Genomic DNA, 72,089 nt, shown 5'->3' with positions numbered 1-72,089 from the left:
TACTCCCAAAGCCTTTGCAAAAGGTTTCTGGGGAGGGCTGCCTTATCCCGTCCGCTATGGTAGGACACTTTACCATGCCAGGCCAGTAGCACGTAGTCTGGAATCATTGCATAACAAAGCATGGCAGCGTATGGTCCCGGTGTTTGCTGGCATGCAGACAACATCCATTCCTTATCTCTCTTTGTTATCCTTAGGAGAGTGATATCATTCACGGTCACCTGGTTGAAATGGGGTGATTTTATTAAGGGGACATTCAGAGGTGCCCGTTCCTGCTCGGCTGAACAGAAATATTCCCCGCTGTTAGCCACGTGGTGGGGGGGGAGGGGTGAAGTGATCATCCCAGAGAATTGGGTGTGGGGTGAGGGGCTTAGTTGGGTTTGTGCTGCATGGTAACCCGGAAACCGCAGCCCCTCCTTTTACATTGCAAACCCATTTTAAATGGCCAACCAAATGGGTGCTTGGTATGGGAAATGAGGGTGCTGCTGTTTGAAACCATTCCCACATGTTATGAAGGTTAAAAAAGCCAGAAGACTGTGGCTTACCATGGCTGCCTGCAAGCCGAATTCTGTTGCCTGGCACTGCGTGAGTGATCTCTCACACCAAACCGGCAGGCCCTCAATATAAGAGGAAAAATGCGACCTTGTAACGAAAGCACATGTGCTGTGTAATGTGAACAGCAAAATTTAACATGAAAGAGTGTACCCATTGTTCTCTAAAATGTGTCTTTTTTAACCACCTCTCCCTTCTCCTCCACCAGCTGCAAATGTTTCTCCTTCGCAGAGGCTAGTGAAGATTAGAAGGAGAAAACGGCGGACTCGGGATGATATGTTCTCGGAGCTCCAGATGTCCTCCAATGCTGACAGAGCACAGCAGAATGCGTGGAGGCAGTCAATGTCAGAGTGCAAAAAAGCACAATAAGAACGAGAGGTGAGGTGGTGGGCTGAATCGCGGGCTGAAGAGAGCAAGTGGCGGGCTGAAGAGGATAGGTGGCGTCAGCTTGCTGACAGAAGGCAAGAGTCGATGCTCCGGCTGCTGGAGCATCAAACTGATATGCTCCAGCTTATGGTTGAGCGACAGGAAAGGCAGCAGGAGCAGAGACCGCCACTACAGCCCCTGTGTAACCAACAGCCCACCTCCCCAAGTTCCATAGCCTCCTCACCCAGACACCCAAGAACACGGTGGGGGGTTCTCCTGCCACCCAGTCACTCCACCCCAGATGATTGCCCAAGCATCAGAAGGCTGGCCTTCAATAAGAGTAAGGTTTAAAGTTTTAAACTGCAGGGTGTCCTTGTCCTTCACTCCTCCCCCACCCCTCCCGGGCTACCTTGGCAGTTATCCCTCTAGTTGTGTGATGAATTAATAAAGAATGCATGATTGTGAAGTAACAATGACTTTATTGCCTCTGCAAGCGGTGCTCGAAGGGGGGAGGGGAGGGTGGTTAGCTTACAGGGGAGTAGAGTGAACCGGGGGGAGGGAGGGAGTTCATCAAGGAGAAACAAACAGAAGTTTCACACCGTAGCCTGGCCAGTAACAAAACTGGTTTTCAAAGATTCTCTGATGCGCACCGCGCCCTGCTGTACTCTTCTAACCGCCCTGGTGTCTGGCTGCGCGTAATCAGCAGCCAGGTGATTTGCCTCAACCTCCCACCCCCGCATAAATGTCTCCCCCTTACTCTCACAGATATTGTGGAGCGCACAGCAAGCAGCAATAACAATTGGAATATTGGTTTCACTGAGGTCTATCCGAGTCAGTAAACTGTACAAGCGCTCTTTTAAACGTCCAAATGCACATTCTACCACCATTCTACACTTGCTCAGCCTATAGTTGAACAGGTCCTGACTACTGTCCAGGCTGCCTGTGTATGGCTTCATGAGCCATGGCATTAAGGGGTAGGCTGGGTCCCCAAGGATAACGATAGGCATTTCAACATCCCCAACGGTTATTTTCTGGTCCGGGAAGAAAGTCCCTTCCTCCAGCTTTTGAAACAGACCAGAGTTCCTGAAGACGCGAGCATCATGTACCTTTCCCGGCCATCCCACGTTGATGTTAGTGAAACGTCCCTTGTGATCCACCAGCGCTTGCAGCAGCATTGAAAAGTACCCTTTTCGGTTTATGTACTCGGTGGCTTGGTGCTCCGGTGACAAGATAGGGATATGGGTTCCGTCTATCGCCCCACCACAGTTAGGGAATCCCATTGCAGCAAAGCCATCCACTATGACCTGCACGTTTCCCAGAGTCACTGCCTTTGATATCAGCAGGTCTTTGATTGCATTGGCTACTTGGATCACAGCAGCCCCCCCAGTAGATTTGCCCACTCCAAATTGATTCCCGATTGACCGGTAGCTGTCTGGCATTGCAAGCTTCCACAGGGCTATCGCCACTTGCTTCTCAACTGTGAGGGCTGCTCTCATCCTGGTATTCTGGCACTTCAGGGCAGGGGAAAGCAAGTCACAAAGTTCCATGAAAGTGCCTTTATGCATGCGAATGTTTCTCAGCCACTGGGAATCATCCCACACCTGCAACACAATGCGGTCCCACCAGTCTGTGCTTGTTTCCCGGGCGCAGAATCGGCATTCCACGGCATGAACCTGCCCCAGTAACAGCACGATTTGCACATTGCTGGGGCCCGTACTTTGTGAGAGGTCTATGTCCATGTCAATTTCTTCATCACTCTTGTCGCCACGCTGCAATCGCCTCCTCGCCTGGTTTTACTTTGGCATGTTCTGGCTCTGCATATACTCCAGGACAATGCGTGTGGTGTTCATAGTGCTCATAATTGCCGCGGTGATCTGAGCGGGCTCCATGATCCCAGTGCTATGGCGTCTGGGCTGAAAAAAGGCGCAAAACTATTGTCTGACGGAGGGAGGGAGGGGCGAGTGACGACATGGCTTACAGGGAATTAAAATCAACAAAGGTGGCTGTGCATCAGGGAGAAACACAAACAACTGTCACACAGAATGCCCCCCCCCCAAAGATTCAACTCAAAACCCTGGGTTTAGCAGGCCATTGATTTCACAGAGGGAGGGGAAGCAAACAAATACAGAACAAATCTGGTCCATCTATCTTTTACATCTTAGGCTGGCAGCAGACGGTGCAGCATGACTGATAGCCATTGGCATCTTCTGGGTGCTTGGCAGAAGATGCTGCATTACGATTGCTAGCCATCATCGTCAAGATGGTGCAATAGGACTGCCGGCAGGACTGAGTCTCCAGGAGACAAAACATGTCTGCCCAGGTGCCTCTGACCGAATTCACTGAGGAGTACGACGGCGATGGATACCAATCGTAATACACCATCTACTGCCAAAAGACAAGGAGCTGCTGCTGTATAGCAATGCAGTCCCACGTCTGCCAGCACCCAGATAGCCGATGACGGCTACCAGTCATACTGCACCGTCTACTGCCAAAAGGCAATTAGCTGCTGCTGTGTAACAATGCAGTACCACATCTGCCGGCACCCAGATGACATATGGTGACGGTGAGCTGAGCTGAGCTGAGCGGGCTCCATGCTTGCCGTGGTATGTCGTCTGCACAGGTAACCCAGGAAAAAAGGCACGAAACGATTGTCTGCCATTGCTCTCACGGAGGGGAGGGGGGCCTGACGACATGTATCCAGAATCCCCCGCAACACTGATTTTGCCTCATCAGACATTGGGATCTCAACCCAGAATTCCAATGGGCGGCGGAGACTGCGGGAACTGTGGGATAGCTACCCACAGTGCAACGCTCTGGAAGTCAACGCTAGCCTCGGTAGTGTGGACACGGTCCGCCGACTTAATGCACTTAGAGAATTTTATGTGGGGACACACACAATCGACTGTATAAAAACGATTTCTATAAAACCGGCTTCTATAAATTCGACCTAATTTCGTAGTGTAGACATACCCACAGACACAGCTAGCCATGGTCTGGTCTGCATCCTTAAGCTGAATATGGCCATTATAATAAATGCAAGAACCAACCCCTTAACCGAGTGAGATCATTTTTTCTTCCAGGCAGAAATCTTTCCTCATTACAAGACAAGAATAAACTATTGTCACGCTCCACTCCTGAAACCTAAAAACTCTGGGACCCTACCCAATTCAAAAATTTACTTATACAAGACTGCCCAAATGAGATCAATAAATCAAAAAACTAGTGAGGCCACTAGCTGACTATTCTAGCACTACAACACCCTCTCTTATGTCATTGACCCCACAGTTTGCCATGGTTCTTGGTGGGAAAGAAGAAAACTCAAGGGCCGGTAGTAGAAACGATTCAGACACAAAGAATTTCTATACATCTATGATGATGCCATCAAAGAGGAAAAGAGACACAATGTACTCTCTACCAAATCCTTAATTGGTCCAGTGGAATGGAGTTATTTAGGAAGATCATGATGGTGGAGAAATAGGCAATCTGTCAGGTAATTAGGACTATGGAGGGATTTAAATATTAGGACCTTGAACTGAACTATGCAGTTTCCCCTACTATTGAAGGTACCTGCTTTCAGACTATTAAATCCAAGGCCTTGGTGTCCTTTTATACTCTGCTTTCTCTTCAGATCATCTTAATCTGTGGACTCCTCCTAAATCACCATGGAGATAATAAATGCCTCTTCTCATTTGCTAGTAGTCACTGGTCTGCATCCCATCCTAGTGTCCACATCTGGCCATAGTGACCCAAGAATATGTATCCTCCTGGTTTTTCTTCTACAATGGAAACAGTACAAAATTGTGCCATATCTGGCCATATAGAAGCATTAGTTTTATGTTTATCAATCTATGATAAAAGACATATATTTCTTTCAAAAAGCCATCAAAGACATTAGTTCCGGACTACCCTGAGCCATTCTGTGTAGAAGTAGTCCCAAACACTCATGTACTTTGCTTCTGAATTTTAAATCTCTTCCTCTTGTGTGTAAGGGTGAGGCATGGTTCGGCTCTGATATTCCATGTTCATTATCTCTGTCTCAGTGATAGATTATAGTTAGACTTTAATTTGGATAAACAGATCAAAATGTAATCGCTTTACAATAATCATCTATTACTTAGAGTTATTCAGAAATATGATAAAATGGTACAAAAGCATAATTTGGAAATTATTTGGAAAATAAAAGGGAATTTAATGGTAATGTTATTATTTAATTTAGATTTTTGTAATACTTACATCTAAAAGGCATACATTTAAAAAAAAGTTATTGAAATATTTTGACTCCAGTAATCTCTGTCAAATAATACTTCTCAGTCCCCAGGCTTACATCCATTACAATATATTGCCCTTGATTTTAATTGCCATGCTAAGTATAGGTTCTGTTGCTGCAGCTGGATTCACACGGTCAGACCCTTGAATCTACATGGCCATGCAGGCACAGGAGTCAGCCTGACTGGAGCTCATTCCAGGATTGGTACCACAGTGATCTTCCTGCACTGCTCTGGAAAGTAAATGGAGGATGAAAATATTATGCTGTTGGGTGTGTTTCTTTTTTCTCCTCTATTGTGAAAAGCTGGTGATTAAAGCCTAGGGAATGTTTTTAACTTTAAGCAAATAAAGAATTTCACAATGATGTTTTTTAACTGTAATTGGTTTTAATATAATCGCTTTGCTTTCTGCTTTAACAAGAGTGGGCCAAATTCTGCTGGATATTACACAGTTGTAACTGAAAGCGGAATTTACTTCAGGATCTGCAAGCACTCTGATCATGTTATCCATGGTTTTGTTTATTGTTTTTTTTCCTTTTTAGGAATTCCAGACCAAGAGCTACTTACCAATATTAATTTGAGACTTTTCAATTATCTTACTTAACAACTAATGTGATTTATATGGAGTTTGATGGGACCAGTTGTAGTGGAGAATATTGTTTTTTTTTTTTTTCTGTATTTGCATAGTAAACATATTTCTCTAATGAAAATGAAATTTAAATAAATAATTCCTATAGATCATTACAGACATTATTAAAAGCATGTGCCAAGGTGATAGATAGTGTGCCAAGCTGTGCTTTTTTTCAAGGCTAAAAAAAAGATGCATTTGTAAGCATACCAAGAGGCATGGGGGTGGGGGCAGACTAGAAATGTTATTGCATCTTTTTGAGCTGAAACACCAAACCTGAAAATTAAAGACAGGATCTGGCTTGGAGGGAAAAATAAAGATACGCTAAATGGTTTAAGGATTAATGAAGATACCTCCAAGCACAGGGACAACTAACTACTAGAAATTACCGTCCTGCCCTCCAACCTGCCTCAGTTGATTAAGGTAGTAAAATATATTTCTAATATCTACCCATCTGAATTTGCAAGAAGAGAAATATGAGAACTAGGAAATAATTCAAAGTATATTTTATTAGCACTTCATACCTCAGAACAATTTAGCTGTTTTAAACAGCATTACAGCAATCTGCTGTATATCAGGGTAGGAATGCACTACAGGTCTCTTTCTGGAATTATTATGATACTTCCTTAGGGCTTTTCTGCACAGGGAATTCATAGGGAAGTTAGTGTGAAAAAGCTAGGGTGAGAATCTAAAAGCACAATAGCTATTCCACACTAACCCCTCATGTAAACATTCTTATTCCATAGTAAAAATATCTTCTTGCTATTTAGGTTAATCAAATTCTAAAGTGTATTAACCTAAGCCATACAGGGTACGTCAAAACTGCAAAGAAAAAACCTGCGGCACTGAGTCTCAGAACCCAGGTGAATTGACTCAGGCTTAGGCTGCAGGGCTAAAAATAGCAGCCTGGGCTGGAACCCAGGCTTTGAGACACACCTTCCTCAGCAGGTTTCAGAACCTGGGCTCCAGCCCAAGTCCAAATGTCTACACTGCTATTTTTAGCCCTGCAGCCTGAACCTCACAAGCCCAAGTCAGTTTTGACCTAAGGTCACTACAAAAAGTAATTTTCCCTCTCTTGATATTCACCCCTTCTTGTCAACTGCTGAGAATAGACCATTTCCATCTTAATTGAACTGGCCTTGTAAGCACTGACCCCCCACTTGGTAAGGCAACTCCCATCTTTTCATGTGCTGTGATATATATACTGTTTACTGTATTTTTCACTCCATGCATCTGATGAAGTAGTAAAGAATGGTGACCATAGGGAAAGCTCCATGTTAGACCTGAGCAGTAACTTCACCATGGGATTCAGAGGACAGTCAACCATGCAAAGGCCTTCAATGTGGTTGACTTCATCTGAGCCCTTTGGGGGAAACACCAGTAATTTCACTGGGCATATCACTCAACAGGGTGGTTCTCCTCTGCAAAGGGAATGTAAAAGAGGCACCTTCTGATTCGAGAGATCTGTTCCCTGGCTGCATTCAGTAACACAAACAAAGCCTCTACTCTTAGTCAAGCAGAGCCGACAGCCTCCAGCTCACTCACTCTTGGCTATTGCATTTTGTGCTCCAGTAGAATAGTCTAAATTCTAACCAGTCTCATCTCGACAAGCCCATAGGACTCTGGGGTTGCTAGGAGGTTTTAGTTCATGAACGCTTATGCCCAAATAAATTTGTTAGTCTCTAAGGTGCCATGTACTGGGTTTTATTCATTTAATCAGTCGAAATGTTCAGGTTGTTTAAAACTACAAAATGTTTATTCAAGACGCATTTCTACACTAAAATGAAGCATGTTATACCCTGTTGAGCTCATATCACAGGTTTTGCTTCAACCAAAACCAAAGCTTGTCATAACTCTCACTCATAACTCACTACTGCAATGTGAGTCAGATAACTCAATGACTCTGTCTAGATAGTGCAAAACTAAAACTCCTGCTGTGGCTCCCTCGGCAGAAATTTTCTGACCCAAAAAGAGCAGATTAAAGAAAGGAGCCAGAACATAGAGCTCTGGAGTATATTACAACCTTAAAAAAAATGTTGTTCCCAAAGTTGTGTTGTGCTTTCTTATTCTGAAAATATAGTCACTTTAGCTTAGAGTCAGAATGGTATTTGTATGTTCTCATGCTCAGCGTTACAACTCCTAACTTTTAGTGCCTAGAAAATCACAGGAACACACTGCAAGAAAGAGATAGATGCCTTAACCTGTGATTCACAAAAAACAGCTTGAGCCTCCTAAACTAGCCAGTGAGAGATACTGATGAGGGTGTGTGTGAGTGCTAAACCCTGACTCTTACACAAATTGCTTCAGTCCAGTCTGTAGGGAGGCACCTATCTCTACTAGCCAGTCTCAGCTCTGGACCCACGTTGGCATTAGGTGCTTAAATTGTTTTTTGCAAGAAGCCAGGAGGAGGACCTTATCATTTTAAGTCGAGTGGCTAGGGTATTCACCTAGGACATGGGAGCACCCTAGTTCAGGTCACCCTTCCACCTGATTAGGGATTTGAGGAGGGATCTACTACCTCACAGGAGAGTGTCCTAACCACTTAGTTATTGGATATTCTGGAGTAGGTTGTCCTCAATCTCTTCTGTTGAAGCTATTCCACAGTGTATAAATAATTGGAGCAGGGTGACAGGATCCTGGGTCTCCTACCTCATAGATGAGTACCTTAACCATTGGACTAAAAGTTATGAGACAAGTCCTCCTGTGGCCATTATCTGACTCATCTTTGGGGACCCAATCCAGTAGGTGGCCTCTTTGCACACTTATTGGATCAGTCCCCATATGTGAATTAGGCAGCCGAATGGCTATCTTCCCTGATTTGTCAAACTCTCTGGGGTGTAGAAGATCAGATACCTATAGGAAGGCAGTAGTGCACATCTCCAGAGGCAGAAACACAGGTGCTGAGGGAACTTTTTCCTGAAAATATTTAGGAGCCAAGTGCATGTATGAAGAGTTCCATGGGAGTTTTATGAATCTTAATGGAACCTAAAACTGGGATTTAGGATCCTAAACCCAGATTTAGGTGCCTAAATCTGGGGTTCAGGCACCAAAGCATCTTTGTGAATCCAGGCTTTTATCCCTAGGAGAGAGTTAAACTGATATAAGCAGCCACAGGATTGTTCTCACTTGCACATTAGGACAATTCAGCTGCTGGCTCAGCTCAGGATCAGGCTCCATGCTTCAGGAAAGGAGAATAGCTGTGTTACCTAATATTATATATTTCTAGAAGGTTTTGTATTTATGTTAAGTTATATAAATATTAACTATATTCCCAGAATGCTTTGTACTCACGGTAAGCTTTGTAGTGGACATTTGTTTGTAGGTAAATTTTGTATAAATAACCTATTTTTTTGTATATGTAGAATCTGTCAGAAAGAAGATGTATGTTTTATTAAGACTTGCCAAATATGAATTGTATGCTAGCTACAGTTAGTGTAGATGTCTGTATGATCTACCGATATCTGGAATGTAATTGTGTGCTAGGTACACTGTATTAGGGAGGATTGGTACAGCCATTTTTTGTACGCTGTGAACTATTAAAGTAGAAAAGAAAAGGGGCGCAAGGTCTGTACTAATACCGTGCAATCTGTGGAATTTTTTATCTGTCATAAATAAGGGGGATAAAAATATGAGCCGAGTTGAGCTCACAATTTGAAACAGATTGAAACTATTGCAGGACTGTTCTCCAGAGCTGGTATGAACCACTCTGTTTGTGCTCATTTATTTATGTTTAACAAACTGACTGAGCCAAGTTATCTGACATCTTGTTAATCGATAATCTAAACCGAACCACTAACAGGTGGCCAATAGCTGCTATTGCTGATCTCAGCACAATGGAGGATCCAGTCCTCTTGTATTGACTTCTATGAAGAGTTTGATCCCATTTATCCCGTTAACCAGGAACCCATTCTATCCTGTGTTTTATGCTAGTTTAATGTGTCAGTTTTCCAAATAGTGAACTACCTGTACTAAGTTTAATGTAATACATGAAGAAGTTTGACCTTGTTTTGTGAATATTGCATAGAATGTTTTGCAAGTATGCTGGTGCTAGCAGACAATCACTGTGAAATAAGGTGTCCTATTGTCACACAAAGTTTTCACTCAGTTTCAACTGCAGGTGTATTTCAAAATATAACGTTTTAAAACCATATAGCTGAAAGATTAATATAGAGTGAAAACAGTTGGTATGTACAGTAATACCAAGCCTCCAAATGTGTTTTGAGAGTCTGTCATTTTCATTTTTATGTGACTCTAACATGACTTCTGAACATTTCTTCACTAACCCAGTTTATAGTCAGAAAAAAATCTGTTGTTGTTCCCCCTGTACTCTTTGTCAGTAACTATCTGCTTTGCTTTATGACAAACACAAATGTATTAAACCTCATGAAAATGAAATATCAAACATTTTGCATAACAGACTGGATTTTTGGATAGAAGACTCTTCTCTGATGCAGTGAATTTAAAGCAGGGGTTTCAAGTGCCATCAAAGTAAGTGACTTTGTAGATCCTGTCTGCAAGATCTGAAAATGCATGAAACCCCCATTGGTAAGAACTTATTCACCACTTCACCCATCTAATTCCTCGTGGCATTTTCATATTCTTGATCATTAAAATGCTACCATCTGGTTACTTTGGAGCCAGGGAATATAGCTTTATTTCTCAAAATGTTTCTCCATTTATATGTAGCACATTTATTTGGTATATGCCAGCACTGAGAATAATACACATCTAATGGGACTTTTCAGATGGTGTATTATATCACTGGATTCCATGAAGTTCTCGATCACATTGCTCACCAACAGCATTGCTTTTGTTCCTTCTTCCCACACCTAACTCTACTATCACATTGGGAGGAATGTACACTTTGTTCAGAGGAACTATACCAGTACACTTATGTGATGGGGGGGGAAATCTGTTTCGTTAAGGCAGAAATCTGTCATGTAGATTTGTGGGGAAATGTTTTCTATAATAGGTGGGGGCAAAATTATCCTGCTAAGGATTCTAAAGACAAATGTTTAACTTCTGAACACTAATCTCCCTTAAAAGAGGGCATTTTCTTCTGATACCAGCATAATCAATATTGGATTAAGGTATAAAGTAACTAAGGTACAGTTTAGGGCCTCAGAATAGGAGGGGTCTCTAAAAAAGAAAAAACTGACTCCATTTCAAATGTTATCAAAATCAGTTGATAAATAAAGGAGATGTGGGGAAAAAGAAGATTCTCTTAAATATAGACATTTTCATTCAACTATGACAAAAATATACACATCTGGTTACACAAATACCCTTGCCATACCCTTACCCTTCACTAATTGTTCATTATTGACAGGTTGAGAAAAAAAATGATAATTGCACTTTTAAAATTAGTATTTCTATGAGTAAGTCTGCTCAGTCTCCTAAGGCAGAATTTTGTTGGCCAACTGCTACTGGTAAAATTCTGACTGTGTCTTCATAATTTATTTAAATAAATAAATAATCTCACTGCCGATAAAATCAGGAAAAATGTGAGGTCAGAGATGGCAGTCGTGAAGCAATCCTGCCAAGCTCATACTCGTATGTTAGTGTGTTCTTTCTTCTTTTGATCTGTACACACATACAATTGTGTATTTTACTGTGCACACTGCTTTTTGCTTCATGCACTATCCATGCTTCACATGATTGAGTTTGCAGGTGATCGTCTTATGGACTTGGGTCGAGTGGATCTTGAGGAGGATAAATTTGTGTTGGCTTCCCTCCATCAGTTTCAGGAACCTTCACAGTAAATATCAGCTAGTGTGACAAGAGGATAAATAGAGGGTTTTGAGAGAAGTGAAGAAAGATATACATATATATCAAAATATATGTACTTGGTGAGCAAGTTATTTCAAACTATTTGCATATATGATTTATAGGCTATTAAAGCCTATAATATTCATTATATTTGCTTGAATATAGGCTAGTTTTTCTCACTTTCTCAATGCCTGTCTAGAGATTACCAGTCTTTTTTTCTGGTAAATTCTTTCTTTCTCTTTTGCACATATAGCTTGTTGTCACTCTGTGTGTTCAAGGTGTTTACTCAAGATTAATTATTGGTCCTAGGGGAGACAGAGGATAGAGAAGCAAACGTGAAGAGAGATGTCTGCCTAGAAAAAGACTGGGATTTTGGTGCAAGATAATATTTTATTATAGGTAGTATGCTATGTAAAATGTCTTATATAGACTTATAAATCACATATCATATGCATAATGCATTGTATTTTTATAGTATGGCAAAAGAAAAAACCTACAATTCAGTGTTTCATAGCAAAAATTAAATCAGAATAAACATTTGTAAATATATTTAAGATATAGTCTGGATAAACTTTGTATGTCCCTAACAAAATTAATCAAACATTTGTTTTCTTTATTCATATGAAAAGAAGAAGAATTTTCCTTATTCATGGTGTAAAGAAAATACAACCTACATACAATTTTCTGATGGTTTGCTTATTTCCGGTGTAATTCATATCAATATAAGTAATAGTTGAGCTTTAAGCTTGTGGGTTATCAGCATCCTATATCTTCTATTGCCTCTTGTATTCTCTATTGCCATCTTATATCCTCTAACAGTCTCACTGCTTATTCAGACAAGGAATTCCACAGTTTAGATGTCCTAACAGAGAAGAAAAATTTCCTGAGAACTCTTCTAGTAAATTGTATAATTTATTGGTTTTTTTTTATTTTGTATATTTTATATTGTATTGTTTACTTCTACTTTATTTGCATACACAATGAATTCAAAGAATTTGTCTAAAATTTATTTCTGTCATCATGTCATCATTATAGAGAGGGCTGTGGAAAATGAAGATTATTATTTTTTTACAACTTCGCCTTTTTATATATGCAAATATAAAGTTTTCGTGTTTATATATTCAATGTCCTTTCTGTGAAAATAATAAATTCATTTTTTATGGTATGGGGCTTCTTATACTTGCCATAGTTTTGGGCCTCCGAATGTCATAATCCAGCCCTGAGCATAATACTGCTGTTTTTTGTTTTTTATTCTGTTCTTTTAGGTGAGCAGATCTCTCACTCACTATGTGAACTTTAGTTTGTATGAATTTCTTTGAACCTTTCTGGTGGGTTCAACAGATATTTCTGGGAGAGCTACATATTTCGATGGATCAGAATATCAAAGTTGTGTACTACTGTGCATTTTTTTTTACCCTCCAAAGATTACAAAAATGCAACAGATGCAGATGAAGAATTTATATAACGTATCTTAAAATTTGACTTGACAAATTAACTTGACATGAGCACTGTCAGGTGGACTAAAAGCTGAATGCAGGACAATAAGCAAAGTGATAAGCAGAAGTTCATCAAGTTGCAAGGAGGTGTTCAATGGAGGGCCATTGGGATTAGTGTTAGACCTGATCTAATTGAACATCTTTATTACTGATCTGAAAGAGCTGGTAAATAGCACATAAATTAAATTGGTAGATGATACTACAGGGGAAGGTTTTGCAAGCTCCAATGAAGTAAAATGAAATAATCCAAGTGGATTTAGAGATGTTAGGAAATAACAACATGGAAAAATGCAATATAACACATCAAGAGTAATTATTCTTGTGTATCTATCACGTTCCCCTATGACCTCTCCTGCCTCTTCTGTCTGCTCCCAAACTTCTCTCTCTCTCTCTCTCTCTCTCTCTCTCTCTCTCTCTCACACACACACACACACACACACACACACACACACACACACACACACACACACACACACACACACACACGACTACAAGAACATCTACTCTCTTCACTCTTTGATTACGCCATAGTTACTTAGCTATTCTGTTTATAGATTTCATTTTGTGATGCATGTACATAAGCGATTAAAAAGGAGAGGTCTTTCTCTCTCTTTTTTTTTTTTGATAATGCACATTTAGATGTACATAAATCTCTCTGCCTACAGCTTTACCCTACCTCAAAGAGTGTGAAGCACCTGCTATTTTATGTTTCTTTTCAGATGTAGGATGTTGCAGAATGAATCCCTTCATTCTCTGTCTTGTAGTCTTTATATTCTTTTCTGGTGCAATATAAAGATTGGGGCACTATGTGTTAGTTAAACAGAGCATTCAAAATTATGCCAGTAACCCCTTTATGGTATTTTATAGTCTCTCTATATTACTATAGCATATTTATGTGCATTTGTGTGTGCGCGCAAACATGGAAAAATGCAATATAACACACACACACACAAATAGCTTTGAGGGTTGCTCAAAAATATTGCACAGGCTTCATAGAATAATAGAATCATAGAATATCAGGGTTGGAAGGGACCTCAGGAGGTCATCTAGTCCAACCCCCTGCTCAAAGCAGGACCAATTCCCAACTAAATCATCCCAGCCAGGGCTTTGTCAAGCCGGGCCTTAAAAACCTCCAAGGAAGGAGACTCCACCACCTCCCTAGGTAATGCATTCCAGTGCTTCACCACCCTCCTAGTGAAATAGTGTTTCCTAATATCCAACCTAGACCTCCCTCACTGCAACTTGAGACCATTGCTCCTTGTTCTGTCATCTGCCACCATTGAGAACAGCCGAGTTCCATCCTCTTTGGAACCCCCCTTCATGAACCTGTCAATCTGGTCTTGCTGTATATATCATGGTGGGTCACACTTTAAGGAGTCAGGCTTTCAGTTAGTGAGATTCTATCCCATAGACCATAAATTTGACCAGGTGTTGAATAGTGAGTCTATGGTGTATATGATGCATTAGTATTGTATGTGCCAACCTGCTGTTTTTGTTTAGAAAATGAAATACTGAATGTTATAGAAATTATCACTTCTTTTTGGCTTTTACTTGCATTCTCAGGCACCGTGAGTTGCAATCGTAAAAAGATTATAGTCAGATGGGTTTAGCATTCCCATTGTCCCTCACAGTTATGTAAAAAGAATGGTTTATATATTTGCCAGGGTACCTATGGAAATTTGTGAAGCTCTGCTAAGCAGAGACAATGAAAATGCACTAAGGCGAGGTATATTGCTTATAAGAGCAACATATAAGTTTTTTTTTTTAAAACCACAAACATGATTGCTAACTACAATATAGTTCTCTATAGGATGCAACTGAAACCACAAGTAAAGAGTGTACGGGGAACAAAACTGAAATTTTGCAGGTGTAAAGAAAATGTTGATCACAGATGTGACATCAGTGTAATTTAAAATGTCAAAATGAAATGTTTGTTTGAGACTCTTGTTTTGAACTTGTGCTGGCACTACTGTTAATTAGGTCGTTATTATGCTTCTTTATGGCTGGAAACTTTGGAAATAGTGGAATTTGTAAGATGTTAACAATAAGCTGACATTTGGATGATACCAGCTACCTAAATAACCACATATTATAGTAAGAAATAACCATGCAGCTTAAAACTACCTATCAGATTGTAAACCAACTTGGGTTAGAGTGACCTGCAGCCTGATACCTAGGTAAGTTTTGCCATTCTGTATGTGTGCTGTCATATCTGTGTCAGGGCAACCCGATTTAATGCACCAATTTAAGCTGAACCATTCAACATCTCATTACTTAATAATTGAGTTTGAACTGGTCAGTAACAGGATGGAGCACATTGATTATGATCTCATCTGAGTGGAATGGTTGAAATTTTCTTTCCAGCTGGAAGAGGAAGGAGGTATTTTTTGCTATGGTAGCAAGCTGTGCCCAAGACCAGTAATGGATCTAAAGCTACATGTACACTATGAGCTTAGGGTGTGATTCTCAGGGTAGGTACACATACTTGTAGCTCAATGAGAGCTAGCATGTGTATAAATAGTAGTGTAGCTGCGGTAACATGGGCAGCAGTGGCAAAGTACAAATACTCCTGAAAATGGTAGGTATGTACTCGGCACAGCTAAGCTGTGCTGCCAGTGACTGTGCTCCCACTGCTACATAGCTATGGGATTGTCTGCACTACAAATGTAAGTCGACCTTGGTGGACTCACCAGCACCGCTTCCACCGACCTAAGAAGGGCAGTGTGGGAAGCTGAGAGCCCAGTCTCCCAGCTATGCTGGCAGCTCCCTGCTGGGCTGGGAGAGCTTGGCTGCCCCACAGGCTCCTGGGATCCTGGACGGCTGCCCCTGTTCCCCTCCGGGAACTGCTAGGAGCTAGGGGAAGCCACCTTGGGCATCTCGGCCCCCAGGGAGCAAGGTCCAGCTGCCACAGTTTCTCGGCCTCCCCTAGCTCATTCCCTGCCAGGAGCCAGACAGCATTGTCAATTTCATGGCTTGGATGCCATGAAATTGACACGGCTGCCCGGCTCTCCGCTTGGAGAAGGTCCGAAGTCCCCAGGGCTTCTCATCTGGAAGCAGGTCCAAAGCTGCCGGGGCTTCTCAGTTGGGCAGGGGGGAAAGCCGCAAGGACTTCTCACCTGGGTTCTCAGCTGGAAACAGGGTCCAAAGCCACTGGGGTTTCTTGCCCTAGCTCCCAGCTGGGAGTGGGGTCCAGCCCCCAAGCTCTCCAGGGAAGCCAGGACAGCTGGGCTTTAGCTGCCTGGTGTTCTTTTCAATTTCATGGCTCCTCCTGTGAAATTGACAAGCCAGCCAACAGCCAATGTAAGGGACTACACTGACATAAGCCTTACACCTCTCATGGAGGTGGAATGATTATGTCGGTGTAGTAGGGAATTTACATCAGAAGGAGGAAGGCTGTAGGGTAGACACTGACATAATTAGGTTGACATAAGCTGCTTATGTCAACCTAACTGAATAGTGTAGACCAGCCCTAGGTGATGGTCTCACCAAGCTATCATAACTATGTGTACATGAGATGGGAAATCACACCCCTAGCTTGCAGTGTAGAAGTAGCCTAAACGGGGATTAAGCACTACTTTGCTTATTTCAGGATAGGTGCCCTCAATAGGTGGAGAAGTTAATGTCCTCACAAGCTTTTCAGAATATTTTCAAATTCCCACCAGTATCACCTTAAATTTGAGCCAGCTTCTTTTCATATGTTCACCACACCCGAGCAGAGTGACGTCTAGATCAGAATGTTGTATATGCGTGCTAGGAAGAAAGCCTACTGCTGGGTGTTGTCATCTTATATTATGGTTGTGAAACAGCATGGACTCCAATGTCAATCTCCCCTAATGGGTTTGGGAGGGGGAAAAGATTGATGTTAGCAGTGTTGCTTCCATAGTTACTTAACTAATAAAATACTGTATTCTATCCCTCATGTAACATAAAAGGAAGGGAAAACAACTTTCATTTTGTGTTACTTTTAAAGTTAATATGACAGTGGTAGGGAAATCTCAGAATGAGTTTTTTAAAAGGATGACTCATTACAAAAATCTCTGTGAACCACCTAATATTGTAGAGACAGAGACTCATGAAGAGTTTCAAAACCACAATATTTATGAACAGTCTTAATAATTAACCCCAAATGTAAACAAAGAGTTATATAATAAAATAATGTTACTGAAAGTGATTTGAGATATGTCCTGATGGCCTGTTACAGAAACATATTTAAACTGTGGTTATATGAACAACAGGCCAGATCCTCAGCTGGTATAAGTCAGAATAGTTCTATTGACAATGCCAGTTTGAATAAACTGAGGATCTGGCCCAACAATCTACTTGCTAGATAAACCACAAACATGTGTCACTGGGTATAGAGCCTATGGGTGAACTCCTGGCTCTATTGAAATCAATAGGCAGTGAGGCCAGGATTTCACCTTCTTTGGTTCCCAAACCCACAAGCATCTATCACTTAAACTATCAGAGAAGCTTCATCACCTGTAGCTACTAATAGGATTTTTATCTTCTTTGCAGGCTGCATACAGATATCAAAAAGTAACATAATTACACACACATGGTAATCAACTATTACATTACTCAACTGGCATTGATATTCTAAACTGGTCAGTTCCAATTAGTTCTGTACAAAAGCTTCTATCATTGTGTAAACTATTTGGAGGAGTTACAGAAACACCAAATTGTCTAAGAAAATAATGTTTCCAAGGAAAACAAACTTCTGAATTTTCATTGTGGATTTATGAGTTGTTTCAGGAGTACTATACTGAGATTCCCAGAAGCCTTAATACGCAGAAATGAGAAAATGAATTGCCATTTGAGCTTAAAGGTAGCACATTGATCAAGTGCTCTTCATTCTTCATCTTCCCCTGAAGGCAACAATTTATTCTCTTTTCCAATTCTTAACATCATATTAATGGGAGAGAATGGACAGAATTGTAGGACATATTTGAAAAGAAAACATCAGAGTAGTTGAAAGATATTGAGATTCAAATGTTCTTTTATTCTCTGAAAAAGGTTATATTCTTGCTACAATCTAAATGTTTTTAGTGCCTGTGGTAAACATAGTTCAACAAGGGACAATGAAATGCAATAAAAACAATATAATTTATTCACCATTAACAATTTTTGACTTACTTCTCAATGAATAATAATCTCATTGCTTCTTTATAAAGTTATATGAAGATTCCTGTGAATGTAACATACCTAAATATAATTATTATCTATTTTCATGGGAAGAGTTTTGGGGGGGAAGGGGAGGAATAACCTTGTTACCATAATGGCATCACAGTTGGATTTCTGAGCAGAAAAGTCGGAGGAAAGAGGAAGGATATTTGCTTATTCATATATTGTCCTCTCACAGTTCCTGATTTCTCAAAGAATTAACTTCACTGAGGGCCACTGAGTTTAGCCCAAACACTTACTGTAATCTCTATAGTAAATGTGACTGCCCTAGCACAACACCACAGCTGTTCCTCACACACATGCACATCTGATCTCTCCCCTACACGCAGGCACAGGAAAGAAGCTGAAGATACTCGGAGGATAAAAGGACATTCCAGGGCTTTAAGGCGACTCCATGAACTGCCCTTAAGGCCTTCGCTTTTCCTACCATGTGTTGTCTAGGCTCCAGCTTCCAGTGCCTTCTCCTTTGCCAAGTAGGTTTCAGGTCTTCTGGATCTGTATTTTTTATTTTTATTTTTCTAAAAGGTATGTCTAGGAATTATTCTGGGGAATTTCTATTGCCTGTGTTATACAATAGGTCAGATGAGATGATCACAATGGTCCCTTCTGGCATTGGAATCTATGAATCTATGGTTTGAAAACAGGTGAAGATCCTTAGAAGATCCTTGTGGAGGAGGTAGCCTTACTTTGGGGGAACGGGAGGAAGAGAAAGTCCCAGTCCCAATCTCAGTTCAGCCTCCATTCCTTCTGTGCAATGTTTGCAAAGGTTCATGTTGTGTTTCCTGCTTTGAACGCCTCTAGTGGCAAAGAGTAAACTGTCAGACAGCTTGCCACATTAAGGCTGATGTGCTATCAGGCAGTGGTGCTTGTAGGAGGGTGCACACAGACATGAGGCATATTGAAGGGACTGACCCATGTAGAAAATGCCGGATGCCTGATAGCCAGTCCAGGACTGGCTTCCGTCACTTCCTTTGGAAGACTTTTCAGCATTCCAGGAGCCGTTAGTGATTATAACTGGAGCAAAATTCAGAACTGGAGCAAACAAGTGCAATGTTCATTGGCTTTAGCTAAAATTTCCAGCATCTGAAACTTTCCTTTTCTCAATATCATGCCTTTGCACAGTTATATACCGTTGCCCCAGTCTAATTCGTCTCATTTGTAATACTTGAATATCATCATATTCTCCTTAATCATCATTTAGTTACACTGTATGTTGCTGCTTAATACACCGAGTTAACCTAGTGCTAGCATATTGTACGTATGGGAAGAAATGGAGGTGGTTTCTGAAATACTTTTGTTTATAAGGTTACTAACATGAATCAGACGTAGATGCTCTTAAAATCACAGCCATCAGTAGCACTGAAAATCAATCTTAGGTCTCTCTTAGCATTTCTGATTTTTCAGATTGCTCCCATTCATTGAATATCTGTAATTTGGATATATTTCCCCATGATATAAAACCTTGCATATTTCCAAAATTATTCTCATTTTGTGATATTCATCCAATGTTTCTCATCTATCTGGGTTTCTGTTTATATTTTCATTCTCTTCAATTATATCCAACTGTCTGTGTAGCATCATCTGTGCATCTTATTAACCGTCTGTTCTCAAATTCTTCACAATCACTAATAATCTTTTTTCAAATGAATTGTGTTCTGTTTTATCTTTATTATGTTGAGAAAGAAGGCTGGGGAAAAGCCTAAAATACACCATAAAAAAGGCAATCACAACAGACTCCCATGAGACTGTACTTATTCAATTTCTTAATTTTCCACAGTTTTGCTCTGTTAAAATGAAATTCCTTTAAACTGCTATGTCAAGGATCGGCAACCTTTGGCTCACGGCCCGCCAGGGTGCTTACCTTGGTGGGCCAGGCCGGTTTGTTTACCTGCCACGTCCGCAGGTTCAGCTGATCGCGGCTCCCACTGGCCGCAGTTCACCGCTCCAGGCCAATGGGGGCTGCGGGAAGCAGCGCAGGCTGAGGGAAGTACTGGCCGCCACTTCCCGCTGCGACCATTGGCCTGGAGCGGCGAACCGTGGCCAGTGGGAGCCGCGATCGGCCAAACCTGTGAACGCGGCAGGTAAACAAACCGTCCCAGCCTGCCAGGGTGATTACCGTGCCGATCCCTATGCTATGTTCTATAAAATCACAACATACTGTGATGATTTCATATAATTCTTGATAACTGTCTTCTCTTTTTTGTCCCCTTTTTACTCAGTTTCTACCTTTTGGTAAGAGCAATAGCTTTTGTGGTTGAAGTTTCTACTTTCAGGGGCATACAGTTGTATTCTAGTCAGGTTCTTGTACTATCCTCATCACCATAGTATTTGATCAACTTACAGTAGTGCATTAAACGACATGACTAACATCTTACCATTACATACAACTTAATTACACATGCTAATGATCTGGTCCACCTTGTATTTAGTTGGGACACTCTGAATACCTTTCCCAGACCTGAACAAGAGCTCTGTGTAAGCTTGAAAGCTTGTGTTTTTCACTAACAGAATTTGGTTCAATAAAAGATATTACCTCACCCACTTTGTCATGACTAACATCTCTCACATGAGGTTTGTTCTTTCTCTCATCCTCTCCCCAGTGGAGTTGTTTTTAATAAAGTGCCCTCTCATGAATATTTGGCAGTATTTTATCAAGAAATATCTGCTTAGACGCATTTCTCCATTAATATGATATGCTATGGTTTTGAGTGACATGCAAGTGGTGATCTGCAGCATATGTTTACTGTTATTTTGGAAGTTTTAGGAAAACACATGAATTGCTGAGGAAAAACACCATGGAAAAGACAGAAAAGTGTTGCTAAAAAGAACTACACAAAATAATAATTTCCCAATTGTTTATTTGTATTACTATAGTGTCTAGGAGCTCTAGTTGTGTACCAGGACCCCACTATGTTAGGTGTATAAATACAGAAAAAGATCCCTGCGCCAAATAGCTTATAGTCTAAGTATAAGATGAATGACAGATGGATAAAGAGAGACAGAGAAGGTTGTACAAAGAAACAATGAGACAATATTGGTTTGTCATATGTTAACTATGTAATATAAATAAAATAAAATAAAAAAAACCACTTTTTTTACTAAATATGCCCAGCTGCAGACTAATGAGCTGACAAAACAGAATGCATCTTTTATCTGAATTTTATAACAAATCATTTTATTGTATTTATAAGAGACATACATTTTGTCTCATTAATATAATTAAATGTTTCCCAGAACTCTTTTACTTATGGAAATCCAAAGTCACTTTCACCTATACCGATGTGAAAGGGGCAAATACAATCTTCCTGTTTTTCAGCAATACCTTTTGCAATTTAGCAATATCAGAGCAGAATTGTAAACTGCTCAAAAATATCAGGATATTGATTGTGGAAGGGTTAGATTTAGTATGGATTTCTGGAGTGGTCAGGGTCCCAGATACGATACTGTCTTCTTTCTCTTCTTTCATATCATTATATGAATCTAAGTTCTGGACTGTAAATTTGAGGACAAACTTTTGTTTCTAATCTTCTCAAAGTTGCTAATAACGAGGCAGTCAGTCTTCATCTGTAACACTGTCACTAGGCACTTTGTTTGATATGTTGCTATTTATTATGCTATTTATTAAGGTGCTGCAATGCAGATTTCCCACTGTTGTCTGGGAGAGGAGAGCGCTGAGCACTGTCAAATAACAATAAGAAAAAACAATTAATTAAACACTTTTGGAATTGTCATGGTCTTCTCTGCATGTCAGCTTTCAGCAACCACAGTACAAAGGGTCAAGCAGGTCGATGTGCTTTCTATTCAATATTGCATTTTCCATTTTAGTTATCAAAGTTGTGGTTAAACAGATGGCAGAAAGCTTACAATGTTTTCTTTATCTCACCATCCATTGGTGCCCAGAGGAGGTGTGGTTTATTAGAAGTCTTTTTAGGTTGATGTTTAAAAGATTCAAGTCAACTTGGGTAGTGGGGGTATAGTCTTAGAAATACATGGCACGACACCTTTACAATTTCATCTTTCTATTAAAATAAATTAGAAAATCACCTTTTTTTGACAGACGTCATCCAGGCTCAACATAACTGACAGCTCTGGAATTGAAATTTTACAGAATGCTTGGGGCGTCACATTTTTCCCAATTAGCAAAAGGTTTCCTTTCTCACTAGTTATTTTATCGCTCAGTAGTACACTTGTTTGTTCTTTTGCCTATTCTATCAGTGCTTTTGTCTGATGCCTCCATAGTGAGTTTGTGGGCAAATCATTTTATTCATGGTGGTAGGATACTGGTCTTCAAATTTCACTTTCAGAACTGATTCTCTAGTACTGTGGTTTCCACAGTATACTTTGCAGATACTCTGCAGTTCCCTTGCAGATATTTTCAAAATTGGTGGCTCCTCACAATCTAATACCTACCTACCTTTCCTCCTCCCTTCCTGTCTTTCTTCATTTCTTCCTTCCTACTCAGGACACTACACTGAAAAGAGACACTAGAGTTCAGACATTTTTGTGACTTTATTCAACCACATACAGATTGTTTAATTATCTAATCTGATCTCATCAAGGTTTTGAAAACTATAAAAGGAAAATGTGGATTTTTTTGGCATGTTCGGGCACAGCCTACGTTTTTAGTGAGAAGAATGAGCCTGTTAAATAAGAGTTCTTCAGCTATTGTACCTGCTTTGACAAATTTCATACAACACATAAGATGAGCCATGTTGACTAAGTCTGTGGATTCATCAAGCAATGTAAAATACTGACCGTTCTTAACTTGTTCTATCAACTGGTCCTATATTTTTTCTGCAATCATTGATGGACACTGTCATTTGGTATAAGAATGGTTTTCAGTCCCATGGCTGCTTGTTTACCAATAATAATTCTACATATGTCTATTGCTGCTGGAAGTACAATGGTCTTGCTAATGGTGTGTGCTTGTTGGCCTTTTGCAGTTGGCTTGGCCACAGCATAAGATGCTTCTAAGACTTTTTGAGAACCAGTTGCTTCTTTATAGTTGCCTTTTTAGCATTTAGCAGCCCAAGCCAATATTTCCATTGTGTTAGAAATTTTAAAAGCATGTATTAATGGAGAATTCTTATCTGTAAACGCTGAAAATGTAAATAAAAAAACACAGACAGAATATGGGGAGGAGAAGCAAGAGCACAGACATGTGAAGTCACATGTCCAAGATGACTAGTCATTAGTGAAGAGCCAAAAATATAACCCAATTCCACTGAGTCATACTTAGGCTGGTACACCATCCACTGGACCACAATACCTCTGCAGTGTTTGTCCTACCTTTTCTTCTATTCTCTTCCTCCTTTTCTAATACTCTGGCCTAATCCTGGTATCCCTGCTTCAAGGCTTCCATTTCAGAGCTCCCTGAGTCTCCATTTGAATCTCAGGTGTTAACTGGATTACAAGAGAAGTGTACTTACTCCTTCTCTGAAGGGACAACAGGTCATTCTACTGTGTGATTTTTTTTTAAATGACTCCTAAACATGCTTTCCAGATTATTCTATTTTATGAGAGGCACAATGCACTTTTTCCTTCTTTACCTGCCTCACCAGGGTATTATGAGATTTATTTGGTTAGTGAGGGGGGAACATAAAGATTTTTGAACAATGCTACAGAATTATACAGTATTGTCTCTTCTCCATATATTGATGTTACAAGATATCTGTTATTATAAACCTGTTAACCCCTTCTATTTGTTGACTGCCCACAATGGTCACGATCATTGAATTTATGCATTTATCTTCTCTTCTCTTCATCTTCATATTGCCTATACAAGTATATTGGTGATAGATAGATAGATAGATAGATAGATAGATAGATAGATAGATAGATAGATAGATAGATAATCCCCCATTATATATACTTGCTTATTTTATCTTATCTCTGACACATTTCTTAGTTCAGCTTGATTGAGTTATGTCTTATCTAAAACACAGTCTAAATAAATAAACCTTTTAGTGAAAATATAGAAAAAATAATATATAATTTTACACTTTAGCATCGTTTCAGAACAGATTTATAAATGGAAGTTAAGTATTCACTCAGTATTCTTAATAGACTGAATTTGTTTTGAATAAATAATACTACTGTATATTAGCCAATATAAATTAACTATTTATGGCAAAGATGTATTCAATGTTCTTTTCAAACTGGGATTTTAATAAAACTTTGACACTGTAATGTACCTCATTAATTAGATTATGATATGTTGTAGAGCAGTGCTTCTCAAAGCCGGTCCGCCGCTTGTTCAGTGAAAGCCCCTGGCGGTCCAGGCCGGTTTGTTTATCTGCTATGTCCGCAGGTTCGGCCCTTTGCGGCTCCCACTGGCCGCGGTTCACTGCTCCGGGCCAATGGGGGCTGCAGGAAGCGGCGGCCAGCACATCTCTCGGCCTGTGTCGCTTCCTGCCACCCCCATTGGCCTGGAGCGGTGAACCGTGGCCAGTGGGAGCTGCGATCAGCCAAACCTGCGGATGCGGCAGGTAAACAAACCGGCCCAGACTGCCAGGGGCTTTCCCTGAACAAGTGGCGGCCCGACTTTGAAAAGCACTGTTATAGAGGACTAGTGGTTTAAATAGCGTTAAGCAATTTTAAATAAAATTTTCACTGAAAAAACCCAGATTGGAAATTTAAAATAGTCTCTCTAAACTTATTGCAAAGACTTTTTTCATCATAAAGTCTGAAAAATTACATTTCTGTCTTAAAAAAAAGATACATACACATACACACACAATCAGATTTTTTGAGAATGTGACAAGATTTGTTTTAATTGTAAAAAAGAGAATTTATCTTTTGAATGTCAAGAATTATTAATAGTCAATTTTAAAAGCTAAATGGCAAATTAATTCCTTCATAAATCAATATAGAATATGCTGTAAAACCAATCTTATGAATTTTTCTTACTCAGCTTTAGGCATGCTTTTTTGAAGCGATGATGCTTTCAAGAGATGTTCATTCCAAATGATTTATAGAACATTGTGCATAAGAAAGCAGTTTTTAGTCACTAATGACACCAATTTTTAAAACTAATAAATATTTATTGTTCATGTAGTTGTATTATGTCTAATAAAAACAAAAGGGATAACTTTCTATTTTCCTAGCTGTGTGTAATTTGTGTTAAATGCCATCAAAATATATTCATAACTACTACATTACAAATCTAAATCAGATACACCTCTACCCCGATATAACGCGACCCGATATAAAATGAATTCGGATATAACGCGGTAAAGCAGTGCTCTGGGGGGGCGGGGCTGCGCACTCTGGTGGATCAAAGCAAGTTCGATACAAGGCGATTTCACCTATAATGCGGTAAGATTTTTTGGCTCCCGAGGACAGTGTTATATCGAGGTAGAGGTGTATTCAAATATGAAAAATCAAGCACTGCTTAACAATCTATTATAGCAGGGGTCGGCAACCTCTGGCACGCGGCTCACCTGGGTAAGCACCCTGGCGGGTCGGGCCGGTTTGTTTACCTGCCGCGTCGGCAGGTTCGGCCGATCGCGGCTCCCACTGGCCACAATTCGCCGTCCCAGGCCAATGGGGGCTGCGGGAAGCGGCGCGGGCCGAGGGATGTGCTGGCCGTGGCTTGCTGCAGCCCCCATTGGCCTGGGACGGTGAACCGTGGCCAGTGGGAGCAGCGATCGGCCCAACCTGCCGACGTGGCAGGTAAACAAACTGGCCCGGCCCACTAGGGTGCTTACCCTGGCGAGCTGCATGCCAGAGGTTGCCGACCCCTGCATTATAGCATGCACACAGACCTTTTTCATGGCTCAGAGTACTTTCAAGAATTCCTATTATCTAAAGTTTGTGGTTACTTATTTACTTTATTATGTTTTTGTTCATTTGCTTGTTTCACACTTGAGTCTTTTTTGTAACTGTAGGTGTGATCAGAGATCACATATTCGCTGCTGAATAGTTGGAAAAGATACTAGTTAAAATTCTGCTGCTCTTTGCAGAACGAAAAATGAATTTGTGTAATTCAACCTTTCCAGTGTTTTGTGAAAGCAATTATGGAATGGAAATATTTGTAAATTGCATATATTTACAATCTTTAATATTATTTTCAAAAACAAATGTATTAAAAAAAATCAATATACCTTTCTTGTTTGCAATGTGTAGCTGCTCAAAAAAAGGCAATAAGAGTCCAACAGAAGTATTTGCTTCTTTCAAACTGCTTTTTATTTCTACCTCAAATGAGCTTTAAGCAATTTTCCAAACAAGTTCAACTCTTTTCCCTACTACTCTTAGGGGGTTCTTATATTCCATCTTTATCTCTTCACTTAAAAGATACAATAGGTATGGTTGTTCATTGTTGTGCTGCTATGCATGTATCATATGGGCCTAATTCAGCTCTGATTCACAACCAGTACACCCACGTTGAAGTCAGTGAGCTTGTACCATATTGGTCACTCACCTCAAAAGAGCTGTTCTGATTTGCACCTGCTGAGGATCTGAACCTGGATATTTACTAACTGTTCAGTAGCATCAAATATGAATATGTATTAAAATCCGGCATACACACACATATTTCATACTTAACAATATTCTAAAGACCAAAATCCGCAGCCCAGTGCCCAACTCAAGTAGCCAAGCCTACCTATGGGCATATGCAAAGGGAAGAAGTAGGAGGATTTTTTTCTCTAGAGGTCATGGTATGGTTATGGAGCCACGTTACAGAGACTACTTCAGCCCAGCAGTTGGAGTAGGTTCCACAGGCCCTTACCCATTCCTCATTGGGAGGGAGAACTGAAGATCTCAAAGCAGTGGTTTCTCTAGTCTAGTCTTTCCCTCAAGCTGACACATGCTCCAGACTCTTCCACCTTCTGCTCACTGCTTGACAGAAGCTCCCTGTCTCACAGAGCTCAAATCTGCACTGGAGTGTGCTCCCTACTATATTACCTCCCCCTGTGTCCAGCTTTTTCTTATACAGTGAAACCATACCAGTTACAGAGGCAAGGAGCTATTCCCACCTACAGTGAAAGGGGCTGAATTTTGGCCAAAGAGCCAATTTTCAATATAAAGAAAATAGCCAAGTATAATTTAATTGATGTATTCCTCAATGCTGTGCTGGCTGATTGTGCAAATTCTTCACAGCCCTTAATAAGGGCCATTGTCTGCCTCTGGAGGAATTCACAGAGGAAATCTTCCTCAGAAAGGGATGATCCCCTCCAAACTCTATAGTATGGATGGGAAACATGTATGAAGCTACAATACTTAAGGTGTGTTGTACATATCCCCTGAGCACCAGTATCATTCTGCATATCCAAGAGAATGAATATGGGCCATTACACATATACTTAAATGATCATTTGAACAGGCACTAACAGAGTATCATAGATACTTGATATATTACACCCAGTATAACAAAACTGCAGCCCAGATCTTGAACACAGAGTGTTGGCCCTAGCAAATCTTAAACAAGCCTTTCTCGCTGATTAAATGGCAATTTTATCTGGATGTCAAGTTAATTATCCAACTACACTTACTAAAATGTTCAAAATAAAAGACAGAAATTATGCTCTTTATGCTAGGGTTTGGTTCTTCAGGTTTTTGGATTAAATAAGAGAAAGCTCTGAAACAGATATAGATTCTCTGCAGTAAAATGTGCCATTCATTTAAAGTAGAACTAATAGAGCAACAAAGAGCAAAGTCAATAGCTTGTGTCAATTGATAAAAATCAATACAAGGGATTCATATTTATTATATTGGATGGTACTCTCATTCCCTAAAGAGGTATGGGGTGACAGCCCTTGCAGGAGACAAGTGTGTGTGTGTGTGTGCGTGTGCGCGTGCGCATGCGCATGTGTGTGGACTTCATACTGAGAAAAGACATTCTCTCTCTCTCAGTAGAGAGAAATCAATATAGCTCTTGTCCCTGTTTATGGAACTATTTTGCAACCTTTGAGTCATCTCACAGAAAATAAGTGACTTCATTAAGTCTTCATGAGTCGTATGTGTGCGTGCCACCACCAGTCCTCAGCCCTGTGAGACAACATACGAGAATCCATGGGTGATGTGGACCTAAAAAAGTAGCTCTGAGTACCCATTTCTTCTGCTGTCATAGAGTACACAGCTAAGGGAAAGGAGCCAAAAACTGACACATCTCTGTGCTCTGGTGATCTCTAGTCACTGTAACAGCAACTTGGGGCTGTTGGCAGCTGACTTCCCTGTCTGCTCTAATTTATCCTGGGGATGGTCTGGTGTGGAAGCAGCTCATGATCATGAAAGCACTAAGCACATTTTGTATCCTCCCCTCCTCAGGCACACTTCTGTTACTAGCTGAGGATCACACTGGAGAGAACAGCAGAACAGCAGCCTGCTTTAAAAGGTGGGTGCAAACCTTTCCCTCCATACTCACGCCACTCCAAAGTGTTTGTGTTGCTTGTTCTTTCTGTTATTTGATTGTCACTCAGCCTGGGCATGGCAGGGAGAGGGAGAGACCATTTTTGGATACCCGGGGAATCTTGCCACTAAAAATAATTTACAAACACAAGACACACAAATTGCAAGATTCAAATGATATACGGAATGAGATCATGGAGCGAAAACTAAATAAATTATATCAAATGATTTACCTGTATATCCTAAACAACAATATCTAAGCAATAAAGCCTTCAATTTTTCAATATGTTTTTCATAACAGGGAAGACAATGCTTTATTACTAAATGAGTATACTACAGGAAATAAATGTAATGACAGAACAGAGAAACTATGACTATTATTTATTATTATCAATATTATTTACTTGTTAAGTCAATGTCAACATTGTGTTCTTTTGGTCTGATCCAAATTTAATTGAAGTCAATATAAAGACTTGCTTTGATTCAATGGGCTTTGGAATAGTCTGCTCATTATGCTCCTGCTCCTTACCCTTGCTGTGAGCTTCAGCAGTATGGAACAATAGCTGTGGTGATAAATAGCAATGCCCAAGCGATAAGCAAGGAGGTGGATTCCCACCCACTTTAAAACAATTTATTTAGTTAGCATTTCCCCCTCTTATTTTCCACTTTTGCTCACAGCAATGGCCGGGCACAGACAAAACAGCCTGGAGAAACCTTCCGTACATGGAGTGAACAGAAGCTGGGTTGGAGATAAGGGTAGTCTTGCCATCAGCAGAGGCATCAGAAGATGATAAGAGAGAATTGTGGAGAAGGGTATCTCCCAGACACAGAGCCAACAAGAAGGTATAGGGGTCCCACTACATGCAGAGCCAGGGGCTGACAATTTGAAAGGGTGCGGGGTCATGCAAAGACTTAGAAGAAGTAAAGCCAATGTGTGTATGTATGTGTGCACAGATATCAGCTCTTTTCATAAAGAGCCATGAGGAGTCACTCTGGGGTCACAGGCATTCTTGTCAAGTGTACATCCAGTCACAACCAATCTGGGCTTAGGAGAGGACCCACCATGTATTGAGCTATGACAAGTAGGGGAAAGTTGAATGGAAAAGGGTGGGTTATCACTGAAGTAGTGAGCTGCAGCCATCAGGGGCACTGAGGATTCTCATTATGTGTAGACTAACAGCAACAAGGAAGTATGTGGTGCATCTCCCCATGTACAAGGCCAGTAGAAGTCAGTGAATAGGATGCCCTCAACGACTCACATCAGCACTATGGACAGCAGTAGGAAGCATGCACAACAGGAACCATGAAGTTAGTAGTCACATCAGGGCCTCCACCCTGATAGTAGGCATGGATTTAATGTCAGTATTCATAATTTATATGGTAGTTATTTATCTCATAGTAAGAACCATCTAAGCAGCAGGATATACTTGTAATAAGTGTCATACACCGTGATTACACAGCAAATACATAGGAGGAATATCCTGACTCCACCCCCATGATCCAGGAGCAGAGGGCTTCCCTAGTATGCAAATTTCTACTCTTCCACACAAAGTAGGGGGTCAACCCCACTATTCTCCCTTCATCTTCTGCCCCCTTTCCTGGACCTCACAGAAGACCCGTACTTTCAGGCACACTGGACAAATGGGATAATAAAAATCTTTCAAGAAGATCTGTTATTGTGAAATGTCAAGACTAGTTTTGCAAGCTAAGGAGTTTGATTAAACACCCAGGGCTAGATCCTAAAATGATATACATTGGCATAGTTAATTAAATTGGAACAATGTCATCGCATACCATCTAAGGATGATATGGTCCCCAGTGTTTGAATGGTTAATTGAACCAACTCCCTCATTTCTTTGAAAATTCTTCCATAACTATCTGATGTAAGATATTATAGGAGGTAAAGGTATGGGGTAGCTGCTGAAGCTCACTGCAGGTTGTTTTTCTTTTAGGTTTATATTTCTAAATAGCAACTGTATGGAATTGGTATCCTTTTACTGAAAACATTTTTTTTTTTATTACCACTTTGCTTCACGGGGAGATTTAGAAAGAAAATCTTGATGCCTTATCTTCTGTGCAATTCAGAATACTGGCAATGCAAATTGTAAAAAGAAATGACCTTCGTAGACAGACCATTTTTTTCCATTTTGAAAGATGAAGGATGGGGTATTTTGTAATTCAGATAACCTTCATTCGTAGCTAGTTAACTAAGTATTGGATTTTCTTGAGAAATTAAGACACCGGGCATTTGGATTAGTAGTGTTTGCCATCATTCATACTCAATAATTGAGGTCACAGGGATTATAAACTCTAATGTGTCAAATTGAATTCACTAGAAACACATCTAAAATCCTTTAATTATCAGCTTTTGGGGCTATGGATTAACTGGAATCTGCCAGTAACAAACATTCTGTTTACTTCCTCCCCCCCCCAAGCTACAGATATTTCTGTAGTCCCATAAATATAAAAATTAAATCTAAAACAAAATACCTGGATTCCTTTGGAGCTTTTATATTATTGCCTAATTACAATTGCTATATATTTCTTTCTGCCATTACTAAATTGATAATAAATTGGATAAAACCGGGGTCTTTAACACACTCAGTCATCATTTGATGGGAAATCATGTTCAGATAGAATGCTGATGTCTTGGTCTGTATACAGAGTGACAAGTAGAAAGATGGACACAAAGAGAAAGAGACAGAAATTGTTATAGTATTTTCTGTTTCATTTTCTCCTGGATGCTTATTGCCATTTGCAGAGTTCCTCTCTGGTTTTGTTTGTGTGGCTAAAATACAGGCCTTTTTCTTCCTTTTTTTCTCATACATCTTTTACCTTCCCATGTAATGCTTTTGGAAATCTAGTTTGGAAGTATCAATATTTACTATCTTAGAGACCATTTAGTGTTTGTTTGTCATAGTTGGTAGCATTTGTAAAAAGCCAGTTTTCCTTTCATGTAATTTCTTAGTGTTGTTGATAATGCTCTATCTTTACCAGCCATTAAGGACAAGTTTCAAACAATTCTCTGTTTGAATCTACCAAAGCCATTAACAACGACTACAGTCATTAACATATAACAGAAAATGTTGGATAATCACATAGATGAAAAATATTAGAGCACAAATAATAGCTACATAAGACCAGATTCTCCTTTCTCATGCATTGCTTTAACACTGTGATCACTAGTAACTGCTGAAATTAAGGTTGCATAACATCTTTGCCCTGACCCTACATATAATTTCATATTTTCGGAACCATTCCTTTGTGGACTGAAATTATTCAGTCTTGGTCTCTGCTCAAATGTGATTTTTTTTTAAGGAAAATTTCAGTACAAATGGTTAAGCCATTACTACTGTTACTACAAAAAAAGAGGAATTATGATATGGTTTTTTGCTAATAACTCTAGTGCTGAAATGGCTAAGAGAAGGAAACTGAAATATAGCAGGGTTAAAGTTCTCATTAATGAGAATTAACTTTGACCCTTTATTGATGAAAACTGATTTGGCCCAGGTGGGCTAAAGTTTTAAAGGTATTTAAGTGCCTAAGGTAGTTAAGCACCAAATACCTTAAATAATCTGGCCCTTTGACCACTGTATGTTCCATATCCTTTTTTTTTCTTGCTAAACTTGTAGGCAAAATTTGCCAAAGTACCTAAGAGAGTTAGGCACCCTACTCCCATTGAAGCTTACTTAGGTATTTTAGAAAATACCATCCATACCATATGCAGCTAAGGAAGATTCTTGTGTATGTGTGCCTTACCTATGCAGTGAAAAATATAGTAAATGTGTACAGTGAATGAGACAAGGTCCCCAAAAGATCTCTTGCCATATTCACAGACTGTCTTGCAAGGCTGGTAATGAATGAGGCCTGGCTATTATCTAGCACATGCAATTTTAACTTTGTCATTTTTTACTTTTGCATGCTTAACCATGAAGCCCTTATTTCCTCATGACATTGTTTCCATGATGTATTTCTGTAGATTTAATTCATTATTATTACTATATTAGAAGTATTTATGGTTCAGTCCTTTTCCCATTAAAGTTAATGGCAAAATTGTAATTGAGCCCAATATGACAAAAAATAATCCCTCTAGGATCAGATCAGATCTCTTTCTGAGGTGATGCCTACAGGGTGGGGAACTCAGAAAACTCTTCAAGGTTTGCTTCAAAAAGGATCTGGTACATGCTCCTTTTAGAGGTATGGGTTAATCCCAGAGGGAGTAGAGCGATGGCACTAATTCAGATATTTCTGGGAAGAGGAAAATTACAGTCCTTGCCCCCAGTCCCAGGAGGGATTACGTTCTGCTCCCTACTCATTCCTTTGGGCTGGGGAGTCTCCACTCTCTTACCCACACAGTCCATGAGATTGTGAGGTGCTCAGAGACTACAGCAATAGCAGACATTTACCTACAACAAATAGATGGAGTTGATTCTACAAGGCTTCTTATGGGCTCCCAGGGAAATCACCAAAGTACTCATACCTTCAGAGCTTTTCAGTCTCATTTAACTTGTAATTGCTCCCTTGTGTGTCTCACTGTATATTCCGGAGTTTTCACCTATCCCTTAAGGACAGCTTTTAAACCCCCCTCCCCCCCCCCCAAAAAGAGGGGAATTTTGGTAACCATTTAATCATTTATGAAATATGAAAATGCAAATGAACATGAGAGCAGAGTAAATCCTTTTCTCATCTCCAAAGTAAATCTGTTGCAACATTACAAGTGCTGTGGTTTATGTATAATGTTGTCCACCGTACTGAGCCCTTCAAAACTGTAAAATGCAGTAACTAAAAATAATGATAGATGAAGCATTGTCCTTACTCACAGTTATTTGACATTGGTTTACTGTGACAATAACTGCTTCATTATTTAATGGAAAACAATGTCACTTTCAGATGGCAAAGCATCTTCTCAACACTTTATTACACAATTGAAAGGATTGATTGCAGTTGATTGGATTTTGTCTCTAGGACATAGTAACTTCCACATGTCCCTGGATTTAACAGTCACTTTTGCCAAGCTCAGGGAAATCTTGATAGCCTTTGTGCAATCCTCTAGATAAGGCTTTTTTTTTTCCAGCTTCTGGAAAGAACATGAGAAAGTGGAATTATTTTTAGAAAGTTCTCATTACACAGGTTTCTCTGCCTGTTTGATATAAATAAAACAGCCACCCTCTGTTCACTGGTACCAATTTTTATTTGCCCCAAGGGACTGAGCAGTTTCATCTCAGCTGGAATCCTACTCATGGGATTGTTTAAAAAATGGTGACAGACAAATCAAAGACACTCGGTTTTATTCTACACTCACTTACACAGGTTTTATACTAACGTAACTCCAGCGACATCAGTGGAATTACTCCTGATTTACACCAGAATCTGTGAGAAGAGAATGAAGCCTGAGAAATTCAAACCACTGACGTTTAAACAGACACACTTAATAAATCCCATTTTAGCAATATATCTATTAAAATAAGAACAAATCCCCAGATGCTTTCATTTTCATGCCTCACCCTCTCCAGTTTAGTATGTAATTCCTTTAGCTTTTTCTATTTAGGTAAAAGTTGGTCACTGGCAACAAGGACTGTTTAAACCTGTCACCTTTCAACTGTATTCCAACATGTGCATGCCCTTCTGTCTTCAGAAGATGCAAACTTGGAGGGATGCAAGCTGTTTTACATGTAAAACTAATAGAAGCAATAAAAATTATCAAAAATAGAATGCACTCCATCCTGCCTCTCTCCCTTCCCCGTCACCACCCTCTTCCCTACCCCACTCCCACATAAATGGATTGTGGTATTAGGAAAAAAAGAAATCTTGTGTTATTCATATAAGGTTATTCACACTTGGACATCCAGCATTTCCAGCTTGCCCGGGGACCTGATTCAAAGCACACTGAAATCAATGGAAAAATTCCCAATGACTTCAAAGAATCAGGCCACCGTTTTTGCACTTTTCATGTCTTTTCCTTTTTAAATTAAATTTATTGCTTTTCTACACACTGCAGTCCTCTGCCAACTCAGTAGACAGAGCTTGGGCAAGGACAGGACACGCTTGCCCAAAGCTGAATTGGAGGAACAACCAATGGTGAGATGAGAGGTTAGCTTCGTATTCCCATCTATAGGGACTGCAAACAAGGTATCTGGTTTTATGATGGCAGAAGATATTGCTCTAGGGAATGGACAAAGACTCCAGAAAGGGCATCAGAAAAGAACTGAAACACATTTTGGTTGTTACTAACCTTGACAAGACCCCTTAAGGTGTATGGCCTAGACTCCTAATCTATACAGTGCTACCCCAATCCATTTTGCATTTTTGATCAGTTTAAGCAGTGATGTGAAGCTAACTAAATTTTCTTTAACAATGGGGGGCTTCAGCAGAGTGTTTTTAAAATAAAGGCAAAAGTGCTCATAAAGAGTAAATAGGTAAATCCCGTGCTTAATACATTCTATGAGTTACAGAAGGAGAGGAAAAGGAATCCATCAGAAGAGGTCTACTGTAAAGTGCGACTTTATCCCTGTGCCTAGTGGGTGGACAGACCACCTGAATAATAGTGTCTGTGTACCACCTGTACATGCTCAGAGTGGCTCTGTACCAGCCAGAGGGTCCAAAACTACAGGTAGGAGATCTGGAAGGGCAGTAATTACTATTCCAATCTGCTTGGACCCTCTGTTAGCTACTGAAATACAAATATTATTAGTCATTTTGCGTTCATTACAGTAACACTTAGAGGCCCAAACTGAGATTGGGCCTCCACTGTGCTAGGCAATGTACAAACACATATAGTGCTCAATTGTGAGCCTTATTACGTGCCTGTGCACGGGGTATAAAGAGCCCCCGTACTCTCCTGTGTAGGCTACAAGGGGTAGGGGGGTTAGAAAAGAGAGCAGCTGCCATTCGGGCCCTCTAACATGCAGGTGGGCTGGCCTGTACCAAGTAGGTGGATTTAATCTGCACATATCTGAAACATTTTGCTTCCCCTCACAGCAAGGAGGAAGTCACAAATTATAAAGTCATTGGGGCTTTTTGAGGGAGCAAAGGTTCCTCCTGCATGGATCTGATTGCAGGATCAATTGCAATAAATAGATAAGAGTTAGAGATGTATAAATACTTTCAGAATGTATGCCTTTTCTTCAAATAGCAAATACCTATTGGCCCTAAATTGTCTATCCTGCATGCCATAAAATATTGCTAATTTCTTGCTGATATCATGGTAGATGTGGATCTTAACAAGGGAGCTTTTACCCATAATGTAGATTTGTGTAAAATGATATTTGTCTTGACCCTTCCCATCAAGTGCATTGGTAATCCTGTTATGTTCTGTAAATTCTGGGGGTCAAATTCATTCTTAATGAAATCCCATTGACTTTAATGGGATTATATGAGAGTTGAAATTAACCCTGTGTTTGTACCATATATATATGCATCGTATGCAAAGTTTGTCCCTTGAATTCCTTTTTTATACTATGTGTTAAAAACAGTCCAGCCTTGAAAGGTTTCTATTAAACTAAACAGGCTTTTTTTTTTTTTTTCAGAATAACTGGGCACTGTTGTGCTTTGAATTTCACCACATTTACATAAGTAATTTTGAGCCTCCTGTATATGTCTGGAGAATAGAAAATTTCTAAAGGGCATCTATTTAGAAAAAGGCATATCCTATTGCAGTGTTAGCTGATTATTTGTATTTATTAATATGCTAAACAGATGATTTTCTATTAAGTTAATCTTCTTCAATAATTGCTATTTCAGAGAGTAATAAACATCAGATTCTCATTTAGGTATGGATACATTTTGGAGTTGTTGATAGGCCACACAGGCTTCTGTTGTTATCAATGTATAATAAATACAGTTATTTAATTATTTTATAATTGTATTTAATTATATATCTGGAACATGTTTTGATTAGGCAGATGCAAAACACGTTGAGTATATAGAGGTTAAATATGTTCATCTATATTAACTATGCATAGTGTATTATCTAATTTTAAATGCAAATTAGTAAGAGATAACATAAAATACATTTTAATTTTTAGATTGTGGAGTAATAATGATATACTTATCACAAATGGGATTTAAAATTAGAATTCCATTATTAACCATTGTACCCATCTATTCTAATACTTTTTGAAATTACAGTTTATATATGGGGTTTCCAAGTCATTTTTTGATGTAGGATGATTATAATTTTCAAAAATGTTCCATTTGTTACAAGAAAAATTAGCATGCTCCAAAGTAAAGGGCAGTGGCATTTTAATAAGCAGGATATTTTTAGCTGTTGATGATAATTAACATCTGGACTATCAGTTAACCATTCATATTGCAGCAGTGTCAGATCTGAGTGGTGATATAGTAACTGGTACATTTGTTGATGTGCTTCTATAAGTTTGCATTTGGTTATAATGTAATAAGAAAAATTTCAGATAAATATCATGGGCCAGACCAGCACATCAGCTATGACTGAATTGCATACAGCACAGCTCAAGTGGGAGTTGTGAAACTGACTTTTATGCTTCCCTGATCCTGGGTTGTTTGTGTATTAGGCTAGAGCCCTGGAATACTAATAACCAGAAGGTTGACAGTAGTCCTAAGGTACTGACACTGTAGCCAGAAATGTGTAGGATAATGAAGTCTTGGCCATGTCCTCTCCGCTATCAGCCAGATGTGAGGAAAGATCCGCTATGCTCGCCGTACACCACCAAAGGATCTTCCTAGATTGGGAAGATCCTCCTGTGACAGGTGACACTGACTTTAGGTACAGATTCCAGTAGCAGTATAATGCTGTCCATATTTTTCACATTCAGTCCTCTGCAGCCCTAGTGCCTTTTTTTACAAATGGCTTTTTAAAACAAAACAAAAAAAAACCCTACATTTTTTTTTAAAAATGTTGAAAAATCAAGCATACCAAAGTTAGGAAATGCCTGAATTGTAGCCCCCTTGCACATATGCATTATGATAATCTTCCATACAACAGTGTTCTGGGAAGCAAAGCAGTCCTCAGAAATGATCGGAACAGTTGCCGGGAAAGTCCTACTCAGTCCCTACATCCATGAGCTGGATTATGCTCAGTGGTATACAGAATCCTCAAAGGATTTAGCTACCAATCGCTAACAAGTCTCTACTGAGCATGTGAAAATTGAGATTTTTCCGAAGCTTATAATTTGCCCAAATTTGGATAGATTTTCATGGAAAAGGCAAAAGGCTCCTCTCTGATACTATAGCACCCCCTGCCAAATTTTATATGTTTGCTTCAACATATGAAGCCATTAGTTCTTCTTAACAAAACGGTTGGAAGATTTATTTAATTTATTTATTTATTTATTTATTTGCAACTTGGACAAAACAATATTTTTTTTGTAATCTCATTCTTGAAATGTTTTAACTGAAACTGTCCAAGAAACTTCAGACTGAGGCATAAACCCAGCATAGAAAATTTCAGACTAAACTGTTAAAATTTGGTAAACTTAGCAGCAGCTGAAAATAGGGTTCTTTAATGAAAAGTGTCAGGCAACCTTCTATATAAGTGTTGTTACTTGTGCTGCCAATAATAATGCACTGGGCCAGATCTCACATGAATGTCTTCATCTTTGGTGCTAGCCTGCCATATGACAGGTGCAACACTTCAGAATTTGTTTCCCAAGAGCCATCTCTAGTTAGCAGCAGCCACAGAAGAAGTGTTGCCATGATTTTTAATTTAGTTGCCTGTTGATCTCCAGGATAGGCAGAGGAAGGACTTTCATGGTGGCTGGGATAGATGTGAGATATTGGAAGTGTGTAAACTTCAAATGACTACTATATTAAGATGGGCCAGATGCTATGGACTGTAGCATACTCATAAACGTTTGTATCTATAAATGTTTGCAGTCTTATTGTACCTGTGATGGTCCCAGGATATGAAAGAGACAAGATGGGTGTGGTGATATCTTTTATTGGACCAACTTCCATTGCAAGAAATCATTCAAAATGAAGTGGGCAATTAGTACCTCTGCAGTCATAGGACAATGGAGAGTGAGTGGGTTACTGTTTGTTGTAATGAGACATAAAACCAGTATTGAGTCCATGATTTTTGGTGTCTAGCAGAGTTATGAATTTAAGCTCACAGGCTCATCTTTTGAAGATGTGGTGCAGGTTTCCTTTGAGGACAGGGACTGAGAGCTCAGATATGGAGTGATCATTTTATGAATAGTGATGGGTGATAGGGTTTTTTGTCTTTTATCATCTTTCTGTGTGAATTCATTTGAGAGCATAGTGATTGTTTTGTTTCACCTACATAGTCGTTGTTGGTGTAATTGATACACTGGATGAGGTATGCCACATATTGTGATAGGCATGTGTAGGACCCATGGATCTTGAAAGATGAGTTGTGGGAGTTATTGATCATCACAGCATGGAGTTATGGCTGAAGGGTTTGCGTCTATTGTTACGGCAGAGTCTGGTGCTGCTTTCTCAAAACATAATTTTGCATGGTTCCTTGCAACATGTGTTAACTCATGCTTAACAGTCTGTTCCACCTTGTATTTTACTATGACACTCTGAATAACTTTCCCAGACTTGAGGAAGAGCTCTGTGGCATTCTCTCTTTCACCAACAGAAGTTGTTCCCCCCCAAAAAAAAAATTACCTCACCTACCTTGCCTCTCTTGTATTTATAAATATTATATGTATCTTTAGAGAGAGAAGGGATCTGGGACCAACATGACTACACTGCATATGTGTCTTTGTGAGCTAGGGATTGTATTCTAGCCTACAAGACAGAGGGTTGCTGAGCTTTTCCTAGGAACTAAATTCAGTAGGGAGTAATTACTGCAAATCCTGAGACAGGTAAACATCTCCAGAAAAAATACCATCCCCTAGGGGGAGTTGCATACACTGGTTCAGCCCTGATCCAAGAGAGCCAGAACACACAAATAAACTTTTGGTATAAAGGGTCAGCATAAACAGACTGAGGATCCCTCATTTTGGTCCAAAAACTGACATGAGATTGTAACAAAAAAGACAAAGCCCTGTTGAAAGGTTTGAAGGACTGGAACCTGCCATGGTCTGTGGAAGATAGGTAACGCCTAGTAAGCTTAGCATGTGAATGGTTTTTATTATATGTTTTCTCCGTGATGCTTTTATCCCAAAGTAAATGTATTGTGCTTTGTAAAATACAGCTGGTCACTGACCACCCTGTCACTGTCCCTTGAGAGACATTCTCAGGTGCTAGATTAAGGTCAGACATGCTAGGGATAGTCACAGTGAATTGCGGAGGGACTTCAAGCTTAAATATCTGGTCTGAAGGGAGAGGGACATGGGTTCCCATCCATAGAGAGATGACAACTGAAGTCCTGAGACCTATACAGGGGGCTATCAGGGAGACTGCAGTGGTTCTGTTGATCCTAGAACTGTGACAGTGGCTTCATATAAGCTTGTGATAAGCTGACAGCACTGGTAGGACTCTTACCTCAGGTTCACACTTCCAGCTTCACAGCTGTAATAATAGAACATTTGCAAGTTCCACTTCTACTTTGTGCCATTGGCCTATGTAAATGTCAATATGTTCTGGCACCGTAATTTCTGCTGCTTTGCTTTTCTCTGGTGATTATGTTTTGTTTATTAGTATTTTCTTTTCTTTTTTTTGTCTGAGCAATATCCCTTAAGAGATATTAAAAGTGTCAGACAGATTAGCTGACAGAGGGCTCAGTGGAGACATTTTTGGCCACCATCTCTGCATGCAGTTGGGGACAGGCACTTAGAGATGGTTGCTGGCATCAGTTACCCAAACCCTCCAGCATAAGGATTTTCTGTGTGGCAAGAAGAAACAAATCATATCAGTGGTTTAACACCGTCTGAAGGGAGTCTCCCATTAGAGAAGCCTGCAGAGTTCCTGGAAGTGGTATTTCAGGTGATTCAAGCTTTAGCTGCTAAAATAGATTTATATTCCTCAGACTGGATGCTGAATTTAGAAAGAAAACCTCAGTAACTGGAAGCTGATGTAAAAGATTTGAGTTAAAAAGAAATAAAATCAAATATGCAACAGGAATTGAGAAATCCAAAAGATGTAGCTAGGGCTGTGATAAAAGATGGTCCATAGAAAATAGGTAGTTTGAACACTTTGAACAGAAATTGCAACATGTGAGTTATATAAGACCATAGGAATTGTTATACTGGATCAGGGCATTAGCCCCTATGATCTAACATCCTTTCTCTGGTAGTGGCCAGTATGTGATGCTTCAGAGGAAGGAGCAAGTGACTCAGTCATGGACAGTTATAGTATTATTATTTACCCATAGGGAATGGATTTCTAGCCCTTATTAAAATAAACACAATCTTTCCATCTAATTTAACTGTGAATGTTCTTCTCATTATCCATATACAGTACTAAGCTCTTGACCTCTGTGACATTTTGTTGCAGTGAGTTTCACAGGTAAGAATTATGTACTGTGTTATAAAAAATACTTCCTTTCCTCAGTTTAAATGAGTTACCTTCCAGTTCCACTGGAATATGAGAAAGGGTAAATAAGGGTGAATGATTTACCTGTGCTATGCTGTACATTATTATGTAGAATGGTTTCTTTCCTCCTTCTTGTCTCTTTTCTAACTACATATTACCAGACTAGAATTTTCTCCAACTGCATCATCTCTGCCTTTCCATAACACAAAGAAGCAGTACACGTATCCTCAGAAAGACTACATTGAAAAGACATGGGACTGTTATAATTTAAGTTGTGGCATTATTTATTTGTTTTATTGTGGCACCTAGCAGCTTCAGTTATGGACCAGGATCTCATTGTGCTAGGTGCTGTACAAACATAGAAGAAGAAAAAAACAGTCCCTGCCCAAGAGAGTTTACAACCTGGGTAATACAACTAAGAGTATAAGACAATCATGAATAACTGAATAGTGATCACCTGAGGAGAATGAGAACAGCCCGCCAAAGAACGGATGAGGGGCATTAGCATGTTTCTCAGCATGGCCCTCCTTTTGTGCTGACTCAGGCAGGCAGCCAAATTGAGGTAGCCTAGTTGGGCTATGTTTGTCAGATGCCCTTTTGCAGTCCTGTGAAAAATACTCTACCCACATATCCAACTATCCATACGTGGGGCCTTTCTGCTCAGTCCTGAAACAGAACAAACAACAATCAATTTAACAGTGAAAGTTTAAATCAAATATTATCCTCTTGGAGAGGCCCAGTGTAGGATCTAAAGCAATGTGATGTCCAGTGTCCAATGGACTGTGTCTTGTATGCTTCTTTTCCTAGCACTGCAGCAGCTGTTGTAGCTGCCCCTATTCTAAATCCATAACAGCCAAAATCCTCTGAAGACATACCAAGAAACTCAATCCCTTTCTTCAACACTGCTGTGAACTGATTCCTGGTTAAAAAATTCCCATCTCCATGGGATTGCTCAGGGCCCATAGACTGAACTGTGATGAATGTTTTTAACGCCTGAATGGTGCAAATGCCCACTTTTCTGCTCTAATTTAGCAAAATCTTGGTAGTGCAGCTGAGTTGATCTGTTTTCGACAGTTGACTTTCCTTGCTCCCATTGAAAGTCTCCAGTGACCAGTGCCCTGCCTGGATCATTGTTCTTTGATCCAGAAACTAACCTTCTCACACTAAAAGTCTCCAAAAAGGCCACTGGAAAGTCTGCTTTAAACAGCATTGCCTTGCTTCCTCTACTAAAGAAACTTGAGGAATGTATATCCTTTAAGCTGTTACTAGTGATTAATTGTATGGGATTTACCCTGGGACCTTTGAATGTTACCAATGTTTTCGTACATTGTGAACTAAGAAATGGCTACTCATCCACTGCAAACAAAAGTCCCAGCATGGCCAATCAGCCAGCCTGTCATGTCCCCCATGGTCCAATGGGAGCAGTAGTGACAGAAGAGGTTCCCATACCCAGATGGTACACTGGACCCACCATTCCCCAACCCTGCAGTGCAGGGAAGGAGGAGGAGGATAAACAAGAAAGAAGCAGAACTTTTCCCTCTTCCATATACACATGCTGCAGGCTATCAGGAGGGGGGATTGGAGGAAAAATGTATAACAATGCCACTGCTGCTCCTGCCTGAGATCTCCCGCTCACTGCAGGGGGGGCAGGGGAGTCCCCATTGCTCCCAGACCCATCAAAGACACTTTGCAAGTGAAGTGAGCATTTTCCAGACCTTAGTCAAACTTGCAACTGATTTCAAACAGAAGGTTTTGTTTTGAGGAAGGATCAAGTAGGAATTAAGTAAAGACCACAGTAGATTTGCCCCTTTGGTAGAACAAACCTGCACTGAGGTTATTTGTCAACTAGATTATTATCTCAGAGATTCACTCTGTCAGTTGGTATCCATCCAAATTATCAAGGACACTATAACATTACCTAAGCAATAAAACACTTGGTTAATTCACCTTTGTAAGAAGCTTTTATAAGGTAGATGTTTTTCAAGGTCTTTGTCAGGGTAACAGGCATATTTTAAAAGTAAGTTGATCTAACAAGATGACCCAGCTGAACAGCAATGTCATAATAAAAATATATATAATATTCATGCTGAATTAGAGAGTTGACAGATGTTTGACAAACATGCAGTCTGCTCTGAATATCAGAATGTTTGGGATAAGCCTTTTTGTACAAAACAGAATTAAAAGAAAGATAGATAATGTTACAGTATCCTTGATAATTTGGATAGATACCAACTGACACTGTCCATCTCTGAAATAATATTCTAGTTGACAAATAACCTAGAGTGAAGTTTTCTCTACCAAAGGAGCAAATGAACTGGAGTCTTTACTTAATTCTTACTTGGTCCTTCTTCCAAAAACAAAAACAAACAAACCCCTTCTGTTGAAGTCAGTTGCATATAAGTCCCATATATAAGTGAAGTGAGCATTTTCCAGACCTTACTCAGTCAAACTTGCAACTGACTTCAACAGGAGGTTTATTTTATTTTATTTTATTTTATTTTTGAAGAAGGACCAAGAAAGAATTAAGTAGAGTCCACTACATCTGACCTCTTTGAGCTGGATCCTGCAAAGTGCTAAGTACCGCAGCTCTAATCCAGCAATGCACTTTCTTATGTGCTCAGAGTTAACCCTGTGCTTTGATGGAATGGCGCCACAATGATCAGCAACTGGAGAGACTGTGCCCTTTGTGTTTCACTAAATTATTTAGATGTGATTTCACAAAAACTGTTATTGGATAGATCTTGATGTTAAGGTGTCTTAAACCAGAAGACCATACATTGTGATGCACATATTTAGCAGCAAGTATCGTATGTTAGTGGTAATACAAACCAATGGTCCTTCATCAACTTTTTATTTTGAAGCCCTTACATTGCTGTGCAACGTCTTGTTACATTATTTTGAATAGGTCTTTGGGAAAATATTCTCATAGCTGTTAAAAAAATCACATTTGAGGGTCTGTGAAACATTTTATTTCTTAAGTATTTTGTATAATTGAGAGTTGCCTTGGGTCAATGTAAATAGTGGGGGGAAATAGTGGAAATCTGTTTGTTTGTTTTTTAAGGGGTAAATTTTGTTGTAGTGTTAGGTACAAATTTGATATCCCTGGGGAACGAGTGTTTCTTATATACAGGTACAGAAGAGAAACAGTACACACAACATCAGAGTAAGCTCCCACACAGTCTCGCCCTGACCTGAAACAACCACATCTAAGGGTGTGAGAGTAGTTCCCTCTCCTTATCCATTTGGTCTTTGGTCTGTGTTGAAGCAGCAAAAAGAAAAAGTAATAGCATTTTTTTTAAGTACATCAGAAGCAGAAAGCCTGCTAAACAACTAGTGGGGCCACTGGACAATCGAGGTGCTAAAGGAGCACTCCAAGAATGATAAGGACATTGCGGAGAAACTAAATGAATTCTTTGCATCAGTCTTCATGGCTGAAGAAGTGAGGGAGATTCCCAAACCTGAGCCATTCTTTTTACGTGAAAGATTTGAGGAACTCTCCCAGATTGAGGTATGATTAGAGGAGGTTTTGGAACAAATTGATAAATTAAACAGTAATAAGTCAAGAGGACCAGATGGCATTCACCCAAGAGTTCTGAAGGAACTCAAATGTGAAATTGCAGAACTACTAACTGTAGTCTGTAACCTATCATTTAAATCAGCTTCTGTACCAGATGACTGGAGGAGAGCTAATGTGATGCACATTTTTACAAAGGGCTCCTGAGGTGATCCGGGCAATTACAGGACTGTAAGCCTGACTTCAGGACCGGGCAAACTGGTTGAAACTATAATAAAGAACAATATTGTCCGACATATAGATGAACATAGTTTGTTGAGGAAGAGTCAACGTGGTTTTAATAAAGGGAATCATACCTCACCAATCTACCAGAATTCTTTGAGGGGGTCAACAAGCATGTGGACCAAGGGGATCTAGTGGATATAGCGTACTTAGATTTTCAGAAAACCTTTGACAAGTTCCCTCACCAAAGGCTCTTATGCAAAATAAACTGACACGGGATAAGAGGGAAGGTGCGCTCATGGATTGATAACTGGTTAAAAGATAGGAAACAAAGGGTAGGTATAAATAGTCATTTTTCAGAATGGAGAGAGGTAAACAGTGGTGTCCCCCAGGGATCTGTTCTGGGACCAGTCCTATTCAATATATTCATAAATGATCTGGAAAAATGAGTAAACACTGAGGTGGCAAAATTTGCAGATGATACAAAATTACTAAAGATAGTTAAGACCCAGGCAGACTGCAAAGAGCTACAAAAGGCTCTCTCAAAACTGGGTGACTGGGCAACAAAATGTCAGATGAAATTTAATGTTGATAAATGCAAAGTAATGCACATTGGAAAGCATAATCCCAACTATACATATAAAATGATGGGATCTAAATTAGCTGTTACCACTCAAGAAAGAGATCTTGGCATCATTGTGGATAGTTCTCTGAAACATCCACTCAATGTGCAGTGGGAGTCAAAAAAGTGAACAGAATGCGGGGAATAATTAAGAAAGGGATAGATAATAGGACATAAAATATCATGTTGCCTCTAGATAAATCCATGGTACACCCACATCTTGAATACTTTGTGCAAATGTGGTTGCCCCCATCTCAAAAAAGATATATTGGAATTGGAAAAGGTTCAGAAATGGGCAACAAAAATGATTAGGGGTACAGAATTGCTTCCATATAAGGAGAGATTAATAAGACTGGGACTTTTCAATTTAGAAAAGAGACAGCTAAGGGCAGATATGATTGAGGTCTATAAAATCATGACTGATGTAGAGAACATAGATAAGGAAGTGTTGTTTACTCTTTCTCATAACACAAGAACTAGGGGTCACCAAATGAAGTTAATAGGCAGCAGGTTTAAAACAAATAAAAGGAAGTATTTCTTCACACAACACACAGTCAACCTGTGGAACTCCTTGCCAGAGGATGTTGTGAAGGCCAAAACCATAACAGGGTTCCAAAAAGAACTAGATAAATTCATGGAGGATAGGTCCATCAATGACTATTCGCCAGGATGGGCAGGAATGGTGTCCCTGGCCTCTGTTTGCCAGAAGCTGGGAATGAGCAACAGGCGATGGATCACTTGATGATTACCTGTTCTGTTCATTCCCTCTGGGGCACCTGGCACTGGCCACTGTCGGAAGACAGGATACTGGGCTAGATGGAGCTTTGGCCTGACCTAGTAGGGCCATTCTTTTGTTCTTATGAAAGGGGCTTGGATATATCAGTGGAGACCTCAAAGGCTTACAAGCTTCTTCTCCCTCATAGTTCTGGGTTTTAAAGCTTTATTATGAAATGTTGAATATTAAAATACTGTATAAAATATATATTTCATTAGCTATTTCCATAAGAATATCTTAAACTAGAAAAGACACCTTCATACCTATGAAATGGAGACAGTAAGTTTTCCCATCAAGGTATCATCCCTTTTTTTGTTTGTTTGTTTTAAGAAGTGGCAGCATTTCCTCTTTTTAAAATATTAATAACACTTAGTACTTACGTAATCCTTTACTTCTTCCAGGCCCAAACCTGTATCTATTAAAGTCAATGAAAGTTTTGCCGTTGAGTTCAATGGGAGAAGGAACTAGTCTATAAACTAATTAACATGTGTTGGTTGCCAGAAAAAAGAAATCAGTATTTGCCAATAATAAATATTTCAAGGACTGAGGGATATCTCATAAGATCTCTTTCATACAGTTAGAAAAATTAAAGGTCTAGCTCCATGTCCTACATTTTTTTTCTAGTGGACAGACATGAAATCCTTGTCATGTTGCTCTAGAACAGGGATCGGCAACCTTTGGCATGTGGCCCGCCAGGGTAAACTCCCTGGCGGGCCGGGATGATTTGATTACCTGCCGCGTCCACAGGTTCGGCCAATTATGGTGGGAAGTGGCGGCCAGCACATCCCTCGGCCCACACCGCTTCCCACAGCTCCCATTGGCCTGGAGCAGCGAACCGCGGCCAGTGGGAGCCACGATCGGCCAAACCTGCGGTATGCCACATGCCAAAGGTTGCCGATCCCTGCTCTAGAAGCATCCTCTTGGATTCCTTTAATCGAAACCTTAACTTTTATTAAACACAGAAATAACAGTCCAAGTGAGAGTTCAAAACAACTAGCTTAGGCTTGGTCTACACTTACCCCCCAATTCGAACTAAGGTACGCATCTTCAGCTACGTGAATAATGTAGCTGAAGTTCGAAGTACCTTAGTTCGAACTTACCTCGGTCCACACGCGGCAGGCAGGATTCCCCGTCGACGCCGCGGTTCCCCCGTCGACGCCGCGGTACTCCTCTCGTCTAGCTGGAGTACCGCAGTCGACGGCGATCACTTCCTGGTTCGACTTATCGCGTCCAGACAAGACGCGATAAGTCGAACCCAGAACTTCGATTCCCAGCCGCCGAACTAGCGGCTGGGTGTAGACATACCCTTAGAAGCCAACAAAATAGCTACGTTGCACTCCAGTGGTCTGTTACTGTACAGGTCTAGCTCCAGACTAAACACAGATGTAGGCTAGAATATTAGTTGCAAAAATGTACAATCTTGTGTCTTTGCCCGGACACTACCAACTAATAGGTATAAAGCTGCTCACATGGACTTCAGTTTAGACAATGTGCATGCTGTGACATGTTCAGTCACAGAGACCCCCTTGTGACTGTTACCTGACATGCTCAAATTACTGCTGAGCCCATTTTCCCTGCCAGCTTGTGACTCCAGAACCCTGCCTTGTTGAGCTAGACATGCTAGCCTGCTGCAACACAGAACTAAATCTGGTCCACTCCCCCAAAGCTGCAGACTTTAACCAAAAGCTGCTCAGCAGGTCAACTATCTCCAGCACCCAGACACCCAGTTCCCAAACCCCAATAAATCTGTTTTACTCTGTTTAAAGCTTATACAGGGTAAACTCATATATTGTCTGCCCCCTATAATACTGATAGAGAGATATGCACAGCTGTTTGCTCCCCCAGTTATTAATCACTTACTCTGGGTTAATTAATAAACAAAGGTATGAAAAGTAGGATTTAAGTGGTTTCAAATAACAACAGACAGAACAAAGTCAGTCACCAAGCAAAATAAAGCAAAAAACATGCAAGTCTAAACCTAATACATTAAGAAACTGTTTATAGGTAAAATCTCACCCTCAGAGATGTTCCAATAAGCTTCTTTTACAGACTAGACTCCTTCCTAGTCTGGGCCCAATTCTTTCCCCTGGTACAGTCCTTGTTAGTTTCCTCATACATCTTAGGTGGAAACTCGGGGTTCTCATGACTGGAACCCCCTTTGTTCTGTTCCACCCCCTTTTATAGCTTTGGCACAAGACAGGAATCTTTTATCTCTCTGGGTCCCCACCCCTCCTTCTAAATGAAGAAGCACCAGGTTTAAGATGGATTCCAGTATCAGGTGACATGTTCACATGTCCTGTGAGACCCCAGCTTCTATTCTTCCTGGGCTGGCTCACACGAACACAGGAAGGCTGGCATGTAAATTAATCATTTATAACCAACTGTCCTAGTCAGTGGGAGCCATCAAATTCTAAACCAACATTAATGGCCCACACTTTGCATAGTTATAATAGGACCTCATAGTTATACTTCATATTTCTAGCTTCAGATACAAGAATGATACATACACACAAATAGGAGGAAGATATTCATTAGGTTACAACCTTTGTTATGATACCTTACAGGAGACCTTTTGCATAAAGCATATTCCAGTTACATCATATTCACTCTCATAAGCATATTTCCATAAAACATGTGGAGTGTAATGTCACACATGCATTTCAGAAATTATTAACCCTTCAGTTGCTAGATTAATTCACATTGAAAACTACATCTCTAACATTGCTATTATTTCATTATTCAAAACTAAAACCTGGTACTACATTTAATTAGTTAATTTTAAAATTGTCACTTATGAAAGCTAATTGCTTAGCAAAAGCCTGGTCCAATGCATTCTGCCTTATACAGGTCTGCCTCTCTAAATCAATTTTGATTGGAAACAACCCTGCTATTATGGCCTTGGATCCCATATCAAATATTGTGTTGTTTTTGTTATGTGGACATATATACACAGGTGAGAATGTGACCATCAAACACAGCTTCATTTGTGGCATACTGTACTTAAGAATATTAAAGTTTTAAATCTCAAGTGAAAAAGAAAAGGGAAACAAGAAAGGGGGAAAAAACATAGCATAAAATAGGATTAATATCTGACTATAAAGCAGCTTTAAAGGTGTGGATTATGTAGCTGGGAATCAGAAACATTTTCTCCTTAAATTTCTCAAAGGCCTTGTCTAAAAGTTTGTTTACACTGCAGTCAGAGGTATGACTTCAGTAGGGATAGATTTACTCAACCTAGCTTTGATCTAGCTAGTTTGAATAACAAAAGCAGTGAAACCACATGAGCATGGGCTGTACAACCCCACCCAGAAACCTCGATATGTACCAAGACCAGCCCTAGGTATCTTGCCTCTCAAGATGGTAAACTTCTTTGGCACACTGAACGTCTGACTGGAAAAAAAATCCTATTTGGCCCTTCCTGGATGTTGATTTGGTGTCCCCAGAAGTTGGCAACCAGGGCAACCACCTTGATCGCCAACCCCTAAAACCAGTCCTGATATGTATTCAGGTGGTTAGCCCATTCTGTCACAGCGTCACTGCTATTGTTATTCAAGCTAGAATTAGATCAAAGCTAGCTTGGGTATGTGTACATGTGCTGAAGTCACACCTCTTATTGTAGTATACACATCTTATAGCACACAAATCCATGTTAAAAAGGTATATTTGATATATGTGATACTGAACTCCTTTGTAAAAACACGTTGAGAACCACTGATGAAAAGTGCTATCTAAATAAGAGCTAGGTATTGTTATTTTAATTAATTAAATTATTTTAAGACTTTTACTAACATGGGCTATGCATTTACCTCTTCACTACTGATGTTGGACATATAACTACCCGAGTAGCAGACATATAGCCCTTTAGGATCTTGCAGACTTTCCACACGAGACCCACTGACTGACTTCAGCAAGAATTCTGAGCAAAAAGGGACTTTCAAGATTGGGCCGTTTGAGCTAGGGGCCCATTTGCTCTATTCATTGAAGGACTGGGGCCTTTCTTGGAACAGTGTGCATGTCTGAATTTCATAGACTTCCTGAGCAGCACATTCTACATAATGCTAAAATGTGTGGCCATCAAGTGGTTAACACACAACTGAGTTATCGTGCTGTGATCTATGTGTTGTGTATTCATTACACACACTTCAGCCAAATATTCATAGACCCCTAAAAAGATACTGTTTAATGAAGATAAGTACATTACCACTGATTGTAATGTAGCTAGAAGCTAAAACAAATAGCCTTACTTTAGAGAGTGTTAAAAAACTGTATAATGAGTGATTTTAATGAAATGTCCTTATAATCCTTTCAGATCAACTGTAAATACCTCATGGGATTGTTAGATACAGAGTTATCTTGGTTTTTTTTCTTTTCTTCCAATTTACTTAATTTCTCATTTATATCATGTGTTTGTCTCTAATCTATTCAAGTTAAAGTCACTGTGGAAACTCCAGGGTTATATTCTAGGCTCCATAACATAATCCCACAACAGATCAACAACAAATGAACACATTAGACATTTAAAAATTATTATTAATACAAAATTAGCAAAAACATTTAGAGATTTTAGGACAATACATTCTCTAATGCTTTCTCATATTTGTATGTCTGTGTGCCTCTAGAGCTATTGCATTACTTATACTAGAGAGAATTCAGATTTATTGTTTCATTTATTAAAATTACTTGAACGAATGTTCCATCATATTAATGGAAGAAAACTGATGAAACTCAGCAGTTTAGTGCTTGTTAATGTTTATAATATTTTTTAAAGAAATGTATTCCTGGTCCATTTGCTGGATTAATAGCCCTGGAGGCTGCTTTCCTCTGTATACTGCACAGACATATCATGAGTAGTAGTGCCTAGAGGAACCACCTTTAGAGCTTGATCTAAAACCCATAATGCGACTCAGAGTGAGAGTTCAGTTTCCAATCCTATCCACCCTTGGGCTTATATAGAGATTGCTAACATTTATGCAAACCAGTCCCAAGTGCAGTGTGTTTCTTTTCACTAGGAACTGGAATGAGATGACCAAGCTCAATTCACGTGTTCTTCCCAAACATCCATCCAGTAGTTTTAGCATGCAGCACTTGTCTTGTTTGCTTTCGAATGTAGATAATACAAAGCATATGAATCTTTTAATTTCAATCATTTGATGCGGACACAATAGCAAAAGGAGGACAGACACATGTATAGAATTAAGCAACTTTTATTGAAATTCAGAATGGGGGAGGGACTCTACCCACTCCCACTCTCTCATACCAGGTATTTAATTGGTTCCAATGTGAGGGTTACAGAGCTCCTTACCATATAATCCATAAAGCAGAGTCAGCTTCCTTTAGCTCACCCTCCAGGACTCAGCTCAGTTTGTGCCCTAGTAGTTTCCCTCCCTCACAAGAAGAATAGAAGGTGCAGTGGGATGGAAACCTCAGCCCGCAAAGACCAGAAGGTCTGACCTTGGGCCGCAAAGGCCACAATGTCTCACTCTATCCCATGAGCCCAAGGCCCAACACCAATTCCAGGTCTTTTAACTGTGGAAACCATTCATGTTATCCTTTTAATTACACTGGAAACCATCTGCAAGTTGTGATGACTTAACTACTCAACCCAAGTACCTCAGTTAGGTATTAAGCGTGTTCCTGTTCAACCCACTGTGGCTTGAAGTTGCTGCGAGGAAGGCAAAAAACTCCCAGGACCTCTGCCAGTTGGTGCATGGGAGAAAAAAAATCCTTCCTCACCCCTAAACAGGTGATCAACTAGACCTGCAGCATCTGTCAGGCCGAGTTCCCAGTTCTAGGCTGCTGGCATGGAGTCAAAAGAGGCTCCACATGACCCCCGTTGTAGGTGAAATCCTGGGAGCAGGGGAGTGCTGGCCAATCAGCTGGCCAACGGATGCCAGAAGTTCCCAGGGAAGGAGAAGCTATCTTACCCTTGCTGCTGGGACTGTCTCCCTTCACCTCTAGCCCTATTAAGTTTCTCCACCCATTGAGGCAGGTGGATAGCATTTTTTTACATTTCATTTTTACAAGCTTGCACTAATTTATTTACTCATTTCCACCCTCATTCAATAATTCCTGTATCCCCAGATCCTTCTCTGACATTTTCAAAACCTTATACTAATTTACAGTGACAGCAATTTCTTCACTAATGTCCATACAGAACCCCGCCATTACTTCCTGTATTACCGGTTCCTTTTATGCCATTTAGAAGCAGCATGCATGACTCTTGCTTATATAAAAAGTGTTTGCTTTAAAAATTATTTAAAATTCTCAGTTGGGTTTATATATTTACATTACCTATTTATACTAGAATATTATAATATAAAAATCCATTATTTGAGGGACAATAGATACTATCTTGTAACGAGGCAAGACTCACCTCTGCGGTGCTTCCCGCTGGCCATCCTGGGAATTAGCTCTCATTTTGGCAGAGTGCCTTTGTCTAGTGGTGTCTCTCCCGTCATCACTCTCATCTCCACCTCTAGGACCCGTGTCGCTCCCCAGACTGCAGCATCCTCTTCTGGACACAGTCGAAGGGTCCCACTCGGTTCTCTCCTCCATTCCGGGGGGACCCAACAGTCCTCAGTACAGCCACTTGCCTCGATGGCTAACTGTAGTCCATGCACCAGCCACTCCCATAGGTGGCAAGTGTGGAGGGGCATGAGGGGGGGCCCAGGTCTGCCCGCTACACTGGGTCCCAGCCCAGGGAACCTAAAGCCGGCAGCCACATACTGTCCCTGCTCCTACTCTGCCGTCTCCTTCCCTGGGTCACTTCCCCACAGCCCTAGCACCTTCTCTGCCCTTTTATCAGGGCCTCAGTCTGGCAGCCATCAGGCTGGAGCTCCCTCTTGCTCCCCTGACTCTGTCCAGTATTACTCTGCCCGTGGTGCTATCTCTCTCAACCCTCCTACAGGGCAACCAACCCTCCTCCCTTGGCTTCCAAAGCAAGACTGCCTCTGTTCTGCTCAGCAGCCTGGCTCTGATTGGCTGCTCCACTAAGCCTTCTCCCTATTGGCTGACTCAATAAGCCCTCTTCTAATTGGCTGGGTTTTTCACAGCCTCCCCCAGGCTGCTTTAACCCTTCTTCTGCCTGTGTGGGGCAGCTGCCCCACCATACACCCTCTCCCTTAAGACCACACACCCGTGGGGGTCTCTATCTTCCCTCACAGCTGGGCCCGCAGGTGTCTCTCTCCTGCTGCAGGCTCTTCACTAAGAGGAGCAACCTTCTTCCCTCCTCTAGGGTCTGGGTTCCCAGCGTAGCCTGGCCTTCTCCTAAGTGGGTTCCCCTGTTTCTCTGGGTCCTCTTTGCCCCAACCAATTGCTCTACCTCCCACTACTGGGTGTGGGAGATGGTTTTCCACCCAGACCCATCCCCACCTTTCTCCTCTGGGGGCAATGCCTCTTTATGTGACCCTCTTTATGGCACTGGAAGCACTCTGTTCCCCATCCCGGTAGGGGTATTCTCTCCTCCACTGTCCCTTTTTCCAGTAGGGGCACTCCCTCTTAAAGTGGACCCTCTTCCCACAGCATAACATTGCCCTACTTGGGCTTCTGGCCTCCTGCACTTGGGGCCTTGCTTCTCTACTCGCTTTTTGTAGCGTCTATGGACCCTTTATCACCGCAGCTTAAGCATATACATCTGCTGCTCTGCTTCCAGGCCACACAGTCTAGTCCAACTCCATTTTTCCACCTCCATTATCTGTCAGTCTCTCAAGCAGGCAATAGTCCCCACAGTCTCCTAGCTTCCCCTTGTATCAGCATGACTGCATGCTCATATTCTCCACCACATGTAATGGGGCTGGACACACCACACCACACCACCATGGCACACCATGCTGTCGGTCCTGGGAATTTCACCAAAGCACGCTCGTCTAGTGATGTATTGCACGTCATCAGTCTCGCCTCCACCTCTAGGACACATGTCGCTCCCCAGACTGCAGCATCCTCTTCTGGACACAGCCCTCCAGCTGTGTCCCACTCCGTTCTCTCCTCACTTCCAGGGAACCCAACAGTCCTCAGTCCAGCCATTTGCCTCCGTGGCAAACTGCAGTCTCCAGTCTAGCCACTCACCTCAGTTGCAAACTACAGTTCATGCACTGGCCACTCCCCTCGGTGGCAAGTAGGGGAGAGGGCAAAAGGGGGTGGGGGATCCAGGCCCACCCGCTCATCTGGGTCCCAGCCCAGGGACCCTATAGCCAGCAGCCACATACTGTCCCTCCTCCTACTCTGCCATCTGTTTCCCTGGGCCAATTCCCTACAGCACTAGCACCTTCTCTGCCCTTGTATCAGGGCCTCAGTCTGGCAGCCATTAGGCTGGAGCTCCCTCTTGCTCCCCTGACCCAGCACTGCTCTGTCAGTGGTGCTATCTCTTTCAACCCTCCCACAGGGCAACCAGTCCTCCTCCCTTAGCTTCCAGGGAGAGGCTGCCTCTGTTCTGCTCAGCAGCCCCTCTTATATGGGCCAGCCTGGCCCTGATTGGCTGCTCCACTAAGCCTTCTCCCTATTGGCTGGCTCAATAAGCCCTCTTCTAATTGGATGGGTTCTGCACAGCCTCCCCTAGGCTGCTTTAACCTTTCTTCTGCCTGTGTGGGGCAGCCGCCCCACCACACATGTGCAAGCAATATGATGCACTGTCTGTCAAAATAGCCTCTAATGTAGTGCCTGATCCTGCCATTATTAGTCACTTGCGTAATTCTTACTGAAGTCAATGGGATTATGCATGTGACATAGGATTACAGATATGAGGAAAGTATGCAGAATCAGTTCTATTAAACAGAGCCAGGGCCAATTTTTTCAAAAATAAGAAAAAAAAGTAGGTTCTTAAATCCATAATTAGTCCCTTGCCTGAATTTCACAATTAATGAGCACCAACCAGTTCTCACTGACCTCAAATGAATATGATGGCATATCTTAACTGGTGCACAGTTGGGTAAAATTTTCAAAAGTGTCTAAGTGACCTAGGACACTGTGTCTAATTGAATGGCTATATTGAAAATTGTGTTCATTGTCTTCAGTTGGGAGCTGCTGGGTGTTTAGCATTTTTGAAAACCCAGACGGTGCCTAAATATGGAGTAAAGAGCTTGACTTTAAACTCTTATTTGAAGAAATCGTATCCCCTTTTAATAATGTATTTACAATATTCCTAAAGAATGAGAGTATATAAACTTTAAAATGTATACATTAGAGGTTATTTATTAATATTTTAAGAGACTGTTTTGTGGGAGACTTCAAATAGACTATTTCAAGACATGCCACAAAAATTTAGAATATGCATGTCAAAGTACTGTACTAAAGAATCTGGGGGGAAATGTGAACCAATGCTAAATTTGGATTTTCAAAGTCAGATCAAATGCAAACTCCTTCAAGAATTCCTGCTGCCATGTGCTCAATAACAATGAACTTATCTGTTTGACGTATCATCTTATCATAAAGTGATCTGTTTATTAGCAATGTAGGTTTCAGCAGCATTAAATCACTTGCCTAATTTTGAGAGTGGATAGCAATGATCAATATTGGCTAATAACATATGGCAATGCCAGTTCTGAAGTACTTAAAGTTGTTCAGGATCTATGTAATAAGTAATGAACACGAGTTAATTTTAATAATAGCATATAGTTAAGGACATCACTAGCTAATGCCCACTTGATTTTTAGCAAGTAAAAATAAAAGACAATTAATCGTCTATATACCCATATACAATGTATAGAACAGATGATATTTTGGGGGAGTGTATCAGAAACTGGATTAGTTTCCTTTCCCACTGGATGTCACTGTTGATCTATATTAATGAAACTTCAAGCACCTTTATCTGGTAGTAAATAAGATATTAGTGAATGACAGAAATGCGTAAGCTGAATTGTTTAAAATTTTTGATCTTTGCACTGAAATTAACTTTTCTTTTGAAAACTACCACTAAGCTGTTTGCAAAAGCCATTCAATTTCTTGAAATTTTAGATATTATTTGTGAATGATTTAATTAATAGCATTAATTATGGTGATATTATAAATTTTATTCAGACCTAGTGCTCTTTTATATGGTAAAGCCCCCTACAAAAATGAATTTTAATCCACTTATTTTTGTGGGAGTAGCAAAAAGCCCTCATACATTCATGGCTGTTATATATACCAACACATAGCTCCATTAAGAAATAGCAGTGTGGCATCTCTGATTATATTCTGGAATCTCCATTGATATATAAAGGAAAATTGTTGTGTCATCTCGAGAGAGAATATTAGGGGGCTAAACCCACTTACAGAACATATACTATAATATAGTGCTTACTGAATACAGCTAGATCCAAATTTTATAACGTGTGTTTGCAGAACAGTACAGTGTGTGCTATGTGTTGGAAAAAAGTCACCTTAAAATAATGTGCCAGGTGGCCATCGTGCTGATAGATCAGAGCACTAGTTGGATGATGATGTAGGTCAGTGGTGGCTAGAGAGGAGTGGAACAGCAGAGACAGTTCACAACAGCAGGGCCGGCTCCAGGCACCAGCCGACCAAGCACGTGCTTGGGGCGGCACCTTAGGAGGGGCAGCCAATGTAGGGGTGGCGGGGGGCGCTCGTGGTGTTTTTGTTTTTGTTTTTTGTTCGGCGGGGTGGCACTCAAGGGTTTTTTTGTTTTTGTTTCGGCCGGGCAGCGCGGGGGTGTTTCGGCGGCCCGGCGCGGTGCACCAGTGCACACACACTTTATAGCCTTGTGTTTAGGGCACCAGCCTGGGGTGTAGGAGACCGAGTTTCAAGTCCCTGGTCTGCCTGATTCACAATAACCAGGGATGAAAAATTCACTTACACACACCCTTCCCTGAATCAAAAATCTCGGGTTTGAGCGCAAAATGAACATTTTGACAGTATTCTGTTTTGCCAAAAATATTCCAAAGGTTTTATTTTCGTTCCAATTTGGAATGAAAATAAATTTTGAAACTTCAAAAGTTGCCACAAAATGGAATTGTCATCCCCCACCAGTTCTGTTTCTGATCAACAAAACCCATATCTTTGTCTGTCTCTGATGCGCATAACCCAATTCCTCTTTAAGGTGCTGTAACTAAATAGATTGAACTGTGGTTAATTAACTGCCAACTGGGAGCCACCTTCCTTCTAAAAGAAACCATACCCAGGCCACTATCAGGCTTGGTGCAGGGGACAATAGTTCACCGTCAGGATGCCACCAAGTTTATTGAACACAAGACAAGTGGGAGGTTTGAGTCAAAGATGGAGATGGAGTTGCATTTGGGAATACTATTCTTCTCTGTTCCCTACTACTGCAGCTGCTTGCTAGAGTTAAGGGCTTCTAGGATTTGTAGTGTGAGTAGACCAGACTCCTATCCAATCAGGGTTCTGGCATCCTGAATTGGTCTAGCCTGAACAGAACCCTTCATAAGAAGGCAAAGGGAAATTGGGGGCTGCTCCAGTGGAGGAGGGAAGGAGTGGTGGAAATGTTGCAAGAACAAATGTTCTCTCTGCCATTTTGGTTTGTATGCCAGATCTAAATTCCAATCTAGACTTCTTTCATGGTTCTCATGAAAACAGAGATGCTGAATTGTAGATTTGGTAGCATCCAGAACTGAATCCAGACACCCGGCTGCCTTCTTCCCCCTCCTTGGTGCAATGCACTCCAGCTACCTAGCAGGGGTTCTGATGTAAACACCAGAGAGTCACTGCTGTCCTGGTGTCTCCCACCCCCAGATCCTGCCAGTGCAACCCTAGGGCAACACACTCTAGTTGCCTAACAGGGGTTCTATTGCAAGCACGCCAAAGCCACTTCTGTCCTGGTGTTCCATTCACCCAGATCCTCCCACTGCTGGAGCCTGGTTCCCTTCTCCCTCCACCCTGGGGCACTGCACTCGAGTTGCTCAGAATTTTTCAAACTCTGCTTTTCCGCCCATAAACTTGTCCGTCTGCTACACACCCATGGCTCTCACCATACCCATCTTTGGCATCACCCCTTCCCTCTGGCTACATTTCCCCATTCTTGTTATCCTCACTCCTCTACAGTTGCCACCAGCTCTACCTGCTCCTCTTCCCCTCTCCATCCCAATCTCTCCCCTCCTCCTACCAGTACAAATCCAGGTCCTACATTCACGCCCTTCTGTCTTGTCCAGGCTCTCAATATCTCGTCTCTCAATTACTGCAACATCCTTTTCTTTGGCCTAGAAAAATACAATCTTGTAGAATACTGATGCAAAAATCATCTTCCTAGCCTATCACTTTGACCATGTGTGAGGGATTTTAAAAGGGAGCAGGCCCAATTCACCTGTGACTGGTCAGCTGAACCCAGCTGAGCATTAAAAGAAGGTACTTGATTTTAAGGGGAGAGAGACACAGTGAGGAGAAGCGTGGGTGAGCAGATGGAGAGCCAGTCAGCAAAGGGCAGAGAAAGTGGGCCTGTGTTGCTAACTTCCGGCTCCCTGGGAATAGGGAACCCTAGGGAGCTAGGACTGCCTGAGTCCCCAATCTCATTATCCACCTTCAAATCTCAGCCTTAAAACTCCTTTTCTGTGATGTCTACAAAAATCTTGAGAACAGTTAGGGTTGCTGGTGTGCTGAGACCACTGCCTGTCATGGTGACCAGTACTGTCTTATTCTTTCCTTGTACTCACCCAGATGTTTGAATCCATCTGTTGTCTCTCATCTTATACTTAGAATGTAAGCTCTTTGGGGCAGGAACTGTCTTTTTTTCTGTGTTTGCACAGTGCCTAGCATAATGGGGTTCTAGTCCATGACTAGGGCTCCTACACACTATGGTAATAATTATTGATAATAATAAATGAGGGCATAGCCAGTTATATTTGTTCAATGAACAGTTTTCCTTTAACTTCCACCCTTATTTTAATGATGCACATATACATATCTGCAGATTAAGCTGAGATTGAAGGCTTCAGTTCCACAGAGCACTGAGGGAACTTGAAAGCCATCACCATACTGAAAGGAATAGGCAAGTTTTTCAGGGAGTATACGGTGAACAAAATGGATCCGTCCAAGCTTAGTTTCCTCAACAAATCAGGAAGTGTGGTTTGTGTTTTTCTCATTGTTCAGTTCTTCAAAGACTTTTAGGGATGATAAGGCTCCAATCGTGCAAGGAGCTCTATGTAAGCAAACTCTTTTGTTCACAAGAAGCTCCACTGACTTCAATGGGACTCTGTGCAGGTACCGGGATCCTTCCCTGGAGAGCTCATTGTATCACTGACAGATAGTAGATCGGGACTTTATAAACCTCTGGCCTACTGCAGTAATTTGAATAATTTTTTTCATTAACCCTTAGTTTCACATAAATCCTCACTTTCTTCAACAATTAGTTAAATTAAGAATAATTGGAAGCTACCTCTTTATCAAAACTGAACTAACAAAAGCTAAGTATGATGCTTCAAAAACTGCTGTTAATGTATATTAATTGTTACTTTATAATCCCATAGGAAAATATTTTTTTTCCTGCTCACACTGTTAGCCCTAACAATCTTACTTTATTAATTTGGTAGTTTCCTTCCACTTAAAACCTGTATCTGTATTCATATTATTCGTTCCATTAAGCCTTTTGTAAATCTCAACTCTATCTCCCCCGACCCTTCTTTACACTGTGGAAATGAATCATGTTCTTTTGGTATCTAGAACAGTTAATCAATTGACAGGCTGACGTCATGTTTTTAATCTTTTATTTTTGGACCTCTACCTTTGTTTCTGTCCTTCAAAAATTTAAAGCTCCCCAAATTATTTTCAAAGCTCTGATAAGAAGATAAATTACACAGCAAAAGACACGTCCAGATCTCAGGGATGTGAATGGGAATTTTGCAGTTCACTTCAGTTGCAGCAAAACTGAGATTTATCTTCTTTGGAGATAAATTTCTACTCCACTATGTACACTGTGCTGTCACGTGTATATAAATTATTGTTAAATATGCATATATTGAACTTTACATTGATTGCTCTTAAAGCTTGCTATTCTTGCCATGGACTTGGTTACTTCATATTATTTACTATAGGGAAAAGGGAAAACCCTGAGGCAATTTTATCTCATTATCTAAGGCTTGCTGACACTGAGAAGTTGTCTCAGCTTGACTAAAAGTGTGATGCTGAGCCAATTTAGTTGAACTGGTGTAACTTTGTGTGTGGACACTGCCTACATTTAAAGATGCTGTATATCAGTTTAGCTTGTCCCTGTCAAATAACAGCTTTAAAAGATTCCTGTTAAATATCAGAGGAAAGCTAAACTGATATAGGCCAACTATAAATCGATAGAATAGGGTCCACAAACTAAGTTGCATAGGTGAAACATTACCATTTTAGCTAAACTGGGGCAATATTGTGTGTAGATCAGACTAAAAGTAATAGGCAAGTTATGAGTAATCCCCATACACCCTGTGTTTGATGAACAATGTGGATCCATCCAAGCTTAGTTCCTTCAAAAAAATCAGGAAGTGTGGGTTTTGTTTCTCTTTATTTAGTTCTAGAAAGACCTTTAGAGATAATAATACGTTTTCTGACACTGAAGAAAAATCAGTTTTGTGAGGACACAGACACAAATAGGAACTGCAACCCAGAAAAAAAGGCTGTCCAGAGATAATTCCTTTTCTGTAAATAGTCTGTTAATTCAAGTCTGTATTTCCGAAAATCCCTCCGCTGGCAAAATTCCCATTCACTTTAAATGGAGCAAGATCAACCCCAAGTGAGCTGTACTTATATTTTTTCTCCAAGAGCATTTTTTGGTGAGAACATTTACATCAGTGTTATAGTTTGATAAACTAAACAAATCTTTATAGCAGTAAAACTTACCTCTTTGGTGATAACTCAAGTTCATGGCAAACACAAAGAGAAGTTAAATAAAAACATAAAGTAGCCTTTCTGGAAGATTGCAACCTAAAGTGATTTTATTTCTTAGAATTCAGAACAATTACACACAGGCACACAAAAACAGAGAAATAGGAAAGAGGCTACATCCTAAGGCAGAGGGAAATAATTCAGCACACCTTGCTTTAAACTAACTCTTTCTGTAACTGACTCTGATCGTATGCTTTCCTCCTACGGATCCCCATAGCCCTCTAGCCTGACCCAGGACGTCTCCCCCAAGACATACACATACTCTTTAAGTGATAGATTGCAATTCCAGCACAGTCCTCAATACATAATAACAATTCTTCATATATATCCATCTTTGGATAACATCCATAATGAGAAAGATGGAAGGATTCTGAAGATTTCAATGCAATTATTTTAAGACCAAATCCTGCAAACACATATATCCTTAACTTTTAAGTGCTCAAACAGTCCCATTGGCTACAATGAGACTGCTCGTGCCATTAAAGTTAAAAACATTTGTTTTTGCAGGGTTGGGGGCCTTCATTTATTTATTTATTTTAAGCCATACTTTGGCAGTATTATCCTGTTGCTATATATCTGTCTCCTTCTCATTCCCAAAAAGTGAAATATACAGGAATGGCAGAGGAGTTCAGGCCTGGGCATAGCCATAGGCGATAGTAGTAGTAGTGGCAATTTGAAGATACTAGATCCTTTGTGGCACATCATCATCATTAGCCTTAATATGCCTAGATGGTGAGTGGCTCCCTATAAACATGGTAATTAAATATTCAATAGGTACACTTCCAAAGGGGCTGGCCCTTCATGGTGCTAAGCATTCCCAACCCCCTCTGACATTAGTGGAAGTTGACAGCACTCAGCAACTTCTGAAACTGAGCCCTAAATCAAGTGAATATTAAACTATTAATATATCAAACTTAGTGCCTCTGATTGAAAAGTTACACCATGTGAAACACATTGTCAGATTGGTGCATTAGTACAGCACCAATAGAAAGAACATTTTAAAGCCATTTGTCATATCTTGTAAAGACCATGCATTGTTATGTGGAATGTTTTATATATCAGGCTGTCCTGTATAATATACATAGGCAAATAATAATATGTATATGCTAATGAATTACAGAATTGCTGGGAAAATCCCAACTGTTCACCTGCCTTCTAGAGTTAAAAAAGACCATCAATCACTTTCCTTTTCTTTTTAAACCATGCATTTAAACAGCATTTTCTTTATATTCCACATTATTCTTGTATTCTGCATTGTGACAGCACAAATATTTTTGTTTTCCCTATCCCTCAGTTACGTTAAGTCAACCAGAACTGGAGGTGGCACTAAATAAGTTATACTGTAAATTTGAAACTATGCAACAAATCCAGAAGCTATTGTTTTCTGCATTAATAAAAAATGAGACAAATGGAAATGGAGTACACACAAAATGGCTTAAAGTTCACACAAGTGTAGGATGGAAAAGATGTGGGGTTTGTTTGTTTGAAAACAAAAATAAAACACAAACATAAGATGTAATGGGAACTGAAAATACAAGGAAGCATAAAAATGATCCACAGTTTATATAAATGAATCACATTACATACATTATTATTTAATTTAGGGCTGTCAATTAATCACAGTTAACTCATGTGATTAACTCAAAAAATTAATCATGATTAAAAAAAATAATCACGATTAATCACAATTTAATTGCACTGTTTAACAATAGAATACCAATTGAAATGTATTAAATATTTTGGATGTTTTTCTAGATTGTCATTTATATTATATTCAGTGTTGTAATTGAAATCAAAGTGTGTATTATTTTTTATTACAAATATTTGCACTGTAAAAATTACAAACAAAAGAAATAGAATTTTTCAATTCACCTCATACAAGAACTGCAGTGCAATCTCTTTGTTGTGAAAGTGCAACTTACAAATGTCGATTTTTTTTGTTACATAACTGCACTCAAAAACAAAACAATGTAAAACTTGAGAACCTACAAGTCCACTCACTCCTACTTCTTGTGCAGCCAATCACTAAGACAAACACGCTGGTTTACATTTACATTTACTGCCCTCTTCTTATTTACAATGTCACCAGAAAGTGAGGACAGGCATTTTACCTGCATTCTGCCATATATTTCACGTTATAGCAGTCTCAGATGTTGACCCAGCACATGTTGTTCATTATAAGAACACTTTCACTGCAGATCTGACAAAATGCGAAGAAGGTACCAATGTGAGATTTCTAAAGATAGCTACAGCACTCGACCCAAGGTTTAAGAATCTGAAGTGCCTTCCAAAATCTGAGAGGGATGAGGTATGGAGCATGTTTTCAGAAGTCTTAAAAGAGCAACACTCTGATGCAGAAACTACAGAACCCGAAGAAGAAAATCAATCTTCTGCTGGTGCATCTGACTCAGATAATGAAAACGAACATGCGTCAGTCCACACTGCTTTAGATTGTTATTGAGCAGAACCTGTCATCAGCATGGACACATGTCTCCTGGAATGGTGGTTGAAGCACGATGAGACATGTGAATCTTTATTGCATCTGGCACATAAATATCTTGCGATGTCAGCTACAACAGTGCCATGCGAATGCGTGTTTTCACTTTCAGGTGACACTGTAAACAAGAAGCAGGCAGCATTACCTCATGCAAATGCAAACAAACTTGTTATCTGAACTATTGGCTGAACAAGAAATAGAACTGAGTGGACTTCCAGGCTCTAAAATTTTACATTGTTTTATTTTTAATGCAATTTTTTGTACATAATTCTATAGTTGTAAGTTCAACTTTCATGATAAAGAGATTACACTACAGTACTTTTATTAGGTGAATTGAAAAATAGTATTTCTTTTGTTTTGTTTACTGTGCAAATACTTGTAATCAAAAATAAATATAAAGTGAGCACTGTACACTTTATATTCTGTGTTGTAACTGAAATCAATATATTTGAAAATATCCAAAAATATTTAAATAAATTATATTCTATTATGGTTTAACAGTGTGATTAATCGCACAAGTCATCATATTTTTTTAATCACACGATAAATCACGGTTAATTTTTTTAATCGCTTCACAGCCCTAATTGAATTATAAGATATTAGCAGCTAGCTACCAGTGATCTAATCCTGCTCCCACTGAAGTCAATGGAAACATCTTCCACTGATTTTAGTCAGAACAGGCCTGAAGCCAATGCCAATTGTTGTACCACAGAATCATAAGAATGGCCATACTGGGTCAGGCCAAAGATCCATCTAGCCCAGTATACGGTCTTCCGACAGCGGCCAATGCCAGGTGCCCAAGAGGGAATGAACAGAACAGGTAATCATCAAGTGATCCATCCCCTGTCACCCATTCCCGGATTCTGGCAAACAGAGGCTAGGGACATACATCATCCCTGCCCATCCTGGCTAATATCCATTGATGGACTTATCCTCCGTGAAGTCCTCTAGTTCTTTTTTGAACCCTGTTATAGTCTTGGCCTTCACAACATCCTCTGGCAAAGAGTTCCACAAGTTGACTGTGTGTTGTGTGAAGAAATATTTCCTTTTGTTTGTTTTAAACCTGCTGCCTATTAATTTCATTTGGTGACCCCTAGTTCTTGTGTTATGAGAAGGAGTAAATAACACTTCCTTATTTACTTTCTCCATACCAGTCATGATTTTATAGACCTCCATCTTATCCCCCCTTAGTTGTCTCTTTTCCAAGCTGAAAAGTCCCAGTCTTATTAATCTCTCCTCATACAGAAGCCATTCCATAGCCCTAATCATTTTTGCTGCTCTTTTCTGAACCTTTTTTAAGTCCAATATATCTTTTTTGAGATGGGGCAACCACATATGAACGTAGTATTCAAGATGTGGGCATACCATGGATTTATCTAGAGCAGGGATCGGCAAGCTTTGGCACGTGGCCCGCCAGGGTAAGCCCCCTGGCAGGCCGGGCTGGTTTGTTTACCTGCTGCATCCACAGGTTTGGCTGATCGCGGCTCCCACTGGCCGCGGTTCACAGTCCCAGGTCAATGGGGGCTGTGGGAAGCAGGGCGGGCCGAGGGATGTGCTGGCCGCCGCTTTCCCTGGCGGGGTGCATGCCAAAGGTTTCCAATCCCTGATCTAGAGGCATTATGATATTTTCTGTCTTATTATCTATCCCTTTCTTAATGATTCCCAACATTCTGTTCACTTTTTGACTGCTGCTGCACATTGAGTGGTTGTTTTCAGAGAACTATCCACAATGACTCCAAGATCTCTTTCTTGAGGGGTAACAGCTAATTTAGACCCCATCATTTTATGTGTATTGGTGGAATTATATTTTCCAATATGCACTACTTTGCATTCATCAATATTGAATTTCATCTGCCATTTTTTTTGCCCAATCACCCAGTTTTGTGAGATCCTTTTGTTGCTCTTTGCAGTCTGCCTTGGACTTAACTATCTTGATTAGTCTTTTATCATCTGCAAATTTTGTGACCTCACTGTTTACACCTTTTTCCAGATCATTTATTAATATGTTGAATAGGACTGGTCCTAGTCGTAGTCCCCCTGGGGAATACCACTATTTACCTCTCTCCATTAAGAAAACTGACCATTTATTCTTACCCTTTGTTTCCTGTCTTTTAACCAGTTACCAATCCATGAAAGGACCTTCCCTCTTATCCTGTGTCATCTTATTTTGCGTAAGAGCCTTTGGTAAGGAACCTTGTCAAAGGTTTTCTGAAAATCTAAGTACACTATATCCACTAGATCCCTTGGTCCACATGCTTGTTGACCCCCTCAAAGAATTCTAGTAGATTGATGAGGAATTATTTCCCTTTACAAAAATCATTTTGACTCTTCCCCAACAAATTATGTTAATCTATGTTTCTGATAATTTTGTTCTTTACTATAGTTTCAACAAGTTTGCCCTGTACTGAAATCAGGCTTACTGGCCTGTAATTGCCGGGATCACCTCTGGAGCCCTTTTTAAAAATTGGGGTCACATTAGCTATCATCCAGTCATTTGGTACAGAAGCTGATTTAAATGATAGGTATCAGACTACAGTTAGTAGTTCTGCAATTTCAAATTTCTGTTCCTTCAGAACTCTTGGGTGAATGCCATCTGGTTCTCTTGAATTATTACTGTTTAGTTTATCATTTTTTTCCAAAACCTTCCCTAATGACACCTCAATCTGTGACCATTCCTCAGATTTGTCACCTAAAAAGAATGGCTCAGGTTTGGGAATCTCCCTCACATCTTCAGCCATGAAGACTGATGCAAAGAATTCATTTAGTTTCTCCGCAATGGCCTTATTGTCCTGGAGTTCTCCTTGAGCATCTCGATCGTCTAGTGGCCCCACTGGTGGTTAAGCAGGCTTCCTGCTTCTGATGTACTTTAAAATATTGCGATTACATTTTGAATCTTTGGCTAGGTGTTCTTCAAATTCGTTTTTGGCTTTCCTAATTATATTTTTGCAGTTCATTTGCCAAAGTTTATGCTACTTTCTATTTTCCTCACTAGGATTTAACTTCCACTTCTTAAAGGATGCTTTTTTGCCTGCTTCTTTTACTTTGTTGTTTAACCACACTGGCGCTTTTTTGGTTCTCTTACTATGTTTTTTTTTTTTTTTTTTTTAATTTGGGGTATACATTTAAGTTGAGCCTCCACTATGGTGTCTTTAAAAAGTTTTGATTTAGCTCGCAGAGATTTCACTTTTGGCGCTGTACCTTTTAATTTCTGTTTAACTAACCAACTCATTTTTTTTGTAGTCCCCCTTTCTGAAATTAAATGCTACAGAGTTGGGCTGCTGTGGTGATTTCCTTGCCACAGGGATATTAAATTTAATTATATTATGGTCACTATTTCCAAGCGGTCCAGCTATATTCACCTCTTGGACAAGATCCTGTGCTCCTTTCAAGGCTGAATCCCAACTCTGTCACTCTGAGTGCAGAAGTGGGGCCTGCAAGGATTTTAAAATGCTTGTATTAAACTCCCAGGGTTACAGCTTTTCTCTGACCTTGGCTCGATAAACGCTGCCACCACCCAAATGCAACAAAACCCCCTTTGAGCCCAGGAAGGAGCACTTGGGAATTCCTCCCTGTGGGGTACCTTCAAGCCCTTTCACACACACACAAACACCCTCCAGGGAAGAGCTGAGAAAGAAAACAAAGGAAATTAGCTGTGGCTACCAGCTAATCAAACAACATGCACAAACCTCTTAGGACACCAAAAAATCTAATCCTGTTCTTAAAAAAGCTAAATTTTATTAAAAACAAAAAGAAAGAAAATGCATCTGGAACTTAGGCTTTTGCTAGATTTTAAAAGAGCAATTCCAAAAATCAAGCACCCAAAATAGCTTTCTTGGGGGTTCATCTTCAAGGTTACAAGCAAACAAAAGCATCTGGAGTTAGCACAGAGGAGTTCACAAGCCAATAAGAAATAAAAGAAATAACCCTAATCACGTCCAGCTAAACATTCTGATCTACTTACACATTTGGAGTTCAGATAAGTAGTTCTAGGCATGATCTGATAATTTATGATCATACCTGGCTTAAGCTGCTTATAGCATTGTTGCTTTGTCCCTCCAGCCCAGAGAACAACAGACAAAGGGAAAGTTTCTTTCCCAATTTTAAAAAGCTCTACCTTCCCATTGGCTCTTTTGATCAGGTGCCCACTTTTTTTTTCTTTACCTGGGGGACTTTTTAACCCTTTACAGGTAAAGCAAGTAAAGAACAGCTACCAAGAGGGATTTTACAGCTAACTGGCTGGCTGGGTGTCCATCAAAGGGAGCTATCTCCCCCTTTATTTATCACAGCTCCACTTTGGACTACATCAAGAATTGCCTCTCCTCTTGTGGGTTCCAGGACTAGCTGCTTCAAGAAGCAGTCATTTAAGGTTTCAAGAAACTTTATCTCTGCATCCTGTCCTGAGGTGACATGTACCCAGTCAATATGGGCATAGTTGAAATCCCCCATTATTATTGAGTTTTTTATTTTAATAGCCTCTCTAAGCTCCCTGAGCATTTCACAGTTACTATCACCATCCTGGTCAGGTGGTTGGTACTATATCCCTATGGCTATATTCTTATTATTAGAGCATGGAATTACAATCAATAGAGATTCTATGGTACTGTTTGGTTCATTTAATATTTTTACTTCATTTGATTCTATGCTTTCTTTCACATATAGTGACACTCCCCTGGCCAGCACGACCAATTCTGTCCTTCTGATATATTTTGTAGCCTGGTATTACTGTGTCCCATTGATTATCCTCATTCCATCAAGTTTATGTGATGCCTATTATATCAATATCCTCATTAAATATGAGGCACTCTAGTTCACACATCTTATTATTTAGACTTCTAGCATTGGTATATAAGCATCATAAAAATGAGTCACTTTTTAGATGTCTGCCTTTACATGATGTAATTGAATTGGACTTTTTTCATTTGACTCTTTCTCATCAGATCCTACCTGTATTTTATCATCTTTCATTCTCTCCTTCTTACTAGGAAATAGAGAATCTCCATTAATAAATCCTCCCCTAAGGGATTCTCTGTCCCAACCACATGCTCCTCCACAGCTGTCGGCTTTCCCCCAGCCCTCATTTAAAACTGCTCTACGACCTTTTCAATTTTAAATGCCAGCAATCTGGTTCCCTTTTGGTTTAGGTGGAGCCCATCCTTCATTCATAGGCTCCCCCTTTCCCAAACGTTTCCTCAGTTCCTAATAAATCTAAACCCCTCCTCCCTACACCATCGTTTCATACATGCATTGAGACCCTGCAATTCTGACTGTTTAACTGGCCCTACATGTGGAACTGGAAGCATTTCAGAGAATACTACTATAGAGATCGTGAACTTCAATCTCTTACCTAGCAGCCTAAATTTGGCTTCTATGACCTCTCTCCTATCCTTCCCTATGTCATTGGTATCTACATGTACCATGACCACTGGCTCCTCCCCAGCACTACACATAAGTCTATCTAGAAGTCTCGAGAAATTTGCAACCTTTTTACCAGGCAGGCAAGTCACCATGCGGTTCTCCAGTCATCACAAAAGCAGCTAACTATGTTTCTAATGATTGAATTGCCCATTACTAATACCTGTCTCTTCCTAATACCTGGAGTTCCCTCCCCCGGAGAGGTATCCTCAGTGCAAGAGGATACCACAATACCATCTGGAAGGAGTCACCCAACTATGGGATCGTTCCCCTCTGTTCAAATTGGATGTTCTCCATCCCTGCAACTTTCATCCTCCTCAGCAGTACAGCAGCTGTCAGATTGGGGGTTGGATCATTCTACTGTGTCCTGGAAAGTCTTATCTATGTACTTCTCTGTCTCCCTTAGCTCCTTCAGCTCAGCCACTCTGGACTCAAAGCCCGTACATGGTCTCTGAGGGCCAAGAGCTCCTTGCACCAAATGCACACATATACCACCTGCCCATAGGGCAGGTATTCAAACATGCTGCATTGGGTGTAGTAAACTGGATAGCCCCCACTCTGTTGATGGAATTCTGCCTGCATTATCTTTTCACTCCTGAAGTTAGTTCCTTTGTTGATGTTTTGTTTTTATCAGGAGGTGTTTTTGACTTTAAGTTTAAAGAATGTTAAGTGTATATAGCCCCCCAGCTCACACTCCCCTCTATAAATTCCCTCGCAAAACTCCCCTCTGAGCCACCCCTGTTCACTAGCTCCTCTGGTCGATTAAGAGCGGGCTTTTTAAAGCCCTGGTCTTCCTGAGTAGCCCTGCCCCCTGGTTAAGGGTTGATGGGTGCTAAAAGGCTTAGGAATCAAAGCCTTCTTAAGAAGCTCTCAATCTTACCTAGCAGGCTGCTAGGCTCAGCACACGGTCCCCCCAAACAAACAGACCACATGGTATATTTCAGTCAATCAGCAAGCACACCAGAAACACAACACACACTACAGAAAACAAACTTACCCCAAGGGTTACGTAATCGCTCCTCCTTCACCTGGCGAACTCCCTTGCAAAACTTCCCTGTTAGCCACTTCTCTTCGCTAGCTCTGAATCCAGAATAATTTTACCATGGGATCCAGGCCAGCAGCCAGCAACTAAAGATGTCACCAGTTGTTTACGTAAGGATCTGAAATAGGGCAGTTATCATCCAAAATGACAAGAATACCATCAAATTTTCTCTTGCTGTTCAGGGTAGGATCTATATGTCTTGCTGAGTGGTTTGTACTATTCTTGGCTGTTTCCTTCCAAGGTGACTTCAGGCAAACAGGCATGTAGTCTTCCCTTGCTCTTTCCCTATTTCAATCCCCTTCATTTTAAAAATAATTTAAAGCTTTACACTGTGCTCCAGGCCTAAATATTTCTACAATGGGCAATCAAAAATACTTAGAGTCAAATGATACATTAAATATCACACCAGTCTTTTTACTTTTTTTTTTTTTGGTTAATGGTGTTACATGAGTGGTGAATTTGCCCGTTATGGCATTGTCTTCATTAGGAAAAAGGGTGTGTTTGTACCTGGTGTTAGATAACACAATGTGACTAACATGAGGTAAAATCCTAGTGAAGATGAGAGTTAAGCAGATCAAGGTACATGCCAAACTCCTCTATAATCTTTAACTCAACTTGCTTTCTTGTGTTAAACCTGAAATCTACCTTGCCTTCACTTGGACATTACACTCTAAGGGTACGTCTTAACTACCCACCAGATCGGCAGGTAGTAATCGATCTATCGGGGATCGATTTATCGCATCTCAACTAGACGCGATAAATCGATCACCGAACACGCTCCCCATCGACTCCAGAACTCCACCAGAGTGAGAGGCAGAAGCGGAGTCAACGGGGGAGCCACGGCCATCGATCCCGCGCTATGAGGACGCGAGGTAAGTCGATCTAAGATACGTCAACTTCAGTTACGCTATTCTCATAGCTAAAGTTGCGTATCTTAGATCGATTCCCCCCCCCCAGTGTAGACCAGCCCTAACTTACCTTGCATTAATTTGAGCTAAGAACACAACTTTTTTCTAGAGTGGATGAACCCTTTGAATTTGTCTTTATATTTTGTTTTCAAATCGAACATGGCGAAGGAAAAACCCTGAACAAAACTAGTGAGTTTCATACACTTTACACACGGTGCAGGAATCAGGGTTTGCTTGAATCAAATGCCTACTGTATAGAGCATATCAAATCCTAGATCTGAAATTCTAGATCCTGGATAAGTTACACCTTCACCTCGACTTAATAGTTTTAGTCCATTTCTACTTCAGTGTGACAAACAATTACACCTTTTGTGAAGAAATAAAAACTTACTTGAAACAAGCCAACATGAAAATGGTTTCAGAGTTTATTTCCAAAGATTTGCACAGTCCTAGAATAGCTATGATGTGAATTTAAGTTCTAAGAGTAATAAGTAGATACACCATACAAATAGTTGACCACTTCCAAATGAAGCATGCTATTGATGTATCAGAAAAATGCTCATCCTGTTTGCAAAAGGATACTATAAGACATACGAAATAGTGTAGCTGTAAAAACACAGATCTATTGAACCATTATATAAACTCCATATCTTTAGAATATCATATTTTAGAGAAAGCTCTGTATCTGCTTTTCTGAAGTTGTAGGACGGTTCTACATTCAAAGATGTTGTTACATTAACATTCATTATGACAAACAATATGGCAATGTAACACATTTTGGGCTGTGTGGGTAGTTTGTTATTACTTAATTTCTAATGTCTGAAAGATTAAATCTGTTGGGACTAACAGAAAAAATTGCTCTAAACCAACGTGACTACAGATTTTCTGATAACACATAAAACGCCTTTGAATACAGCTGATCAAATAGGCTTTTTTTCTCACCCATGGAATATTTCAATAAAAATGTTTCATTCTCATTAACATGTTCCACAGAGCTCTATGACTTTTAATTGGAAAAAAACTAAAAAAACAAACAGTTTTGGACAATACAAAAAAAGTCTAAACAATTATGTTTTCCCTTCTGTTTAAAACATCAAATTTCTATTTGGAAACGCTGATGCAGTACCTCGTGGGAGTTGGATTATGAACATCTCATGCCCCCATTCCCATTACAGGCTGGGCTCCCTGGGTGCACTAAATCTCCCACAATGTATCTCTTGAGCTACTGTGGTATATCATGGAAGTCTCTAGTCATGATTCATCAG

This window comes from Emys orbicularis, chromosome 1 (assembly GCF_028017835.1).
Source record: "Emys orbicularis isolate rEmyOrb1 chromosome 1, rEmyOrb1.hap1, whole genome shotgun sequence".
NCBI classification, from domain to species: Eukaryota; Metazoa; Chordata; order Testudines; family Emydidae; genus Emys; species Emys orbicularis.
The sequence above is the reverse complement of the archived record's forward strand: the minus strand, read 5'-3'. Positions refer to the sequence as shown.